Raw genomic sequence first — 72089 nt, forward strand, 5'->3', positions numbered from 1 at the left:
TAAGGCTCGCGGCCGAGCCTATCACATCCAGAACATGCCTAGGAACATAGGGAAATGCTTCACATACCTCGATAACGCGTTACGCTCGCTTGGCGTCAATCCAAATTTCGTCCAAAATCTGGAAATGGTCAAGTTTACCATTTGGTTAGTTTCAAACTTTCAATATCCCAACTTTACACATACTTGCCTATCGAAATTTCGGCAGCATTTCCTCTGTATATACGACATCCCCGAGACTTAGCTCGGCTCAATTCATCAACACAACAACCCAGAAATGACATCCAAACAACAACAAACATCAAGACATACACTAAGGCATCATTAGCCATCTTTCGACATAACGAAACATTTTTTCGTTTCAAACTTGCATTTCCAAACCAAACTTATTATTTTCATATCCATTATCCATCAAAATCATTACGACATACATCGGAGGCATCCATACCATTTTCACATAATATTCGTAAGATACACAAACATTCAAACTTTCCATTAAGTCACTACTTTTCCAATCTTTTCCTAACTTTCAACATACAAGTTCATAAACACATTTCCATATTCCAAGTTCATTATCATTAATCATAATTTCAAGGAATCACGCTAAAGCGACATACTTTCCGACAACAACTTAACCAACAAATTCTTCGTTTTAGCTTAATCATTATCCTTCCATCTACTTTACAAAGTCATAACAACACAAGTATTGCATTAAATAAATTCAACCCATCCACTTTCATATAAGGCACCACACGGCCAACATGCAATATCCCCCAACTTCCATTAATTCATCCCACTTTCATTCCTAATACAATTTCCACCATACTACAACTCAATTACAACAAGAATTCAAACCATCAAAATCATGCAATATACATATATATTCGGCCAACACACCCTTAGTTCCAACACACAAAATTTCCATGATTTTCCTTCATTCACACATACTACAACACACATATACCATTTATAACATAACAAAAGCATGAAATCCTCACCTTTCTTCAAGTTCTTCACTTGGAGGTTAAAATTGTTTTCTTGCCACAATACTTATATCAACTTGTAGAGGGCCTTGAACTTAGTACTAATCTCACAAGGCTTGGATTTTTAAATCAAAGATTGGCTCCCAAATTTTTTTTCTTTCTTTTCTCTCTTCTTTTCTCCTCAAACCCGAACCCTCTTGCTCTTTTTTTGTTCTAGCTTTTTTTTTTTTTTTCTTGAAGCTTCTTAGAGCTTATCCAAGTTATATAATTTCCCATGGAATTTAATTAATCCATGGGCTTGGGTTGGTACATGGCCGGTTGGGCCTATCCCATTTGGGCCTCATTTTATTTTATTTTGTTGAGCCCACTTTGGCTATATTTTGCAATTCATAAGGCAAGTTTCCAAAATTTCCAATTTTGCCCTTGGCCACCTTTCGTAATTCCACACCATTGAATTCATGACCTATACATTCATACCAAGTAAGGTCCAATTGTGGCCTTATTCATCACAAGTCAATTTATCTTGAATTTTTCGAATAAGCAAAAATGTCGGATGTAACACATAAGCAGCCGCCTTAGCGGTGACATGTCCGGCCATCTAGGCACGGTAGAACCATAAGCAGCCCACCTTAGCGGTGACATGTTCGGCCATCTAGGAACGGTGGAACCATATCATCACATACATATCATAAGCTTATCATAACCTTATCATCATCATACATTTGTCATAAACATACATTAGAACTTAAGGATAATCTATAACTATATCGGGGTGACGTAAGGTCGAGAACCCCCGATTTCATTATGGAGTAATCATAATCATCATACCTCACCTTGAAAGAACTAACATCATAAGGTGGGTCTAGCAATAATGAATAACGTCAAAGAGTCGTACAAGGATCATTAACTTCGTAAAAAGTCCTATTATAGTCGTAGAATGAACTTCGTAAAAATATTGTATTATGGGCTTTATAATCTCTAGACTTAGGCTCATTATTACCATTATCGTATTTATAACATATCTCTTATCTTTACCTTAGGAGTAGTTCCCAATAGTCACAGGTTAATAATATCGGGAACGTGAGGTCACGGGAGATAAGGAAGTCAAATCATAAGATAGGTTTATCAAGCTCATAAATAGCACCATCATCACCTTCATTATCATATATCATGTCTCATCTCTAGCTCATAAGGAACTTCTTAAAATCATGAACTCTCAACATTTAGGACGTACGAAGGTCATGAAAATATAGATAGACAATGAGAATCTAAGAGTCATGCCTTTACGGAAAAAAAAAGGACTAGCCTTACATACCTTTTTGTCTAGCTACTCTATCGCTTGAACGTTCTCTTCCAACGTTCTCGTTTCTACCTTCAAGAGAGTTTGTACTAACATTAGAAAATCGATAGCTTAAGCATACTTAACTAAAGCTAGAGAAAATCGGGCAGCATTTCCTTTGTTTGTACAACTTCCTCCATATCATATATCAATTCCCAAACGTCAGTAGTAACATTCATAATATCATAAGCAACGATCTCCATTCACCTTAAATTATTCAAGTCTCCCAATTTCACTTCAAATCATCCATAAGTAGGTTCATAGTATAATATTACACTCATCTCTACATAATGTTTCTCCCATGTTCTTAATGTCATTTATAACATATTCATAATCACAACATGTCAAGAATCATGATTCATTCTAAGCTACTACTCAAAAATGTCACTACCCTCATGTATATAACCCATTTTCTACTTCCTTTCATAATCCAAGTCTTTCGCCCTTTCAATAGTCTAAATAGCATGGAAGAATCATAAAACTTACCTTGGATAGTGTAGGAATAGCCTTTGGATGGAAATACTTCACTTGAATAAAAACCCTAGCTTCAATCCATAAAGCTTTGTCGACTCTAGCAACCCCTAAGAGCTTCCTTATACTTGATTCCCTTGCATTAATGATATTAATCTTTGTTTTCCCTTGGATTCTTGAAGATGAAATGTGTGGAATGTTCTAGAGCCTTGGAGAGAAGTGGAGAAGTGTGGAAAATGAAAACAATGAAGTGGGATCACATTTATATACTTGAGAATAACTCAGCCCGTCAGGTGTTATACGGACCACTTATATGGTCCGTATAAGTGCCCGTGGTTCACCTTCAAAGAAAACATTTCTTCTGTTGGGTTATACGGATCCTTATACGGACCGTATAATGTTATACGAACCGTATAAGTTGGTCGTATAACTCCATTTTTCTAGAATCATTTCCATCGTTTCGTTTGATCTCCAATCCTTATGGAACCTTCTTAGCACTTGTTTAACACTTCATTAGCAATCTAAAGGACGTTATAGCTCTTCTTTAAGACATTACCAAGCCAACATTAGTTCAGTACCTTGCAAATACTTTCCGATACATAACGTATACCTCGCCTTTCTCGATGAACTTTCTCCTCTCGCTTCAAACATCTTTGGAACCTTAATTAGAATCATTTCATACTACTTCTTACCTATAGAATCATCATATTCTTCTCACACTACGTTAGTCTATTCACCGTGCAATGACACGAAATTTTCCGAGGTGTAACACTAATATTGTGTCTTTTGGGGTTTCCATGAACCCTTTATCAGTAACGGACCAGAGTCCAACAACTTTGAAAAAATTCTTCATCTGTTGATACCAACTCTCAAAATTATTTTTACCATCAAACACAAAAAAGGGACAATTTGGTAAATATGAAATATCCATATTTTTTTATATATATGTCCGATCTCACACGAGGCTTTGATCGGATCTCACACAAGCTCTGATACCAATTTAAAGGAAATAAAAATACTCAAAGAAATAATATAAGAACACGTGAAAGACTCAACAATGGCTATATAGAAGAATTTTATCAAACTAAAGAGAGAAGGTAGGAAACTTTACTTAATAACTCAAAACTCTTGAATCTCACTACAATGAAAATATGTGACTTAGCATCTCTATTTATAATACTAGAAACCAAAATAGACTATGACTAAAAAACCTATTCCAATATGAATTTGATAAATAAATCATAACTAGACATGAATTGAATAAACTAAATCTTAAACAACTTAGGTTTCCTACTCTTGGTTTATTTCCAGCAAGATACACTTTTCTTTTTAAGTTGTCACAAAAAGATTATGAACTTTCTATATTTAAAAAGTATTTAACTTTAAATTTCTCATTTTGCTTTTAATCAAATGATTTATTTAGACTTATAGCTATACAAATATCTATAACTTATTTTTATGACAAAAGATTCAAAAGACGTTTCTTTCTTTAACTTCATGTCTTGTCAAACAATGTCACATAAAATGAAACGGATAAAATAATACTTGAGTCCCTATTGTTACTATAAGAACTCGGGTTATTCACTTTTTTGTGATGATTTTACGTGGCGAGCTCTTAAGTCACCCACAAACGCAACGATACTTGAATTCTTTATGCATTTGATTATTATCTAATAGGCTGAAACTAGAAAAAATGGAATAATTGCAGGTGATAAGAGCAATTGGAATAGGGAAGGTGATTTGTTCCAAGGACACAAAATTTGTTAGAATTTTTAAGTTGTGAATGAGAAATGAGAAAGCTATCTTTGGAGTGCACCCAAAAGGCACCTTTTGGATTGCACATCTTCATCTCACCCTTTCATTAACTATAAATTCAAAGGCCTTGCCTCAGATTTTATACACCAAAAATCTGAATTTTCTCTCCTCTCAAAATTGTTCTTTGCATTAGTTTTTCAAAACAAATTATAATAGAGTCGTGTCGTGTGATTTGTGGCCGAATTTGCGTTCGACGAAGTTGGTGGGGTTTGAGGTACTGCTACGCCATCAACAGGTATATCCGTTTTATCATGGGAGGAAGTAATTCATAAACTCAGGTACAGTGAGGAGATTAAATTTCTTATCATTTTGTTTTCTTGGTTTTATTAAAATATTATTTCATTGTTTGAACATTATTTTACTAACAACGTTTATTGATTTGAGCACAGTTTGGATAACAAGCAAAAGGAATTTATTTGCTCTAATTTTATGTGTTCTGCTCTTTTAGAGACCAAACGAGAAAGAAAATTATTTTATCAGATCCAAAAGTCGTTTGCAATCTGTGGCACTTCGACTTATGAGGTGTGGCAGAGGAAGGAAAGAACAAATCAGTCGTGGTGTGAATTCAAATAAATAAGTAGCCTTGAAGGAATGATATTGCAAAATGAATTTTATTTCGTCTTGGAATAGGACAATCCCACGTCTGAAAGATCCCTAAGAAAAGCATGGTGAATGTTTTTTATTATTGTTGAAAAACACATCTCAGAGTCTTTGGATCAAAGATTTTGTGGATTAACCCATGCGGTAACAGGTACAAACAAAAGTAAGGAATTTCGATTTTTATTTCCGTGTTCTGATTTGTAAAGGAGATAAAATAGTACTCTTTTCAGAAATAAAAAGTATTCTTTTTGGAGACTAAAATCTTTGTGATTTTCTACTCCGCTGTTTGGAGATTAAAATCTGCGTGATTTTCTACTCCATGTTACTACTTGGTTTAAAGAATATAAAAACTTTACTGTTTTAGTAACGTTCGTTGACTCTTGAAGATATAAAATCTTTGTTAGTTGTTTATTCGGTTTGAAGATATAAAAACTTCACTGAATAAATATGTTTCTGTCAAATTGTATTTTATTTGAAGATATAAAAACTTTACCGTTTATTAATCTGGTAATGAAAATAGAAAGATAATTTCCTCGACGATTGATCAAATAAAAATTCGTACATGAAAAGAAATTGTTTTGTGCGTAAGAGTGTATTCGGTGAATTGCACTGTGGAAAAGAAATTTATAGCACATTTACAAAATAATATAAAATTTGTAAGTTCTTCGTGGAAGAATGGTTTCTACAAATTAGATCCATGTACGAGTTGAAAAAAGGGACAAGTGACATGATCTTTGGTACAAGGAGAAAAGATCATAAAAGGATTGGGAAGATTGTTTGTCCGATGCAAAGCTCAGTTGCCACCTTGTCTCTAAAGAAACAAAGAGAGAGCAGCCTGGTCAAGACACATTATTGTTAATATTGTATGGCTTACAATGCATTCATTGCCCGAGGAAAGGAAGAATCGCTACATTTTGAAGCCTTCTGTTTTCAAATAAAATGGTCACGTTGCAAAATCAATGCTCCTGGTATATGATGAAGGTCTTTTTGCATAGGGGGCATCTTGACCTGAATCTTAAAAAGTATCGGAAGAATCCGCAATACAGTGACTATGAAGAGTTGTCATTAAATAAGTCAAATGACACGACTTTTCGAGGTCAATTGCTTTATTCTGGCCACTGTTTGGAGATATTGGAACGACATAAATCCGGGTTTTGTTTTCTTTACTCTGCTCATCTTTTAACTCTCTATTCTTTATGATTTATGAAATTTAGTTTTATAAATGTTAGGGTAGACAATTATTAATTGATGATCTCAAATTATATTTGTTTATCTTGAAGTTGATTAGTTGGTATACAATATGATGACATGCATAAACTTATGTGGAAAAGTTATTTCAAGGTTGTAAGATATGAATTAGGCTTACAATAATATTTGAAAATTATTCTTGAGATCATGAAAATAATATGTATATATATACATACATTAGTTTGCTAAGAACAAAAGATCAAACTACTAAAATATGTACGGATTACAAAAGGTTAGTGGAAAGACCTTTTACATGTATATGTTATTGAATCACCGAAGAAATGATCGACTACTTAGTGAAGAACAGAGATCGAAGTCTGCTGTAAGCTAATGAAATTAATATCACAGTATGTTGGTACTGCATGCATGAAATCATTTTGTGGCAATGTGTTCACGATTCATCAGCAACATTAATAGCAATATGTTTCATTTCAGTGTATATATAAACATGAACGATGATATGGACAATGGCTTGATGAAGCCCATTTTCTTTCAGCATGATCGTATGCATAAACATTGTTATTGATATGATCATTTAATTTTGAGCAAGAACATGGTACGTGAAATATTTAAAATGTAGAGGGTCTTGGCTTATGATAAAGTCTATATTAGACTTAGCGTCTAATTTTATTTGAAAGAACAAGAGATAGGAAATTTGGTGACATTCTTGTATGATGTCAGACCCACAAATCCTTGGTGGATATTCGATATGGTGGTTTTTGGGGTTTTAAGTAGTAGATGACTAGTTTATAGAACTACTTAATTGATAATTGGTCATATACTTGTTCAGAAGAATTATGTTCTTTCATAAAAGAGTTCTATCAAAATATAAATATTTGTACAGATATGGATATTAGTGAAAGGCTACCCGTCTTTTTGTTGTTAGATTAATATAACGATCAATTAATCACTAATGATGATGAGTGTCTTGTTGATAAGTTCTAATTTACCTTAGAACTTTGGGTGGGGGGGGGGGGGGGGAGCCATTCTTACGGCTAATAAAATACTCAATCGCGTGTCCCATAGGAAAAACACAATCTATTCCATATGAAAAATGGAAGGAAGAAAGCCAATTTAGAATACTTCAAAGTGTGGGGGTGTTTGATCAAAGTGCAAGTTACTAAATCCAAAAGGATAAAAATAGGACCTAAAATCATTGATTATGTTTTCATAGGATATGCCACAAATAGTAAAGCATATTGATTTCTGATTCACAAATCAGAAAATGCCGATATTTATGTGAATCAGTAATTGAATCAAATAATGCTGACTTCTTTGAAAATATACATCTGTATAAAAGGGATTGTGATTCTTCTAGTGCAGGATCTAAACGATCTCGGGAGGAAACAAATGAATATGTTCTTGATGAGGAAAATTCGAGACACAACAAACGTCAAAGGACATCTACTTTCTTTGGACCAGATTTTCTAATATTTTTGTTGGAAAATGAGTCTCAAACTTTCAATGAAGCTATGTATTCATCGGAAGCTCAATTTTGGAAAGAGACAATCAATAGTGAGATAGAATCTATATTAAACAATCATACTTGGGAATTGGTTGATCTTCCTCCAGGAAAACAACCTTTAGCTAGGTTCCAACTGGATTTTCAAAAAGGAGAATGAAAGATAATGACACTATTGATAAATATAAGGCAAGACTTGTTGTTAAAGGGTTTAGACAACGAGAAGGTCTTCATTAACTTGATACATACTTGCTAGTAATAAGGATTACATCTATTCGGGTGTTAATAGCGTTAGTAGCCGTGTACGATCTTGAAATCCATCAAATGGATGTGAAAATAGCCTTCTTAAATGGAGATTTCGGGGAAGAAATCTACATGGAACAACTTGAAGGGTTTGTAGTTCCCCCAAAATAGAAAAAGGTGTGTCGACTTGTTAAGTTTCTTTACGGACTAAAACAAGCACCCAAACAATGGCATGCAAAAAAAAAACAATTGACCAAACAATGTTGGCCAATGGATTCAAGATTAATGAGTGATAAATGTATTTGCATTAAGAAATGTATATACATTAAGAACACCCCGAATAATATAGTTATTGTTTGTTTGTATATTGATGATATGTTGATAATGAGTAAAGACATTGCTGACATAAATGCCACTAAACGTATGATAGATAGCAAATTTGATATGAAAGACTTTGGAGTTTCTGACATAATTTTAGGAATTAAGATCCAAAAGACTCCTCAAGGTCCTAGCTCAGTCTCAGTCTCATTATATTGAAAGATTAATTGAGAAGTTCAAGTATTTAGATTTCAAAACTCCAAAAACTCCAATTGACGTAAACCTTGCTCTTGCAAAGAACAAAGGTGAAAGTGAGTGTCAATTGGACTATGACAGGGTATTGGGAAGTTTAATGTACATCATTAACTGTACGCGACTAGATATAGCTTGTGCTATAAGTAAACTAAGTCGATACACGAGTAATCCTAAGCAAACGCATTGGATGGCAATGAAACAAGTTCTTGGATATTTAAGACATACCCAAAACTTTGTCTGGCATTACAATAAATATCCCATAGTTATTGAAGGATACAATGATGCAAATTGGATCACCGGATCGACACAATCTAAATCCACAAGTGGATATGTATTCAGGATTGGTGGAGGAGCGGTGTCATAGAAGTCGTCCAAACAAACGTGTATTGCTCGCTCTACAATGGAGGCTGAATTCATAGCTCTAGATAAAGCCGGTGAATAAGCTGAATGGCTTTGGAATTTCTTAGAAGATATTCCTTTCTGGCCCAAACCCGTGGCACCTATATGCATACATTGTGATAGCCAAGCAGCAATAGGAAGGGCATGAAGCATTATGTATAACGAAAAATCTCATCACATCGACGGAGACACAATACTATTCGACAACTACTCCCTAGTTGCATAATCACAATTAACTATGTAAAGTCAAGAGATAACGTATTGGATCCACTTTAAAAAGGCCTAATAGAGCGGCGGTTGAAAGATCATCGAGGAGAATGAGTTTAAAGCCTAGGACAAGTCATCATGGCGGTAACTCTGCCTAGCAGACTAGAGATCCCAAGAGCTAGGTTCAAAGAGATCAAACAAAGTTATGAATGGTTGTTCAACATTGTCAAATAACTCAACCCATTCTCATGATGAAGACAATGTTCAGAAAAAAGGATAAAGAATTAAGGCTTTCTAACGAGTTAATAAAGCTTAAGCTTTTTAATGGTTTCTAAGTTTGGCAGTTATGACAGAATAATGTATCTACGGGATAACACGTTTAAGAATCACCTATGTGAGTGTGAAGTGTAAGCCGCTTCAAGGAGTATGTTTAAAGGCCCATGCTCTACGCACTCATGAAACCAGGCGGTGTTTATGGCTGACATAAACACAACAGTGAGAACTAAAGACGGTTAAAGGGTTAATTGTGTGACATGTGGTTGTCTAGGTATACACCAAAATTCGACGGTTCAAAGATATCAAATCTACCGACTCACCGAGTATATCCGACATATTTTCACTACGGAAAGTTCAAATGGAAACCTACTTATCCAGATGCAATTAATCCTTGCTTACGAATCACACAATTTTTATACATGTTTTAATCTTTGAGTCATTCCCCATTCATGTGGGGGATTGCTAGAATTTTTAAGGTGTGAATGAGAAATGAGAAAGGTACCTTTTAGAGTGCACCCAAAAGGCACCTCTTCATCTCACCCTTTCATTAACTATAAAATCAAAGGCTTTGCCTCAGATTTTATACGCCAAAAATCTGAACTTTCTCTCCTCTCAAAATTGTTCTCTGCATTAGCTTTAAAAACAAGTTATAGTAGAGTCGTGTCGTGTGATTTGTTGCCAAATTTGCATTCAACGAAGTTGGTGGGGTTTGAGGTACCGCTCATCAACAGGTATATCCGTTGTATCCTGGGAGGAAGTAATCCATAACCTCGGGTACAGTGAGGGGATTAAATTCCTTAAGGACACACAGTGAATTTTGCGGACTCGGATAGTGTTTTTGTCATTTTGTTTTCTCGGTTTTATTAAAATTGTCACGTCCCGAACCATGACCTGGGCGTAATACGGCACTCGGTACCATACTATATGTGACCGAGTGAACCACATGGCTTGCTGAATCATCATGAGACATATCATAAGCGGAATAAGACATGAATGCATAGTGAGCCTTTGTAAACATAGTAAGTCCCAATATTAAATAGAAATACTTCTTTAAAATCATGAATGCGGATAATATCATAAATGAGCCAAAATGGCTAACCAACTCTAAAAGTCTGGCATAACCTAATCGACTTGTCTAGTCTATGAAACTTCTAACATAAGTCTGAACATGAAGACATACCTGCTGGGACAAGGCCCCCGACATACCTTTAAATACACATCTTAACATGAAAATAATTAAATAATGAATGTCTAAACCCCGGAAGAGATAGGGCTCACCCAAAAGCTGATAAGTGCGATCTTACTAAGCAGATGCGACGTCTTGTAAATCAGCACTTGCATTGTGAAATGTAGGCTCCCGACAATAAAAGGGGACGTCAGCATATTGAATGTACTGGTATGTAAAGCAATTGAAAGAAATAACATGGGACATGGAATAACATGATAAGAAGTGAAACTGAAAACTTAGACATGAACATGAGCATGAATACACACACACACACACATATATATAACATGAATAAAACATGGTAAGTAGGGAGAGCATTTTGTAAACTGACAACATGATATCACCACGTGGGTACGTGGAGTCTGGTACCTCGCCGGACCAGCAGAACCCCCATACCTTACTAGGGTATAAGGTGTAACGTGCCTAATGGATCCATTCAGTGGAATATCAAGGAATCGTCCTAACTGGGCGGACCGATCCTTATCCTACGGTGGCTACGTAGTTTTAGGCTATCTTAGCCTTCTCGGTAATTTTTGCAACTCCCAAAAATATGAACATGATATAGTTGGCTAGGAGGCCCTTAATTTTCGTAACGTAACGTGACATTATATATAAATGCTCTTGGGACGATATTTTCTGCTTACTTACTGAACTGCCCCCCTGAACCCCATCCCCAACCACCCCCCAAACAATTATCACCTAATTGCATAATGAAGATGGTTCAATTCCAGTTTCCTGGAGAACCAGTTCTAGAGTGGAAGGGTAATATAGAAACACCAAGAGGTAGGTTTATTTCCTATCTCAAGGCAAGGAAGATGATTGCCAAGGGTTTTATTTATCATTTAGTCCGGGTTCAGGATACAGAAGAAAAGCCACCAACTCTTCAATTTGTTCCAGTAGTTAATAAGTTTTCAGATGCATTCCGGGATGAGCTTCCAGCTCTTCCGTCAGAACAGGAGATTGACTTAGCCATTGACGTATTACTAGATACTAAGCTAAAATCCATTTCGTCTTATAAAATGGCGTCTGCTGAGTTAAGGGAATTGAAGGAGCAGTCGAAGGACTTGCTTGAGAAAGGCATTATCAGGCCTAGCACGTCACTGTGGGGAGCACTAGTGTTATTTGTGAGAAAAAAAGATGGCTCCTTATGGATGTACATTGATTATAGACAGCTGAATAAGGTGACAATAAAGAATAAGTATCCACTCCCGAGGATTGATGATTTATTTGATCAGTTGCAGTGTGCTAAATGGTTCTTGAAGATAGATTTGAGATCAGGGTATCACCAAGTGAGGGTTAGAGAAGATTTGAGATCAGGGTATCACCAAGTGAGGGTTAGAAAGAAAGGCATTCCGAAGACAGCTTTCAGAACCAGCTGTAGCCACTTTAAATTTCGTGTAATGTCATTTGGGTGACGAATGCACCGACAGTATTTATGAATTTGATGAATAGCGTGTTCAGGCCTTTCCGAGATCTGTTCGCGATTATGTTTATCGATGATATTCTGGTGTACTCACAATCAGAGATAGAGCATGCATACCATTTACGTGTTGTTCTTAAATTTCTCAAAGATCGGAAGCTGTATGTGAAGTTCTCTAAATGTGAATTCTAGTTGAATTCTGATACGCTCAAATTACACTTTTTAATAGTGTAAAACGGACGATGTCAAATATAGTAACCCAATGAGGTTGGGGTCGAATCCCACAGAGAATATGGTGTGAAACGTTTACTAAATAAGTATTATACTAATCTTGCGGTTCTGGTGTATTCCAGAAAAAAGGTTTTATAGTTGTTTTGATCTGTGGACTAATTTAAGGTGACTAGAAATTTAAAGTTGTAAATATATGGGTAAAAAGAACCAAGGTTCTGTCCCTGTCAGATAAAGTGTATGATCATGGGTATCGATCTTGATATACTTCTAATGGATCGTTGTATAGATGCATTTAACCTCTATTTGAATCTAGACTATTTTCCAATACGAAAAGATTATTTCTTTCTATGCTTTTTCCAAAGGTAAGAAAGTATACATGAAGAACGGTTAATTATGCCAAGTAAATTCCTCTTATTCCTAAGTGAATTAATTAAACAAGGTGTAAAGCTGATGTGGCGTGATTTTACGCCACAATCGACGCTTTTCGGCTATAAGTTTTACTTGTTTTTAAGCAAGTCTATGTTATTTTACGTAGTTTTTGTCATGTTTCAGGTAATATGAGGTCCCTAGAGCCTAAGTGTGGAAAACAAGCCAAAAAAGAGTAGAAAAAGTTGATCACTGGAAGAAAACTGGACATTCTGGAAATTTTGGCGAAATATTGCTCTGCGCGTTCGCGCATGAAGGACACGCGACCGCGCCCACGCGCGTTATTAAGTTAACGCGTTCGCGTAGGAATGAAACGCGACCGCGCTGAAGGAAGATCGTGACTTTACGCGTTCGCGCTATGTTGTCACGCGACCGCGCTGAAGAAAATAAGTAAATTGCACGCGATCGCGCAGTGACTTGGCGCGTTCGCGTAGAAGGAAATTTTGCCCAGTTCGACCAGAACTTGGGTTTTGACGATTTCTTCCATTCCAGTTCCTATAAAAAGAAAACTAGGGTTTTCTTAAGATTATCTTTGGCAGTTTTCACAAGTTGGAGGCTAGGGTTCCTACAAAAATGTTCTCTCTTCTTTTTAATCCTTGTTGATGGAAATCTCTTGGTGACAATTAAGATTGACACTCTTGTTGTGCTTATTTATTCATATGTATTATTCTTAATCAAGTAAGTTTTTGCTATTTTAATTATTCTTGTTCTTGAATGTTTTAACCTTTGAACTCGCCCATTTACTTTGTTTGAAACTCGGAAGAGGAAGAACGGAGTTGGGATAGAATAATTAACATGAATTTGGGGCGTTAACCCTCATCTAATGGAAATTGACCTAGGAATAGGCAATACCACTTGTAGCCATATTCGGGTGTTCTTAATGCTCCTAATTGCTTGAGGGATCTTCAATTGGGTAGTCTAGTTAATCTTCGGAAGAAGTTAATTTAGAGTCATTATCCGAGGCTAAATAACATAAACTTGCTATTATTTATAATTCGTGAAATAGATTGGATCGTTACTTGAGAAGTAGTTTCCCTTCTTCCATTCTTGTTGCCATTGATCAATTTACTTGATTTCTAGATTAGAATTTATATTTCCATATTTTATCAAAACCTTATAAAAAACCACCATTGATGCGTTCGGGTATAGCTATTGTTAGTGATAATTCCTAATCTGCTTAAATCGCCTACATATTGTTCTCTGTGGGATTCGACCCCAACCTTGTTGGGTTACTATATTTGACAACGTCCACGTTATACCATTAATAGGTGTAATTTGAGCGTATCAAAAGCCTTGAGTTCTTGTTATTTGTTCTTACCTAACCCTAGTTATTTTCCCAAATAAACTAAAGTTTATGGCGTTAGCTAATGTTTGCAACCACTAAATATATGACGAAAAACGAAGAACAAATAAACCCTAACAATCCATTATGCGTATATCAATCACAATCCCCAATCACAAACACCCATCCTTGGGTTCACAACCTTAGTAAAGGTGTTTAGCTACTCATGGCAACAAGAAAATAATAAAAGATTGAAGATTGCATAATTGAAATTATAATGAATCTTACGAATAAAACTGGAAATTAAACGATTATAATTGTCTTGAAAGTCTTAAAGAGTACTAAGAACAAATTGTCTCCACACAAGTCTCAAAATTCAAGATTTCAAAAGTATGAAAGTGATAATAGCATTCAAAACCCTATTGGTTATTTATAGGACCCAAATCTTTCATCTACAGGGAATAAAACTTGTCACCTGCTCGAAAAGAGTACGGGCCGTACATTGAAGTACGGCCCGTCTTTGCAATGTACGTGATTTGATATACTTTCATTCTTCGGGGAAAATACGCCTTGATCGCAGCCCGACTTTTAAAGTACGGGACGTACTTCCATCTCGTCCATTCTCTCTGAGCTTCAGTACTCTCTGCTATACTTTAGTGAAGTACGGGAAAAAAGTACGGGTCGTACTTTGATGTACGTCCCATATATTCCTCCACGTACTTTACTATACTTTACCAGATCCTTCAGTTTCTTTCCACTAAAATACGGGGAACAGGTACGGGGTGTACTTTGATGTACGTCCTGTTATTCTTCGAATTTTCCTTGTTTTCTCTGAAATCTTCATCTTTGGACTCCTATAATGCCAATTACTTGAACACAATAAAAATACATCAAATTGACCAAGACTTTCTCAAAAACAAGTAAAACTTATAGCCAAATAGCATCGAATGTGCCATAATTTCTCGGCACATCCAATTCGCTAACTTTTCTGTGGCATATTATTTCAGCTGATGGTATCCGGGTGGATGCACAGAAGATTGAAACTGTGAAGACTTGTCCTAAACCCACAACGCCGACGGAGGTTCGTATTCTTTTGAGTTTGGCAAGTTATTATAGGAGATTTGTAGAGGACTTTTCTTCCATTTCGGCACCACTGATGAAGCTGACTTAGAAATTAGCTAAGTTCTAATGGATAGAAGCTTGTGAGCGTAGTTTTCAGGAGTTAAAAAACAGATTGACTTCAACCCCATTTCTAACACTTCCAGATGGATCAGAAGGCTATGCCATTTATTGTGATGCTTCAAGTATTGGGTTAGGTTGTGTATTGATGCAGCACTGTAAAGTTATAGCTTATGCTTCAAGGCAGTTGCAAAAACACGAGAAGAACTATCTAACACATGATCTAGAGCTAACTGCAATGATTCATGCATTGAAGATATAAAGGCACTACTTATATGGTTTTTATGTCGATATCTATACGGACCATAAGAGTCTTCAGTATATCGTCAAGAAGATGGAGTTAAATTTGCGGCAAAGACGATGGTTAGAGTTACTGAAGGATTATGATGTCAAAATTTTATATCATTCCAAAAAGGTGAACGTAGTAGTCGATACCCTTATTCGCAAATTCATGGGTAGCTTATCTTATGTTCGGCCAGAGAAAAGGGAGTTAGTTCGTGAGCTTCAGCAATTAGCTAGCTTAAGAGTTCGATTGTTGGACTCGGGAGATACAGGGGTTACTATTCAAGACTCAACGGTCTCATCTTTGGAAGCTGAGATTAAGGAGTGTCAATACGAGGATCCTATGTTAGTTCATTACAGAGACACAGCTCCTTGTAGCGGGTCGATATTTTTTTTTATTCTCATTTGCACTTGTCTCATTTAAAAGAAAAGTGTCCCGGGGAAGTACGATTGTCAATCGTACCGGGAAAAAGGAAAAATATACCTCTACGTGATGGTGCTCTAAATGGATATTGTTTAGAGTCGCCACCTAATTTTTAGGAAATTAAGAAAATCAGTTCAAAAAGGGTTCATTTAAAACGGCTAAATTAAAAGAAACCTAATCTACCAAAGTATGGGTAAGGGTTCTGGTGATCCCCCGGGGAAGGTGTTAGGCACTCTGGTATTAAGGATCCATAAAATACGGTTGACCTACGGGTTCTAATAGTATGCCTTGTAAATATAATTTTGTTTTTTTGATAAAAATTGCTTTTGTTCTAGATTCTCGCAATAAAAAGGTTAGTCATTCATTCAAAAAGACAACACTTTTAAAAAAATAAAAGTGGTAGAGATTTGCCTAAAATTGAGCGTTTTGGGTTTCAAACTAGAACACCTAGGTTAAAACCCGAAGGCGTTAACCTAAGTAGAACACTGCGTAAGCCCACCCTAGTTTAGGAAAAGAATTTTTATTTTAAGTTTTTTAAAGAGTTTTATTTAAGGGTAGAAAAATAGTTTAAGGCATACTATTATTGTCCATTTGTCAACTATATTTACATTTTTTAGATTTTTAGCCATTTCTTAGTTTAAGATAGTCCAAGTTATTAAAATAGTCAAACAGTCCCATAAAGTCTCAAATATGTTGGCAATAAGGCCAACAGGTAACTAATAGTAGTCCACAGGTTTTAAAATGTCCAAATCAGTCCTCCAATTTATAAAATCAATCGGTTTTCACCCAAGTTATCGAAGTTATCTTAATTTTGAGATGAAATTATACAAGCTATAGTGATTTCCAAAATTAGTTTGCAAGGTTTATAAAAAAACAAGTTTTAGCGACTCTAATTACTTGACAATCAATTGAGGATTCCAATAAACACATTTCATCAATTTTTGCCAAATAAATAATAAGAGATAAGCGGTTGGGCCTACCAAGCCGAACAGAATAAATACATGTAAAATTTATCCGCTCCAAGTTATGCTCCAAATTCTTAGTCCATCAATGGTTGAGGTCGACTCGATCTAGGAAAGTTAGTGGGCCTCATTTGGGCCCACCAACGGGTTTGGGTGGAGAAGGATGCAAATGGGTATACATGATATTAGTATACGTTCACAAATTAAACTAAGTACAAAATTAAAGAGCTATGATAATTATTACAATGCCAAAAAATGGATTACATCAAATTTGGGTCAAGCCCACATGATAATGAATTGCTGAGACAGAAACTAAACAAATAATGATGGCCCAACTTTTGAAAATGCGGATAATAGGCTCAATTACAAATAACAAGCCCAAGCTATCTTCTTCTTAAATTTTCTAAGTGTCAACCTGTTATGTATACCACTGATATACTTACTAAGATAGAGAGCAAAGCCCATGAAAGGCATACCCTCTATACACCTCAATATACACCATATACCCAACACACATAAATCCTCCAAGACCAACTTAGATCACACAGGAAATTTCAATTCTACCCAGCAAATCCCATAGTTCCCAAACTTAGATATTTAGCTACTAATTAAAGCTAAACAAACAACTAAAGCTATCTATAACAAACAGTTTCAAGACAAAGGAACAACAAACTCAAAACATGAATGTCATAGAGTAATTCAACTAGCATAGGAAGAAAAACCAAGCAATTTCAAACCAAACAAGTTATGCAGGATCCAAGTTTAAAACAATCTTTAATGCAGGACAATGACGTAGATATGAATTATCACCTAGGACTATGACTATCAGAGGGCAGATTCAGGCAAAAGTGAGACAAAACCAGTTTAGTCTCAATATGATTTTTGGTTTTCAATTTTTTTCAAGTTACACTCAACAGGTTTTGAAGGTTCACTTAGACAGTTGACAGGTTAAACTAGTGGTAAGAGCCATTTCAATTCCATTTTTTGTATAAAACAAGATGTCACAGAAGCAAGTTAACGGTCTAAGGTTATTTTCTAAGTCAATTTTAACTCAACAGGTCCAAGTATCAGCAACATAGGTCACAAGTTTACAAATACTCCCCAAGTTCTCAAACTCTAGTTTAGGTTCAATCATAGGTCACAAAAATCTCAATTGAGCACAAGAGTTATCTTAGCATATGAACACTCTCATAGAAGACATTACCATGGCCTAATAGTTTGTACTTAGTCTTATCTCAGAACTTAAACAAACAGGTTCAATACAACTATAGGATCAGACAGGGTCACATTAGGACATAAAGAGTAATCAAGGCAGGATCTACAAGTCCACAAGAAATTAGGAGGGATGTATATGAAAACAATCTCAAGTCTTAAGAACTGTTCATACCACTGTCATGGATCACAAAATAGGATGTTCAAGAGTATTATGATTAAACAGTATATACAGGATAGCATATGCAGGTTGCAGGCTCATCCATAAGCAAACAAAACAGGAGGTTCATGACCTTAGTACTATACTTAGTTTCAAAATCTCACTCCTTGGCTAATACTTTAGCCCTTCTTGTTTGCTACATGGTTTAGCAAGCAAAGGGGGTGTTTGAAGACTCACTTAATCAAGGCAAAACTCAACAGAACTTAAACAAATGACTAGCATACTCATAAATTCAAATAAAAAAACTCAAATTGTGCTCAATAAATCAATTGGACAAGTCACAGACTTATCAAATTCTCATTTTTTTAAAACAAATTCTTCAATTTTTAGAGGCTCTAAACCATACTCAGGAATCTCAGAGTTCAGAAAATAAGTAAAATGAACCATCTTTTGCATTTTTTAGATGTCCAACTAGATTAAAAGTGACATATACACAAAAATAATCAAATCAATCACTAGATTAGGCAGAATCCTTTTCTTACTGTTGACACCCAATTTTGTCCCTCATTTATTTAATTTTATTTACTCGGGCTTCTAAACTTACTAACGAGCTAAATACTTTATTTCCACCATTTTTTTTAATTTTATCGCTACTACTATTAATATCGCTACTTTTATTTTCAGCATTACGAGCATTACTTTATCACAAATTTCAAAAAAAAAAAAAAGGTTCAGTCATCACTTTATTTTCATTAAATTAATTATACTTTATCAAGTCCTTTATTTTCTACATATAAATCATTAATTATCATAATATATTTTGTACTAGTTATTAGGTTAAAAGCCCAAGAAAATAATTAAATTAAAGGAGGAAAAAGGGCCAAATTCGGACCAAATAACCAGCCCATTACCTATTTCCCACACGACCAGCCCACTACCATTTTAATTCAGTCCAGCCCAATTCCATTTCCCCTACCCGGTTCAGCCCAACCTTTATACCCGACCCGGCCCACTCATTTCTTTTCTCTAAAAATCCCTAATCTCTTTCTCTCCCTTTCTTCACCCGCCGCCTCCCCCCTCTCTCTCTCTACTCGCACGCTCTCTTCCTCCTCTCTCTCTTTCTTCAACCCACGCTCCTTCCACTTCCCCTTGTACCCCACGCCTGTCCCCCGCTCCTTCGTCTCTCTCCCACGCTCCTCTCTTTACTTTAATACAAATGAAACCCTATAAATGTAATCCTAGTTGAATCGTTTGAGGGAGGGATTTTTGGAGCAAGAAACCTAAGGAACTTAGACAAAAGATCTAGAATCTACAAAATTTCCTTACAAAAACACAAGTTTTTATCGCCTCAAATTTCCCCAGAAAAAGCAGTCTTCATCAATTTTTTTTAGAACATTTCGTGAAATTCAGCCGAAAGAGGGACTGAACACTGATTTGGGGATGATTGGGTATACATGAATATTTTGTTACAAAATCCTTTCTTTTAATCTGGCCTTGAACCCTTCAAATCGGAAAAACACTTTTTTTTTTGAAATCTGAGACTTGTGACGAAAGGTTAAAGTCTCACAACTCGATTAATTTTCCTCGCTGTTCAACAAAAGAACTTTAACTACGACAGAACCATTTTTATTTTCGAGTCGAGTTTTGAATCAGTTCATACGAAAGTAGATTCGAGACCTCGACGCCCCATTTCACTGCACCACCAACAGGTAAAATTTGATGCCATTTCGACTCATCGTTCTGTTAAATTGTGTTAGTATAAAAGAAATCATGTTTAATATCTTGTTGTTGCCATTTGTGATTCGAAACTCATTTGCATTTCTTTTCGCGTAGTAGCTGTAGTTGACGAATGATAAGTGGACATTAAGGTTCGCGTTTTAGTTTTTTTTTTACCATTTGTTAATATTTAGATATATTTTATGAAGGCTTTATAAACCAGATTATGTCTAGCTTTGTTTTGTGGAGTTTCTGAATGTGAAGTTCTCCTCCCAGTTTTCATTCCAATTTGTATGAGTCTAGTCTGGTTAACCTTATTTTGAAATGATAATTAATTCTGTCTTCCGTTTGAGCTGTGGCAAAATGCAATAAATAATAGTTGAAACATGATTACTATTTTGTTTTAGTTTGGTTAATTCAGAATCTGGTTTCTTATTACGTTTGAACTATGTTGTCGGAGTATTACGAGGAAATTCTGTTTACGGGATTTGTATTATCGAATGCTGTAGAATCATATTTATTCGTTTAAATTTAAGGCCATCTTTTCATGTTGTATATCGTCTAAAGTATGAGTGTCCGACAAGTATTTGTGAGTGTTCATATGCTTCGTGTTGTCTAATACTCTATTCCCTCTATATCTTCTGCATTTCGACTCTTACTTTCCTCTGTGTGTTTTTGTGCTCTGTTCGTTCAATTCTGTTTATCATGTCCATTTTTTAGATTAGTTCAGTTATGTGCATAGTATCTAGGTTTTGTTTCTTTTCTTTTGTTTAATCTAATGATCATGCTTAGTATAGCTAATCTTATTACTTGTTTAGCATAATGTTATGCCTTGACTAGCACAGTTATCATGTTCAATTAAGATTCAGTTTGTTTATCCTATTTCAAGTACAATGGTAATTTCTTATTTAGTCTAGTGGACATGTTAATGGGAGGCCAATCTCCTGCTTCTGTGTTAAGTCTTGGTCATTATTCTGCTTGAAAATAATGTTGATTTTTTTTTGTCTCTCCATCCGGTTTATTTGTTATCTGTTTAAATATAGAGTCAGTCCCTCCTATCTTTTATATTCAGCCCGTTTGCTATCGTTACAGTGTGCATATCCGGTTTGTGTGCTTAGTTTGGTATCATCATATGAGATGTGAAGTGTATATCCTTTCCCTCTGTCCAACTTCTATATTTTCAATAAACATATTCTTTTTGTCACGGGCTGCAATTGGTTTCATTTAATCTTGGTTGGTATTTGAAGAGCTCGATGTGATATGTTTCTAACCTGTTTCCAATGGCTGCTGCTTCGCCTAGATTTCCTTAAGTTAACCATAACATAAAACGATATGGTTATGCTGTTTGTTTGAGGGACTTGTATTCACCGTGTGCTATCGTTATGTACGGAGGGTATTTTGGAACCCCTTTTGATGAATATGCAAATCAAAAGAGTGTCAAGTATGTCATGTCGTTATATATTCAATTATCATTGTCATATATATGGGATGTGGATTTGAGGTGGCATATTTAGTTTGGGCTTTTCCTTGTCTGTGTTGTGTGGATAGTTAGTAGAATCAAAGTCACAATATGTTCCTTATTCTGGTTACACATATGGTCAGTAGAATTAAAACCGACAGCCTATTTCTTTGTTGACATATTTTGGTTTGCATATGTTGCGAAGAAGCAGATTATCTCTTCTAACAAGTTTCTTTTCTTTTCCCTTGCATGAACACCGGAGCCGAAGAGTTTCATTTTTTAGACTCAATGACGCCGCAATCACATGGAGCCTGTGCATGCTTGTTCGTTAAAAGCGAACCAAAATCTGATCTTTCTAGAATCAATGTCGGTTACAGACTATTTGGCTTCTGCTTATTTTTTTTACCTATGTTATGCTTGTTTGACGATATCTTTCTGCTGAACTATATGATCATTATTTGCCCTCTGGTTTGTTTGCTACTTTAGCTAAATAACCAGGTAGTTTTAAGCTCTGTTGTTGGTTGATCTAAACCTGTTAGCAATGCTAAAATATACTCACATCACGTCTAATTAAATATATTAGCAATGCCTAGTTATTATTTATAACCAGCTTCATTTAAAGTTCCACTGTAATTAATAGTGAATAAGTTACTATAGGCTTGGAATTTTCCCTTATTTCACGATACAAAGGAAAAGGTACTTTTTTTATCACACAAAGGAGGACCTTTTATTTTTAGACTTAAGAAATTTGTTTCAGTCCATTTAGAAGTTTTTCAACGACTTTCGAAAATACTCGATCTATTTACTTTAAAAAAGAGAAAACTAGCATCATTCTATGGCAAATAAATGGATAAGATTGTTTACCTTAATTTAGCTTCTTGGTCCACTTTATTCCGTTGGTTTAGAGCTGTTCACGTTTTGCCTTTAGGAAGCTACTTTACCACTTGTAAAATTTTGATTTCTAACTAAGCCCTTTTTATGAAAATCATTATTTTCTACAAGTCCTATTTAAACAACATTGTTATATTTCTATTTACAACTTTAGCAATATTTACAAAATTATTTTCGTTTCTATAATATTTACACTTAGCCTAATTAATTCATCTAAGTTCGGTCGGTTAACCATTGTTAATGGGTCTTAAAGGATGCCTAATACCTTCCCTTTAGACTAATTGAACCCTTACCTAGAATCTTAAGTTTCGTAGACTTTTAAAACGGAGTTAATTTTAAAACAACTTTAATAAACTTTAGGTGTCCTAATTCACCGTAAATAATTAGGTGGCGACTCCTTAAAATAGACAAAAAAAAATAGGAATCACCAATATGTTGTACTCTACTTTAACCCGGTTAAAATGGGGTATAACACTTGCTACATTATCAATCATAGTCCACTGGTTCTGAGTCCAAACAGGTTCTTCCTTTTCAAAATCTCAATCTTAAAGATTCCAGTTATTAATAAAGGTTCAATTTTTTCATCCAAAATAATAATAGTATTCTAAATAGTGTACAAGTTAACAATACTATCACACAAAGAGGTATTTCAAGCTGGATTGATTTCAAGAGACCTAACAATGTCTTAATAAGACTAATAAAGGACATGGCCTAGCCTAGGAATGGTTTTAAGTTAAATTTCTCACATTGCAAGTCATACAACAAAGACAGCTTCAAACAGGGAATACTGCAGTTTAAGAGAATCTAATAAGGATTCATAGAGAGTACATGACACTCAGTCTAGGATCATCAAATGGCAAATAAAGATCAATCATAATTTAAACAATGCACCAAAACAGGATTTAGACAAAATGCACCTTGAGACTCACTTCAAAATAAAGGAAAGACAAACTGAATTAGTAGGAGTGTCTCCTGGTTTTAGATCATGTTTTAGCTTAATTCAAGGACCTCTTAGTTTCCAACTTCTAGAAAACTAAGTGTTTTAAAATCTGCAATTACTAAGTTGGTTTAAAAGAATTTAAGCTATAAAACAAACAGTTCAGCCCACTTAGGACACACAAAATGAGGAGAGAAAAAAAGCTTTCTCAAGTCATGGACTACATTCATCATACTGACACTAATGTAAACTCCTTATGTTCATTTTCTGAAAACACACTTCAGTTTTAATCTCTTTGTGACTTAGATGATTTCAAACAAAGAAAATGTTAAAATGAAGGGCATTTCTGGCCTATTTCATTACTGAACCTTTCAAAAAATTCAAACAAGAAACAATACAAGATTGTACAGATTTGCAAAACCACAATTCAGCAAACAGATTTCAAATTTAGACTTAGCAACCCTTAGTCAGTTTCAGGATCTCAAAAAAAAAAAAAACCTTCATGATCCACACAAAAAATTAACCTACACTTTTATTTAAACTATTTTTTAACAAAGTTAAAAGCTAATAAAGTGTCCCAGTTCTCATTCTAAGCTATAATCTTTATTTAGACTGTTTTTAAAGCTTCAAATCCATGAACTATATATATTCTACAAAGAAAACTTAAGCCTCTTTAAAGTCATTTTTAACTAAACTAGAAGCTAAATAGATCACAACTCAAGTTTAAAGACTCTTAACTACACTGAGTATCAAGTTTCAGCAATTTTAAAGTCCAAAGATGACTTGCAAAACCAGTTTTTCCACATTCAACCTCACACAGGACGTTCAAGTTTTTACAAATTTCAGTTAAGCTTTAAAACAAAACTCCATGATCTATTTTAATAAGAGATTGCTTATTTAAAATAGTTTTGACATCTTAAAAGCAGTCTCATCATTCTAAATGGATCAAACTATTTAAACCAGATAATATTCAATCAACAATGAAGTAAAGAAGTCATTTTTAACCTTTAAGACTAAAACAGATTTAAAGGGGAGAGGCACATTTTCTGGACTTAGAGGTAATGTTAGCTTGCTAAACTAACAACCACTTACTTTATACTCTTACTCAAACAGCTTCTAGCTATTAGGATTCTAAAAATATCTTAGAGGTAATGTTAGCTTGCTAAACTAACAACCACTTACTTTATACTGTTACTTGAACAGCTTCTAGCTATTATGATTCTAAAAATATCAACCTCCCATGGCAACCATCATGCATGCTAAACCCGAGCAACATCCACAAAACACGGCTAAAAACTACATAAATAACTAAAATTAAACGAAATTAAACCTGATCATCACAAGAACACATGAGAGGACATAAAAGCCCTCTTAATTTGGGTCAAAATGACCAAAAACTTGCCATGAAATGCTACCAGAGGCTGTCCCAAACCCTAGCCGCCATATCGCCTGAAAGAGAAGTGGGAGAGATCGGGGAGAAGAAATGAAGTGGGGGGGGGGGGGGGGGGCAGGGGGAAGGGGGAAAGTTTATGTTTAATAAACTTCCATCCCCCTTTTTTTTTAAATCCCCACCCTTAAAGGTTTAAAAATATTTAATTTAACCCCCACCCCCCTTCCTAATTTAAATCAATTAAAGACTATAAATTATAAATACACATGTCACTAAGTAAAATAATTATTTAGGATAATTAAAATTTAAAACTCGTAGATTCAAAATATTATCTTTAAAACAAGCCTAATTTTGACATAGTTCCGAGCAATATTTAAAAATATGAAAATGCGGTTAAAATGAGTTGTAATTCGTACGTCGTCTTAATTAACAATTTTCGCGAGTTAGACACAGCAGGATACATATCTTCTTTTTAAATCAAATTTGTGAAAGTAAATAACTCGCAATTTTCTTGTAATTGTCAATTTTTTGTGAAATAAAAATTAAGTGTCAATTTTCTCAGGATTTTAAAATTTTGATTTTTAAGGGTGCACCCTTACTCCGTCTTGGACTTGAGAATTTTGCAAATTAAAATACGCGTCTTATGAGGTGAAAATTAGGTATTAACACTCCTCAGAAGAAAAAGTCACCATTTGAGATTGTTGAAGATGGAGTTCTCATGTATTGAGGGAGACTATGTGTTCTTGATGTTGTAAGATTACATCGTCAGATTATGGGGAAGGCTCACTGTTCCTGTTATTCTATTCATCTGGGAACGACAAAGATGTATCATGATATTAAAGAAGTTTATTGGTGGGATGGAATGAAAAGCGACATAGCAAAGTTCGTAGCCCAGCGTACTAATTGCCAACAAATGAAGATTGAATATCAGAAACCCGGTGGGTTATTCCAAGCTATGGAAATTCCAATGTGGAAATGGGAGTCAATTAATATGGATTTCATTACAGGCTTGCCTCGTTCTCAACATAAGTATGATTCCATATGGGTGATTGTTGATCAACTTACTAAATCAGCCCATTTTCTACCAGTTAGGACTACATACTCAGCCGAGGATTATACGAAACTTTATATAAAGGAGATAGTCCAACTCCATAGTGTTCTAGTATCTATCATCTCCGACAGGGGGGCGCATTTTACAACAAAGTTTTAGAGGTCTTTCCAGAAAGGTTTGGGGACTCAAGTGAGTCTTAGCATAACATTTCATCCCCAGACAGACGGACAGGCTGAGCGTACTATTCAGACCCTCGAAGATATGTTAAAGGCATGCGTGTTAGATTTTAGATGTAACTGGAATGATTATTTGCCACTTATTGAGTTTGCATATAATAATAGTTATCATTCCAGTATCCGGATGGCCCATATGATGCTTTATATGGGCAGAAATATAGATCACCAATTGGATGGTTCGAAGTGGGGGAGACTAAGTTAGTAGAACCAGACTTGATCCAACAAGCGGTGGAGAAGGTGAAACTTATTCAAGATAGATTATTGGCAACCCAGAGTCATCAAAAGTCTTATGCAGATAATCGCCGACGAGACTTAGAATTTCGTATTAATGGCTGAGTATTCCTGAAGGTGTTACCCATGAAAGGCGTCATGATTTTTGCAAGAAGGTCAAGCTTAGTCCTCGGTATATTAGACCTTATAGGATTGTACGTAGAGTGGGCCAGGTGGCCTACGAGTTTGATTTGCCTCCAGATTTGGAATCAGTCCATCCAATCTTCCATGTATCAATGCTTCATAAGGGCATTGGAGATCCTTCGAGAGTTGTACCCGTAGATGATATTCAGATTACCGAGCAACTATCATATGAAGAGGTTCCCATTGCCATTCTAGACAGACAAGTTCGATAATTAAGAAATAAAGATGTAGCATCAGTTAAGGTCTTTTGGAGGAACAGAAATGTTAAGGAGATAACTTAGGAAGCTGAAAAAGATATGAGATCCTGGTATCCGCATTTGTTTTCACCCCCAGAGGAGGTTCAGACAGAGATACCATTGTCTTCAGGTGCGTAATGCTTTCTTTTTGAGATTTCCGATCGTGTGAGGCCATTATTGTTATTGTTTGTTATAGCCCTGTGAGGTGTTGGGGTTGTTGTGACAAGATGGTAGTGGTATAGTTACAAGGGAGACTCTGCCGAAATTTCTATAAAACCCCTAAGAGTCTAACATTCGAGGATGAATGTTCCTCGAGGGGGGGAGGATGTTACACCTCAAAAATTTTCACGTCATTGCGTCGTAAGTAAAGTAACATAAGCCCAGAGAGGTCATAAAACCCTTATAAGGTTAAGGAGGACTTCTAACAAGTTCTAAACAAGTGTCTAAAGGTTTCGGGATCAAGTGAATTGAAGGAATTGAGTTTGTTAAAATTTTGGAAAAACATGGCAGAATTTTAGACAGAAATTTTAGTCCAACTTGAGAGAGGTATATTTTCTAGAGTATGATGAGTTATGGAATGCATAACCTATGTAAATTCAAATTTAGTGAGTCTTCTTTCCAATGCAACTGAAAAATCGCGATTCTGAGAAGTGTGGGATATAAGTACGGCCCATTCTTTGAAGTGCGTCCCACACTTTTTGCCTGCATTTTACCCAAATTTTCCAGAAAGTTGAATTTTGACCCTCCCAAGTATGGGCTGAAAGTACGGCCCATACTTTGAAGTACGGCAGGCATTATTTTGCTCGTACTTTGCCCGAAAATTTCAGAAACTTTAAAGTCGGTGGACATTTTTGTTTTGGCCTATAAAATGATTTTCCCACGACTTGGGGTCATTTTTATTCATCAAAATAAAACCCTAGTGACCTTCTAATCTCTGTCAAGCATCCTTAAACATCCCAAACCAAATCAAGAAGAGATCAAGCCATAAAATCCTTAACTAATCCCCAGAAAGTGATTGTTCTTGGCTCTACTTGGAGTTGTGGAGAGTTTGGTCTTGAAATAAGTTGTGTAAGTTGAAGTTCTTCAAATATAAGGTATGTTCTTCATCTTATTTCCTATGTTGAGTTGATTTGAGGGTTTAGCAAGCCTTAAAGATGAAGAGAATCATGGTAGAAAGATTATAAGATATTATGTTGAAATTATTGGCTATGGATTATTTGTAAGGAGGTTTTGGATGGATTTGAGTTTAGTTTGAATATAATCTGGCTATATTGTTGATGTTGTTAATAAAGTTTAGGAGCTGATTTGGAATTTGGTGGAAGTAAGTGATGTAGGGGAGATGCTGCCCAAATTTCGTTAGCTCACCTAACAGTCTGAAATGCTGCCCAAATTTCGTTAGCTCACCTAATAGTCTGAAATGCTGCCCAAATTTCGTTAACTCACCTAATAGTCTAGTTTGATCTTATAAGCGTTTCAACGACTTAAACTTAGTATGAATAATCTTGAATGTAGATTTGCAAACTCAGGAGGATAGGCGTGGAGTAGTAAGGAGACGACGAGATATGTTAAGGCTATCCCTTTCTTTCTTTTTGGCACGATCCTTGTGAACCGAATGTACACGTAACGTTAATCCGTAATGACTCTACTCCTAGAGTTAGGAATGATCCATTTGTTTCATGTTCCATAATGTTATCTTCAGAAAGTCTTTCTTAAGATCCAGTATGGTCTCTAGAGTCACTTGTACTCCTATCATGTTTTATGCATTGCATTGCATTTATATATACATATGCATATACAAACCCGAGACCCCCCAGGCATTACATACAATTATCTTATGTATAATATATGTATAGATGTATGGGGTATGAGGGAAGGTGACAGCGTTATATACACACTACCACCTAATCAGCTGGTCATATGATGATACGATGATGATGATGATGTCGGCTGATACGCTACGATGGGATGCCCACAATGGCAGAAAGCAAGATTCAGTAGTCTAACACTCTTACGTCTAAAATCTATTCGGGTAAAACCTGTTTTACCCTTCGCGTAGACGTAACAATGCTAGATTGTAGGCTGTAGGTGGAAGCTAACTCAAAATGCAGTGGCTCCGAATAGATTTTAGATGTAAGAGTGTTTGACTATTAAATCTTGCTTTCTGCCAAAGGGTAAAACTTAAAGACCACAAATATAAGGGGCAAAATATAAAGACCACGCCAAAAGCAGGGCAATTCACGCAAAAAAATGAATCTAATGTACGTAAAGGCCAAGAAAAAATCCTTGAACAAAATCCAATGCACACCAATTATGATGGGCCCAAGCAAGAGTAGTACACTATTCACTATTCAGAAAAGGACCAAAGATTAAAGCCAATTGCTGCCAGAGCAGGAGCAGTACACTATTCATGCATGACTTTTTGTTGGCCTCATTCACGCGTGAAAGGCCAAACTTTTATTTTTATAGTTTGGTCCTTTCACGCAATAAATTAGTGCGTGAAACCTACTTATGTTTTTTTTTGTGTTAGTTTGGTTCAACTTTTTTTTTTGTCCTACAAAAGTCGCGGATTCCTAAGCTTCTATATATCGAGCAACTTAGATAGCCATGGTCATGGCTATTCAGAAGTGGCTGCTCTTTCTGTTTTTGCATATACATGTTCATGGTCTCATCCTAGCGCAGCTGCCTGATTTAGTATACAGTGTCAGTGGTGAAAATGGTAACTATACTGAAAATAGTGCATACCAGAAAAATCTTAACTCGCTCCTCTCTTCCCTTTCCTCAAATATGGATAAATCCGGTTTCTATAATGCTTCCATTGGTCAAAACTCCGACATGGTCAGTGATACTGTGCTATGTACAGGAGATTTGGAGGTACAAGAATGTCGCATTTGTGTCAATAATGTTGCTCAAAAGCTTAAAAGAAGCTTTTGGTGTCTATGATGGATGTATGTTACGGTACTCTAATCGATCCATTTTGGAAAATACGTCATCTTCTATTCTATATTACTCCCTCCGTCTCACAATAAGTGTCACCTTAGTCAATTTTTTTGTCTCATAATAAGTGTCACCTTAGAAAATCAATACATATATTGATAAGTTTTTTCCAACTTTGCCCTTAGACAAAAAATGACAAATTTATGCATTCAAGACAAAAAGCACATAGAAATTTGGTATTATTGAAATCTCAATATCAAAAGGCTTACTTTTCATGCATGCTCTAATCAAAAGGGAAAAACAATTTATTTTTATTATATATGGGTAGTTTAGTAAAATTTACATTGAATGATTAATTTTTTAATATGTATATTTTTAGTTAAGGTGACACTTATTATGGAACGGACTGAGTACTAGTGTAAGCCACGGAATGTCTCAGAACCTGGGGAATTTAATTATCAACTAGAAATATTTAAATTATTGGATAGTTTACGAGGCCGTGCTGCAGATGGCAGTCCGCTTTGACAATACGTTTCATTTCCTACATTAATTGAATTGAAAGTATACATACATCCGGTCATTCCTTTCAAAACGAAGAAAGATAATATCTAAGGAGTAAATATTGAGGCTTTTAAATATCTCTACAATAAAGAATTATAAATGAGTGGAGTTGCAAATTTTGAAAAATTCAAATTATTACATTAGAGAATAGGAATGAATGGAGGAATACTGGAATAGTAATTGTCATATTTATTATTGTACAATAAGAAAACAGAAAAAATAGGGAAAATTATCAAAAAAAAAAAAAAGAAGAAAAAAAAGATAAATAGAAGGCTTATAGCCTGTTTGGCCAAGCTTCTAAAATCAGCTTATTTTAACAAGTGTTTTTTTTGTGTTTGGTCAATTGATTTAAAAATTACTTTTGAGCAGCAATTAGTATTTAGTCAAGTTTTTAAAAAGTGCTTCTAAGTGTATTATTCTCAAAAGTATTTTTCAAAAAAGTGTTTTTGGGCAAAAGCTATTTTTTTAGCTCTGAAAAACTGATTCTGCTACTCCTCAAAAGCACTTATTTTCTCCCAAAAGTTTAGCCAAACACTTCATTTTTTATAAAATAAGCACTTATTGAAAAAATAAATACTTTTGAGGGGAAAATAAATTTGGCGAAACACGCTATTAATATCTAGATAGCCCCTTAAAAGAAAATTTTATGATGGGTGAGACGTGCCAAGCCATAGTTGTGTAAGGGTTCCTATTATTGACGAGTGCACATTATGGGTCCAACTTCATTATAACTTCTCTTTTTCCCTCCCCTTCACCAACAACTCATCTCCATTTGGCTGAGCACTTTTTATTTTTTACAGTAAATATTTTACACGCCATTCACAAATTAAATAATAGAATAAGATCAAGACACGGTAAAAATTAGTGATCTCCTGAAATTAATATTCTGTTTTTTTTTTTCTCTCCAACATCACTTCTCCAATTCTCTTCTTATGTACGTATTTTATTTCCCTTCTCTTTTTGTGGTCTTAGTTTTCATTTGTCAAAAATCAAATAAAGATAAATAGATTAATACTAACCCAGATTTTATCTTCTTTTTTCCCCGTGTCTTGTTTCTTGTTTAATGTTTATGTTCTTTTGGTTGATTTTTCAGACTTTAAAACTTAAAGAATTTTGACGATAAGTGCAACACCAGTATAAAAATTTTAATTGCTATAAAGGTAAACACATATATTACAAATCAAAAGGCAAAAGATTTATATTTATATATAAAAATAAAAAAAAATTAAATAAGTCTCTATACAATCGGTTTTCAATTTTTTCTGTTATTTTTGCTTAAAACCAAAGTCAAACTTAATTATGTCAGTTTTGGGATTAAAAAATAAAATCAAACCAAATAAAAAAGTGTTGATTTTTTTCTTCGGTTTGATTCGGTATTTAATTTGGTTCGATTTTTTCGTTTTCTCATGAATACCCGTAATTGCAAATATAAATTTTGTGTGAGTTCCTTTTTCAAGATTTATCTTTTTGAGGTTCTCTTGGGGTTGATTCAATTTCTTGAGATGTTGAATGAAAGTTTTCAAAGTTTTTTTTTTTTCTGAGGTATAAGGGTTAAATTTTTTAAGGTTGATTTAGTTGAGGGGTACAAGGATTAATTTTTTAATTGATTTAGTTTAGGGGCACAACGATTAATGAAAGAAAGAGCCAAGCAAGTTACTCTCTCCAGATAAAAAAAGTGTCCACTTAGCCTTTTTTTCTTAGGTAAAAAAATTATCCACTTATTAAACTAAGAAATAATTAACCTTATCTTTCCAGATTTGACTCTATTAAGTGTTAAGTGACAAAATCTCAATGCCTATTTAATTAGGGATATTTTAGTCAATTTTTTTTTTTTTGAGTGAGTAATTTTTTAAAGAGTGTGCAAATAGCTAAGTGAATTTTTTTTTTATCCGGAGAAAGTAATTAGTAAAAACACAAAGGAGTATGAATGGATCGAAAAGGGTAGAAAATAGTTATTGATGGTATCGATCCATTTTCTTTATAGGAGTATTAAAAAGAGTTGTGAAAATCTGAGTCAGACAGAAAGGACTGAGATATAAAATTACAAAGCAGTGTTGGAAAAAAGAAAGAAAAAAACAAAATATTACTCTTTCGTTTCATAATAAGTATCACCTTAACTAAATTTTTTTTGTCTATAATAAGTGTCACCTTAGGATACCAATGCAAATATTAATTAGTTTTTTCCATCTTTGCCCTTGGACAAAAAATGGCAAATGATGATGGTTGGATTCCCAATGTCAAAAGATGAACTAGTTGTGCATGCTCTAATCATCAAGAAAAAAAATAATTTTTTTCATAATAATAATTTAATAAACTTTATACTACATCATTAATTTCTTAATATGTATATTTTTTGCTAAAGTAACATTTATTAAGGGACGAAGATGCAATGAACTCCAAATGTATATGGAACGGAAGGCAATACGAGGAAATGAGGGAGAGAAACTGTGCTGACACAGGGGACCTACTAAAACATTTGTCAAAAAATAAAGGTGTACTAACACAACTATTGATGTTAATTCCGACCATTCAAGTTTAGAATTTTTTTTATAAAAGTCATTGTTGTTTCATTTAGGACAATAAGGTCACTTAAAAATTATTATTTTTCTCAAAAAGTACCTAAACACCTCAAAAGTCTTATTCTCTCCTAGTTGGTATGCCATATCACTAAAGCCTAATTTTTATTTTAATAATAGACATATTTAACTCATCAAACTCATTTAATCAAATTCATATTTTATACCCAATTAAATATCACATGGTTAAAAAGCGGCAAAAGAATCAAACCAATCTTTTTATTAAGCCACTTTTTCAAATCTAAATTCTTTTTAATCTCGATTCAAATATATTATCTTTCAATTTAAATAGTGAAGGAGGTTTTTGAGGTGTTTAGTATTTTTTGAGAAAAATAATGATACTTGAATGACTTTATTGTCCTAAATGAAACAAAAGTGACTTTTGTAGGAAATTCTCTAAACTTGGGTGACCATACAAGGAATTAACACCAACTATTATTGGTTGTGCCTCACTCATCATAAAAATTTTCCTCTTAAACTTGATGTGTTTTATAAGATAGACACTCAAACTCAACAATCGATCAAATAGGCACTCGAACTTAGCAAAAGTGTGTCTCATAAACATATCACAGTGACATGGCAAAACACATGTTTTATACGCACAGGTGAGCGAGTGAGTGACTTGAATTCTGATTTTTTTTCTCTTTAAATTTTACTCAAATTTCTTTACCCATGTTAGTTCATTTTTCACATTTCAAAAATTTATTCCATGTGGGTCTCGTTATATCAACTACTTCTTCTTCACCGATGTCTTCAGATTCACTATTAGCTTCACAAAAACCATTTGTTTTTATAATTATATTATTACAATATCACCAAAACACATAATTTTACAGAAGAAAACCCAATAAAATATGATTATACAAATAAATCTTTTAATCTTTTAAATGTGCATATTGTAAATTAAGCATTATACCCAACAAATTAAATGGATATTTCTAAATATGATGTACTAAACAGTGGGGAAGGTTTGAGGGTGTGATCCGATTCACTGAAGTTAACGGAAGGGCCGAGTTCTTTTTTTGGGGAAGAAGATGGAAAAGTGGGGGGCGGCGTTGTGGGGTGAGGGGAAGGCAACTGTGTGGGTTAGTGGCCGGGAATTTTTGTTTTTCCTTTTTTAAACTATTTTTTCCCTTTTAATTATTATTTTTCTTTTACATACTTTTATTTAGTTTTTTAAAAATGTATTTTTTTAGTTATATTTGTTTTTTTGTTTTTGTTTTGAATTCACATGTGTCATACAATAATTGGTGCACTTAACACACTATGAGCAAGTGTATTTCACACACTTGACTTTATATATGGGTGTTTAAAAGATATACTTTTGGCAAACGTTTCAAGTTTAAGGGACTATCTAAGCCTGGCAACCGGTCCGGTTTGACAGGTTCAAACGGGTAACCGGACCCGGTGGAACCGGTTTACCGGTCACGGTTAACTGGTGATTTATTACCGGTCCGGGTTTGCATTTTTGGGACCGGTTAATCGATAAACCGGAACCGAACCTGTTAACCAGTCAATTTGTTTTTTTAAAAGTAGTCGTTTCATGACAGGGCTGGACCGTTAGCCAACGGTCCATTTTGCAAAAATGGTTGTTGCCAACAGCTCCAAACTCCCCTTTTGGCCTCAAAACTTTTTTTTAAACACTTTAACCCATTCCCCACCCTTATATAAACTCCTCTCCATTTCCAATTTTAATCTACACCAATTCACTCTTCTCTTTCTCTCAATTATAGTTACTTTGCAACAATTGGCCACTTTAAATTTCTCTCAATTAAATATTATAAAGTTTTATTCTAGTTTCAATTATTAATTTTGCAATTATAAAAAAAAATTGTTGGTGGAATTGGTGATTTTGCAATAATCCGAAGTAGCTCCAAAGCTTTGGTGGATTTGCAATTCTAGCCGCCTTCACTTTGTTGGAAATTAGTCCGACAATCTGGTACCTTCGTTCCAACTCTATCTTTATTTTCCACTATTTAATTTACGCAATTTAATTCTAGCAATTTGATTTATTGCAATTTATTTTCTTGTGATTTATTTGAGTGTGATTTAAATTAATTCTATTTAATAATGGCGAAGAGATTTAGACGTGGTGTCGGTAGTAGTGGTATTGTTAGGGATGGGTTTAATGAGGAAACATTTGTGAACGAAACACCTAATTTAGGTATTGATATTGGTGGAAATAATCCACTTTTAAATCATGAGGTAATGCAACAACATTATACCGACACTTTTAATGAAATTGATGATGATGATGAAACACAAGCCCCCGAAAATCCCATAGGAGATACAGGTCCTGCACAATCACATACACAAGACAAACCGCCAAGAACTCGTAAGCCAACCGCTAAAATTTGAAAATTTATGACTAAGGATAAGGAAAGACAAACGGGTACATGTAATTTATGTAGACAAGAATTTGTTTTTAGGCAATAAACTAGTAAGGATGGTGGAACGGGTACACTAACGAATCATATGAAAGGTAAACATAAGGATGTTTGGGGAGAGCAAACGGGTTCAAATGTGGGAGATATTCAAATGACAATAGACCCACGAAACGGTAAAAATTTTAAGTATGACGAGAAAAAAGAGCGTGTAGAAGTAGCTAAAATGGTTGCTTTTGATGCTCTACCATTTTCCTTTCCTTCGGGTTTGGGGTTTGTTACTTATATTCAATGTTGTTATAATCCGTTATTTGAGGGTATTCCTAGAAGTACTTGTAGAGCGGATGTTATAGATTTGTATAAAAAAATATAGATTTTATTTGCGCCATGCATTTAATTCTTTAAATTGTAGTGTTTCTCTTACCGCCGATTTCGGTCTTAGTCTTAACAAGTTAGATTTTTTGCTATTACATGTCATTGGATTGATGATAATTGGGTGATGAAAAAAAGAACTATAGCTTTTTTATATGATGAAGGGAAAGGTCGTCATGATAGAAAATTTTTAGCGGATTCAATATCTACTATTATGAGATTTTTTAACATTTATAGAAAAACACTTTGTATTACTTTAGATAATGCTTCTAATAATACAAAGGTGATTGGCCTTTTAAAAAGGGAATTAAACCCTCCGCTAAAAAATATTTTTCATGTGAGATGTAATTGTCACATTTTAAACTTGATTGTTAGAGACGGTCTTGAGTGTTTTGAAGATTCTATTCAAAAAGTTAGAAATGCGGTTGTTTTTCTTTTTTGTAATGCTAATAGGGCAAAAATGAGAGATTTTAAGAATTCTTGTGTGGAAAATGGCCTTAGACCTAGGAAAATTCAAGTAGAAGTTGAGACTAGGTGGAACTACACTTACATTATGTCACAACAAGCATATGATTATAGGATTCCCATACAATAAGTTCACAACAATTTTAATACGGATAGTGATGATTGGTTAAGAATTACCGATTGAGAAGATGTTAAGGAATGTATTGAACTTTAACAAAAAATTTATAATGCAACTCTTGTTTTTTCTAAACAATTCTATCCCACGGTAATCGAAATTTTAGCCTACTTAGCGGAAATAACTAGAGTTTTACATGAGTATAAAGATAAATCTGGTTATCAAGCGGCTATTTTTAATATGACAACAAAATTTAAGAAGTATTTTTTTCCATCACAACTTTACTTATATTGGGTTCTCTTTTAAATCCTTGTTTAAAAATGTCTTATACTAGAGCATTGGTTGGTCAAATTTATAACTATTTAAAAATTGACGAGGAACTTGAACCATCTTTAAATGAAGCTGAGCTCGTGATTGATACCGAGTTTAGAAAAGTTTTTAGTCATTATTCTAATTTGGAAGAAAGTGCTACACCCGTTGCTCCACGCCCTACTACTTCTCAAAGTAGCAAAAAGGGCTTGTCGGGTTTGTCGAATCTAAAAGTTTTACATTCACATCCAACTCCTTCTCATAATGCAAACCTTGATGAATATCACCTTTATTTGATGCAGCCAAATGTGGATATCAAGGAACTAGATGATTTGGACGTCTTAGCATGGTAGAAGAGATACAAGGCAAGTCATCCGGTTCTTTCAAGAATGGCTCGAGATATCCTTACAGTTCAAATATCAACCGTGGCTTCGGAGAGTGCATTTAGCCAAGGAAGACAACCAATTGGAGACCATGGACACTCATTATCCGGATTTAGCTTGCAAGAACTAGTATGCATTCGCGAGTGGATTAGATCGGAGCGACGCAACCAAAACTTAGAAGCAGTGGAAGGCGAAGAGGAAGAGACTGAAGATTTGATAGCAAGTGGAGTGGACCAAATGAAAAACTTTGAAGTTATCTCCATAATCGAATATGATATGGCGGATATTAGCCAAATGATGGACACTTTTTTATTTTATTATTCTACTATTTCTTTGCAACTCATGTATTATTTGCAAGTTCAAAAAAACTACAGCTTTCAAATAAATGTTATCCATGAATGAATAAAACATATGACTCATTGAGCTTTCTTCTATCTACTTGTGTTCATATTTTTACTTATATTAAGTTAGAAATATACCTAAAATATACTAAGAATATACTTATAATATATATCTACTTAAATTAAAAACTTGGAAGTTATATACTTGAAAAATAACTAAAATATACTTAAGTTATAAAATAGGAATTTATAAACTTAGAAAAAATTTAAGTTATAAATAACTTAAGTTATATAAGTATATATATAACTTAAACACACACACACACACACATATATATATGTGTGTGTGTGTGTGTGTGTGTGTGTTATAACTATATATAGTATACATATAACTTAAACATATATATTTATTTAAGTTATAATACATATAAGTTAAGTTTTTTCTGTTAGTTAAGTTATAAAAGTTAAGTATTTTCTAAGTTTGTAAATTTCTATTTTATAACTTAAGTATATTGATATTATAAGTATATTCTTAGTATATTTTTTATATATGTAGTATAACTTAAGCATATAACTTAACAAATATATACATATATGCTGTTAGTTAGTGAATATATAAAGTTTACTTATAAACTTATATAACATATATAAATATATCTACAACATACAAATACTTTACCTAGTTCTATGCCTAATTTCATTTCTTCTGTATGTGCAGATTCTAATAATACCGACTCTCCCCAAATAGTGCATATGACACTAACCTTAACACACTTTTTTATCCAAGTCACTTTAATCTACTGGAAGGTATTTAGATGTTCATCACCAAGTCTGTGTATATGTACATCACTTTAACCACAGTTTTCATGTTCTTTTCAAACATCTTTCATTAAGGTTGTAATTTAAAGTATTTTATGCAATTCCTACTTGTGTTAATTTTATTTCTAAAAACTAAAGAAATTCTTGTTTGAGTTATGACCAAAAATTAAAAAAACTGGCCCTGAACTATTTTAAACAAAAAAACAGAGAAAGTGAACATCGTTTATGCCGCAAGGGTGCAGGATGTGGCAGCTTCCATTGCTAAGCACCCGTTTGTCTATTCATATTTTAAAAAAATGATTGACGATTATTTTAAATAAGTATTTTTTTCAATTGATCCTTATTTCATGTTCAAACTTGAAATATAAAATTTGAAGTTTGAAAGTTCAAATACAATTTTAACTTTCAAAGGTACTTGTAGAAAATTAGTTGGGTTTCGTTTTCAAGCAGCGGCCAAAATTTCCCACCTTGGTGGCTTGCTGTTACCCACCCCTGTCCCTTTACCTTCATATATTTTTTTATTTAGCAATAATTTAATTTAAGAACTTATCTTTTATCCTTAACGAAATAATTTACAACCACACAAATATCTAAGGCTTGTTTCAGAACATAAATTTTAAAAATCTCCCTTTCTTCCTTAAATTCCGTATTAGTCAAACTATATCATATAAATTGGCGGAGAGAGTAAGAGTCAATCAGTCAACTCTTAAGATATAGACCAAGTCAAAAGTTGATACCTAATACTACCTTATTCCATTGTACGTGGAATTGTTTTCTTATGGGTTTACTTCCAAAAACAAATTTTAGTCTATTTAATAGAAAAAGATTTTTTTTTATATATTTAACAATAATTTAATTTCATATTTTTATTTTTATCATTAATCATATACGTTAATGATCACATATTTAAGAATAAAAATTCTAGTTTTTTTTTGCCGCTTAATTTTTGCATTTAATCCAATAGATCGTTAATTTTAGGCCAACCATTCACTCAAAAGGTCACTTTTCTATTAGTTTTTTACGAGAAAAGTCACTTATCTTATATTATTTCACTCAAAACAATTACTCAAGCCGAAAAGTAATATATCTATCTACTTTTTTATGATGTGGCACCTGATTTTTTAAGTCAAATAAATAAACAATATTAAACCCTACTCATTTTAACTGTCAAAATATCTAAGCTTCTATATATATCGAGCAACTTAGATAGCCATGACCATGGCTATTCATAAGTGGCTACTCTTTCTTTTTTGGCATATACATCTTCCTTTTCTCATCCAAGCGCAGCTGTCACATTTACTATACGTCCAATGTAATTCCACTCTTAACTATACTGAAAATAGTGCTTACCAGAAAAATCTTAAATCACTCCTCTCTTCCCTTCCCTTAGAAATTGATCAAAATGGTTTCTACTATAATTCCATTGGCCAAAACACCGACAAGGCCAGTGGTATTGTGCAATGTAGAGGAGATCTGGAGATGGAAGAATGTCGCAGTTGCGTGAAAAACGCTTGTCAAAAGCTTGTACAATCTTGTCCTAATCAAAAAGATGCTGTTGGTGGCGATGATGAATGTTTGTTGCAGTACTCGAGTCAATCCATTTTGGAGACTACGTCACTTTCTAGTCTATATTACTTGTGCAATCCTAGGAACGCCTCAAAACCTGAGGAATTTAATCAGGACCTGATAAAATTATTGGAAAAATTAAAAGACCGTGCTGCAAATGGTGGTTCCTTTCGAAAATATGCTAGTGGTAATGCGACAGGTCCAGATTTTCAGACCATATATGCACTTGTGCAGTGTACTCCTGATTTATCTCCTCAGGAATGCTCTGATTGCTTAAGTGAGGCTTATGGAAATCTGCCTAATAGTCTCTGCAATAGCAAGAGGGGTGGAAGAATCATAGGGCCTAGGTGCAATTTCCGCTATGAAATTTACCCTTTCTTTTGGGCGTCGGAACCTCCACGACCTGCAGGTGAATTATATCTTTCCAATTTGATTTGACACTGGTGAAGACACGGGTAACTAAGTCAATAAGAGTTTACCTTATTTAACAATAAAAATTAATTTAATTAAACTTATATAGGAGATGGTTACAAAATATTAAATATGATAAAAGAGCAGACACATGAAAAGAATTTCTACTTGTTTGAACCATAAAAAAGAACTAGACATGCAAAGTGAACGGATGTGTTGAAGTCACGGGTGAATTTGTGTGTAAATTTTGAGTCACGTGAACACATGGTCACTCGACTAATCTCGATATATTATGTGTATAATTTTAAAAATATATTTAATATTAACTAAGTAAACACATAGTCATAACAGGCTGAGTGGAGCATTGGTCAAAGGTTTTCTTTGTATTCTGAAAGTCATGGGTTCAATACCCAGCTCGCTTTTTAAATTTTTGCCATTATTTTCTTAACAATGGTAAACTCATCCTCATGAAATTCTGAATTCGCTTCTGATTGAAGTATAATTAAGTAAATAAAATATGTCATCTCTAACAACTTAAATTTCCCCCCTACTTGTGTGAGACAAAAGATAGCTATTGCTGTCGTCTAACACTTAAAACAATACGTTTCATCTCCTACATTAATTTAAAGTATATATACATCCGGTCATTCCTTTCAAAAGGAACAAAGTAATATATAAGGAGAGCTAAATTAAGAGAAAAGGCAAAAACTTAGAGAAGTAAATATTGAGGCTTTTAAATATCTCTACAATAAAGAATAGCAATGAGTGGAGTAGCAAATTTTGAGAAATTTAAATTATTACATTAAAGAATAGGAATGAATGGAGGAGCAGTAATTGCCATATTTATTCTCATACAATAAGAAAATAGAAAAAATATGGAAAATTGTCAAAAAAAAAAAAAACCAGAAAAAAAAAGATAAATAGAAGGCTTAATACTTAGATAGCCTCTTAAACTTGATACGTTTTATAAGATAGACACTCAAACTTAGCGAATGACCAAATAGACACTTGAACTTGACAAAAGTGTGTCTGATAAACATATCACAGTGACACGACAACACACATGTTTTGCACGCACAGTTGAGCGAGTGAATGACTTGATTTCTGATTTTTTTTCTCCCTCTCTCTTTTTTTTTTTTACTCAAATTTCTTTACCTATGTAGTTCATTTTTCACATTTCAAAAAATAATTCCATGTGGGTCTCATTATTTCTACTACTCCTTCTTCACCGATGTCTTCAGATTCACTATTAGCTTCAGAAGACCATTTTTTTTTTTTGTAATTATATTTTTACTACCAAAAAATATAATTTTATAGAAGAAAACCCAATAAAATATGATTTTACAAATAAGTCTTTTAATCTTTTAAATGTGCATATTGTAAATTAAGCATTATACCCAACAAATGAATATTTCTAAATATGTAATCTTGTACTAAACAGTTGGGAAGGTCTGAGGGTGTGATCCGATTCACTGAAGTTAACGGGAGGGCCAAGTTCCTTTTTGGGAAAGAAGATGGACAAGTGGGGGGTGGTGGGGTGAGGGGAAGGCAACTGCGTGGGTTAGTGGCTGGGAGTTTTTCTTTTTCCTTTTTTAAACTATTTTTTCCTTTTTAATATTATTTTTCTTTTACATACTTTTATTTAGTTTTTTTTAAAAATGTATTTTTAGTTATATTTGTTTTTTTTTGTTTTGAATTTACATGTGTCATACAATAATTGGTGCACTTAATACACCATAAGCAAGTGTATTTCATACACTTGACTTTATATATATGGGTGTTTAAAAGATACACTTTTGCCAAGTTCAAGTGTCTATCTCGTCACTTGATTAATTTGAATGTCTATCTTACAAAACATTTCAAGTTTAAGGAGTTATCTAGGTATTTAGCCTAAATAGAATCACTGACCAAATAGAAGTATCACACCATCTTTATATATATATATATATATATATATATATATATATATATATATATATATATATATATATATAGATCCTGAAAAGGGTAGTAGGACAAGTCAAATTGAGAAGAGAAGATAACAGTTTTCCATTTGAGGAGTAGTTAAAAACCGATACTCCTATGATACTAACTTGAAGTGTCTTTGTAGGAAATGATAATAAAACAACTCCGACAGGGAATGATGATAAACCAACTCCGACAGGGAATGATGATAAAACAACTCCGACGGCGAATGATGATAAAACAACTCCGACAGGGAATGATGATAAAACAGCTCGATCCCTCATTACTATCATTGTGCCAACTGTTACGATTGCTATTCTTACTGTATGTATGTTTGTCGTCTTAATGAAGAAGCGAAAGAGGAAGATGGCGGGCAAAATTCAAGGTGAGACAACACAGAATATTATTAGACAATATGATTAAGGAAAGTTAAACTTTTAGGACCATGTTTCACTTTTTTTTTTGGGGACCATGTTTCACTAAATATTTGTTGTAATTTTTTATTACTACTTTGATGAAGGTACACTCGGTGATGACATTAGCAAAACAGAGTCCTTGCAATATGATTTTTCTACAATTAGAGCAGCAACAAATAACTTCTCAAATGTGAATAAATTGGGACAGGGCGGATTTGGTCCTGTGTACAAGGTGATTAGGCCTGCTTGATGCATAACTGGACGTGAGGATTCATACAAAAGACCCCAACTTGCTTGGGACTAAGGCTTTGTTGTTGATTTTTTCAATTTGTGCTCTTGTGTTTCAGGGCGAGCTTCCAAATGGATAAGAAGTAGCAGTGAAAAGATTGTCAGCAGATTCAGGCCAAGGTGATCTAGAATTCAAAAATGAGGTCTTGTTGGTTGTCAGGCTTCAACATAGGAGTTTGGTTAGGTTGCTGGGATTTTGCCTAGATGGAATAGAGCGACTTCTCATCTATGAATTTGTTCCCAATGCGAGCCTTGACCAATTTCCTCTTATTCCCAGATCGAGTTAAACGTAGCCAACTGGATTGGAAAAGGCGATCCAAAATCATTGGAGGCATCGCTAGGGGAATTCTTTACCTTCATGAGGATTCTAGACTTCGCATCATTCATCGTGATCTCAAAGCTAGTAATGTTCTGCTTGATGCAGAAATGAATCCTAAAATTGCAGACTTTGGCATGGCAAGGCTAGTTACATTGGATGAAACTCAAGGCAACACAAACAGAATTGTTGGCACCTAGTAAGTTTTACGTCTCTCATTAGATGGATTGTCATTTTTCCTATCGCCAGGAAGGATTCTTTAACAATTTAACAAATAGAAACCTCGAGCTGAAAACAAATCTTCCCTTGAAATGTTACCAGGATTTTCAAGATGAATACTGTTATGGTAATTTCTTACAAAATGGCTATCTCAATTTTCTTGAACTAGGTGTTTGATCGTTCCTAAAATTAGTATATTCGAGATGAATGGTCATATAACTTTGTCTTAATACATATTTACCTCCGACACCCCATACAATTTTTGACTGTATCTAATACACAACATTTTGATTACGTGATGCACTTACTTAAACAAAAAAAAAAGTTGTTAACTGATGAATCAAGCAACTGATGAATCAAGTAACTGATGTAATGTGATTACTCAGTTACTTGATTCCATAAGAGCTTCTTTCCCAACTCGAAGATACATCTGAAATTGAAAATCTTAGGTCTTGGATTATGAGGGTCTCATCATTAATTTCATTAAAAAAAAATCAAATGGATTGGATTATTGCGAAGAAGAAGGTTTTGTGGTGGTGTTGGGGTGGGAGGTTGACTGCCGGTGGTGGGTGATGGTTTCGAGCGACCCATCGTGATAAATAATGGGGTTTCCTTTTCTTCCATCTTTTTAATGGTTAATGGCATAATGTAACGATATTACTGGTGTGTTACATACATATTGGAAAAAGTGGTCAAACACCGAAAAGGTGTGTATTACCTTAGGAGAATTTTGGTGTGCAAAATTTTTTCCGTAATGGAGAGCTGGGTTAAAGGTATTTCCGGTATCGTTGGAGTACAATATATGTACTAAAACTGTATGTAACGTTTGGTCGTCAGCCGTCACTCACCACCAAAGCTGCAAATATCTGATGATGAAAATGAAGTTTATTTCAAATATGGTCTTCACATGCAGTGAGATACATTGTCACTAAGGAGCGCCAAAAATTAATTTTTAAAAAACAGGCATTATTTACAAGAGCACTTAACTACCCAACTTGGTCTATAAAACACACGTTCTACTACTTCCTAAGCTGTTTGCAGCATATTAATCGTCTTGCTGACCACCATGTTTTGACTACTAAGCGACAAAATCAAATTTTTGGCCTTTCTACCTTGGTGTGTTGATGGAAGTGCTTAACATGTGTAAAAGAAAAACTTAAAACAGGTTAAGTTGTGGAATTGTTAGAGATCAATATCTTGTAATCTTTGTTTTGGTTTTGTAGTGGGTATATGGCACCAGAGTATGCAATGCACGGGCAATTTTCATTCAAGTCAGATGTTTTTAGCTTTGGAGTACTAGTCCTGGAAATTGTAAGTGGCCAAAGAAACACTTGTTTCAGAAATGGAGAATCTGTGAAAGACCTTTTGAGCTATGTAAGTAACCCGGTCAATTCAATCAAGTGCAACTCAATACCAAACTAATAGAGACCTGCAACATACATTATATGAAATATGTTACTCCCTCCCCCTCTCAAATTTTAGTCTTTTGGTAAACTAAATTTATTCCAAAATTTTATAAGAAGAACGCATTGCTTTTTTTGTTTCCAAATTCACCCTTTCTAACGTTTAAGAGAATTAATTCTAGACAAATATTATTATAATTAAGGCTTTGAAATGTCGTCGTCAAGAGGAATGAAAAATTTCAAGAAATGTATAATCACTACAAAAAAATGGGTAATTTGCAGCGGTTGAAAGTTGCAATTCGTGGAGGTTTTAGCCTCCGCTAGTTGCCAAAAGAAGCTAAAATTTCCGCGAATTGGAACTTTCAACCTCCACAAATTACCCATTTTTTTGTAGTGAATATGGATTAGAGGTAGTGTGATCTATGATTTTGTCTGACTCTAGAATTGAACTATCACAGGTTTGGTCAAACTGGCGTGAAGGAACAGCTTCAAATTTGATCGACCCCATGTTGACTGGAAGCTCAGGATCAGTTCGTGATGTAATGAGATACATCCACATTGCTTTATTGTGTGTTCAAGAAGATGTTGCAAATAGACCAACCATGGGTGCAGTCGTTCTCATGCTCAATAGCCATTCTTCGAGCCTTCCACTTATTCAAGAATCCAATTCAAGGATATCAGGGTCAAGTAAATTAGCTAAAAATGAATCTATTTGTATATCGCGAAATGAGGCATCAATAACTGAGTTATATCCCCGATAACATCCTTAAATATAATAGCCTTTTTTTGTGCTTTCTTATCAGTTTGCTATTTGTTTAAACCACCCAATTAGTCAGGGAATATTGCAATTGATTAATTAATGATTTTGTCTTTCGAACTTATTTGTTTCATGAGTACTACTCCTTTGTTTTTTTCTCTCTGCAATTCACAACGCGCGCGCGCACACAAAACTTACACAAATTCAGTCATATTTTTGGAGGACTAGACAAAGCGCCTCACTCGCTAACACGGTGCATTACTCTTCATCTCCATCCAATGACACTATATATCTTAGAACAACACCTCATCGCTATTGTTCCAAGCACAACCACTAACCACCCCTGTTCCACTATCTCACACCTAAAATCAACATCTCTTCGTTTTATTCTCTACCGCCCATGGCCATCAACTTCTACATTACAAGAGTATCAGGGGCGGATCCAAAGCTTGAGGCGGATCCAAAGCTTGAGGTATGGGCTTCTAGAGACCCAATAACTTTTACTCATACTCTCTATATGTACATATCGTGGTAAATGAATTTCAAATTATTACTCTCTCCGTCTGAATTTATGTAATATAATTTGACTAGGCACGGAGTTTAAGAAATAAAGGAAACTTTTAAAACTAGAGCTTTAAAACAAGTCATAGTTATTTGTGTGATTCTAAATCATTTCATTAAGAGTAAAATTATTTTTAAAAGATAGACTAAAAAGTAAAGTGTATCACATATATTGAAAAAGAGCGAGTATAAGAATTCATAAACTTACAAATCCTAAAACTGTTTCTTAACAACAATTCTCCACCGCCTTGGCGCCTTTACGCCTTCAGCCATGTAAAATCCCTTCCCGTTTTCCCCCGTGTCTCCCTACTCCACTTCAGAACCACACCACCAGCCTTCTTCACCGCAACAAACTAACTGCATCACCACTTTCACTTGTTCATCGCTTGGTCTTTCAGAAACACCTAATCTTCACCTTTTTTTTCTCCCAAAACAGCACTACTTGTGTCTTTATTCTTCTTCCTTAAAAATTGTCCTTCACGAACATATCAACATATGCAGAACCATCATAGTCCAGCTTCCACAATCAATCAAATAAAAATACACAAGATAATCCAAATGCATATAGCTGAAAGAAAATCCAATAACTTGAAGGATTAGACGTCAGGGCTCGAAAATTTAAAGAGACATGTTCGGGATTGTTGATAGAAGTTTCAGGTCAAAATTCCTGTTCAGTCATAAGTTTTGCAGTTTAAAGCATTCTAAAATGTCCTATTCTTCCCTATTCTCCTATATGGTCGTATAAATGTGTTTTAAGGATTTGTTGATATTTGAAATGGGGTTCTCAAATTCATTCTATTCCAGAATTGTTTGGGCAATTATTTTCAAGTATAAAGCATCCTAAAATGTAGTACTATTGCGTTTAAAATCTGTTTTATTTGTTATTCATTATAGTGATGGTGATTTTTAAGATAGAGAAAATTAGAAGTTTGGTTTTGTGTTCAAAAGCAGAGACTGGTTTGGTCATGATAGATAAGCTTTTGTCACGACCCATTTTGACTAAGTCGTGCAGGCACTTACCTTTCTCACCTCGGTAAGCGAACTCTCAACCCAACGATAACGAAAGACATGAATAATAAATCAAGCAAGCAAGAAAAGAATAATTACGTAAGTCTCACAATAATATATAATAGAAATAATGCGTAAATAAGGAAACACCCTAAGTCTGATCTACGTCATACAAGAGCATCTAATGAAAATATACAAGTCTGAAATAATAATACATAAATCTGTCTATGTCTCAGAAATAGAAATAGGAAGACATAAATAAGAAGACTTCCTAGCAGCGGACGTCTCGTGCTCACCCTGGAAACTCGATGCTATGTTGGTGACGACTATCAGCCACGAGAAATGGGAGCAGGCCCAACCTAATACTCTGCATTCATAAAGGAATGCAGCAACTGCAGGTCAGTACAAAACAACAGTACTGGTAGGTATCATCGGCCGACTAAGCATATCTAACATAATTCAGACAATAAATCAGGATAGACAGATAAATCAACAAGTATAAGTCACAACCCAGAAACAAGTATCTATCATCACCTAGGTTGAAGCATCTAAACCCAAGTGCGTCAAGTTTCGATATATACACGCAATCTAAATCAATCAAACAAGTATAAAGCCAGATCATCACAATATAAGCCATGATGCAATGCAATGCCATGTACACATGTACTTGATGTGCCATGAAATTACGGGATATTCGATGCTAATTCCTTAAGCTTTTGTGACTCTTCAAGCACTTTTGTTGTTACTTTTTGTGTATTTATGTTGTTTTGTAGGATACGATGCCCGGAGAACATAACGGAGCAAAACGGAGCAAAATAGAACAAAAATAGAACAAGAAGCACTTTCTAGCAGCACATGCTAATAGCACTTGCTGCAGCATGTTGTGCATGCGAGCAACATGTTGTGCAGCATATGCTGACAGAGATATTTGCACAACATGCTACGGTTTGGCACAACATGCGACTCGCATGTTGCACCTGCGACACAAGATGCGAGTAGCATGTTGTGCACGCAGGGTATTTTTGTCCAAATTTTGTTCCCGTTTTGGCACTTCTATAAATAGAATGCTAGGATTTGTAAAACTCATCTTTGGCCATTTCATACAAGTTTTGGAGACTAGGTTCCTACACCACACTTTGGGGTTGAAGATTTGAAGATTTGGTTGAGCATTTCTTAAAACTTTAATTCATTTCTTCAATTCCTTGCTTTGGATTGTATATCTAAGTGTGTAGTATTTATTTATTCTTCACTTGAATCTTGTTTATGAAAATATTCTATGATTAAAATGTTGGATGAAACTCTTGTTTTGCTTATGTATTGAATGAAGTTTATTGCTATTGAAGTGGGTCTTTGTTGATTTAATTAATCTTGTTCTTTAATGTTTCTTAAGGGATTATCTAACCCTAAGACTCGCCCATTTACTTTGATTGAGCTCGGAAGAGGAAATCTAGGTTGGGAAAGATTAATTAACAAGAATTCGGGTCATTAAACCCATCTAATAACTTGAGTTAGGAATAGGAAAGTTACTTGAGATTCAATTGGTTGTGCTTGATATCACACTCTAAGGCTTGGAAAAACTTAGAGTGAAATTCATTGATTTGGTTAGAAGACTTTCAATGAGATTGTAGAAACCATTATCTATTAACATAAACCCGCTCTTAGTTGTAATATCATGAAATATATTGGATCGTTACTTGAGAGATCCTTGTATCCAAGATTGTGGCCATTGATCATTTTACCCGCTTTCTAGGTTAGTTTACATTTCCGCATTAGTTATAATTTCTAAAAAAAACCCAAAATATTATCTATCGTTTGACTTAGCTCGGTAAGTGAAGGTTCCTTACTTTCTTAATCGCTTAATATATTGTTCCCTGTGCGATCGACCCCGACTCATAGTTGGGTAAATTATACTGCATACGACCGTGTATACTTTCTCTTTGAGGAGTGGATTTGGACGTTATCAGTACTCCGGACGGAAGTATCGATGTCTAGGTAGCACAACCCAAGGTGACTCGCAAAGTGTAAGTGCAGATCGTCCTGGATCTTTGCCCAACAGACAGACGAGGCCCGGATCTTTGCCCACGAAGATTCTCACCGGCCTACCCTTGGGGACCCGCGGAGTCCATGCACTCACTTAATCCACGATTCCTGGACTAACATTGAATATAAGACTCTCACATCACTCTCATTTAAAAAATCGAGCCAATCTCATCACAATGTTTCACCCAGTACCAACAATGCCCCACCAGTATGACATGAAGAATGAGAATGAGCGAAATACATGTATCAACATCAAGAATCAGCTGAATAGCTCAAGTACTAACATGGGTATGCCAATAATATCTCAATGTCAAAAGTAGCAACATGGGTACGCCAACAATATAACAATTTCACAAGTACCAACATGGGTACGCCAATAATATCATCAACAACTACACAGGTCATACAGAAATCTATGCTCGTATCAACGTCAAACTAAAGTAACACCATATCACAATCAAGATATAACAACAGTTCCCAATATCTATTAACAACACGTGGCATTCAAGCCAACACAACAGATCAATCAAGTCACAACACAACGGGGTGGCTAGCCTCAATTACGCAACAGGGCCTAACCTAAGAAAATATCCAACCCAACTTTATACCCGAAGGTTTACATGCTTTCTTCGACAATATAATCTAAATATATGCTTCGTTATATGAAGTCTTACCAAGGGTAAGCCATAACCTACCTGGATGGCTGAACAACAAACACCGACAACTCACTCATTTGCCTTGCCTTTCCGCTGAGCCTCAATATTAAAGAAGTCTAGGAATATTCGAAATCTAGATTACAAATCATGAAGAACGATACTAATATTGCTATCATTCAATTTAGGTCAAATCCAACCCAAAAATTTGGGAAACGGGGCCCACAATGTCAAAACAGGAAATTCGGGAGTGATATATCAAATTAAGCACTAGGCGATCATAACCCAACAACTAATTGCTAATTTAACTCATAGATTCCCCTAATTTTGAAATTGAAGCAAAACCTCCCAATTTTGGATATAAACCCTAACTCTTTGATTCAAGAATTCAAGACTAATAATGGAAAATAAATGATTAACAACCTTAGATTCATTAAAATCTAGCATAAAGTCCATCAATTTCATCATTAATAAGCCTAGATAGAAATATCACCAAAACCCACTTTTATTTTTTTATTACTAAGGGACAACAAGGAAAGAGAAATCCTTAAGATGATTAGGAGAAGTGAATTAGCAAGAGGATTAGGAGAACTTACCATTAAGAACCTTCACCAACAATCTCCAAGAACAGATCCCAAAAGCTCTATTTTTGTAATGGTATTAAATGATAGACTAAGGACTTATTTAATACATATTTAATGAAATAATTGGCCCGATATCGGCACGACGGCATCAAGGCTGCTACGGCGTGATGAGTCGTGAAATTACGCGATATTCGATGCTAATTCCTTAAGTTTTTGTGACTCTTTAAGCACTTTTGTTGTTACTTTATGTGTATTTTTGTTGTTTTGTAGGAAAAGATGCCCGGAGAGCATAAAAGAGCAAAATGGATCAAAATGGACCAAAATGGAACAAAATAGAGCAAAACAAGCCAAGATAGCTGAAATGAACCAGAGCACCACCTGCGAATCGCAGGTACTGCATGCGAGTCGCAGGTGGTGCAGCATCTGTTGACAGAGAATGGCCAAATAAAATAAGACAATGATGCAACACATGCGACACCACATGCGACTCGCATATGGAACCTGCGAGTCGCATCCTGTGTCGCAGATGCTGCACCTCGGCTGATTTATGAGATATTGGTACTCTATCCAGTTTTATGTGATTTAGAAGTGATCGGAAAAACCAAGTGAAAACAAAGTCAAAAAGAGGCCAAACTGGACATTTTTGCAAAACTGTCAAAACTGGACCGTTTTGCAAAAACGGGACAGCTTTGCAAAACTGAAACTTTGGGGTTTATTTTGTCATATTTTGACTTGGGAAAGTGGAGGAGCTATAAAAGGGAGGCTTAGGGCAAAACATGATGATCTTTGGCCATTTCTTACAAGCTTGGAGGCTAGGGTTTTTCTACACCATTGGAGGAGAAGATTGGAAGCACTTCAATGAGATATTTCTTAATCCTTTCTTCAATTCCTTGTTTTGTATTGTATATCTAAGTGTGTAGTATTTATTCCATTACTTGAATCTTGTTTATGAAAATATTCTTGATTAAAGTTTGGTTTGAAACTCTTGTTATGCTTATGTATTGAATGATTTTTATTCCTAATGAAGTGGGTTATTGTTTCTTTAATTAATCTCGTTATTGAATGTTTCCAAAGGGATTAGCTAACCCTAGGACTCACCCATTTACTTAGATTGAGCTTGGAAGAGGAAATCTAGGTTGAGAAAGATTAGTTAACAAGGATTTGGGTCATTAAACCCATCTAATAACTTGAGCTCGGAAGAGGATAGTTACTTGAGGTTAAATTGATTGTGCCTAATATCACACTCTAAGGCTTGGAAAATCTTAGAGTGAAATTCATTGATTTGGTTGGAAGACTTTCAATGAGATTTTAGAAATCATTATCTATTAACATAAACCCGTTCTTAGTTGTGAAATCGTGAAATACATTGGATCGTTACTTGAGTGTAATCTCCTATTATCCATTCTTGTGGCCATTGATCATTTTACTTGCTTTCTAGGTTAGTTTACATTTCCGCATTAGTTATAATATTCTCCAAAAACCAAAATATTATCCATTGTTTGGCTTTAGCTTAGTTGGTGAAAGTTCCTTACTTTCTTAATCGCCTAGCATATTGTTCCCTGTGGGATCGACCCCGACTCATAGTTGGGTAAAATATATTGCATACGACCGTGTACACTTTCATTTTGAGGAGTGCATTTTGGACGTTATCAAAAATGGCGCCGTTGCCGGGGAACAATTTGGCGTATTTGGGTTAATTTGGGATTTAAGCTAACTTGCTTTGGTCCAAACTTTCTTTGCTTTATTTTATAAATAAAAAATAAAAAAAAATAAAAAAACTGACCAGTTTTTGCAAACTGTCCAGTTTTTGCAGAACTGTCCAGTTTTTGCCTCTGCAAAACTGTCCAGTTTTTGCAGAACTGTCCAGTTTTTGCCTCTGCAAAACTGTCCAGTTTTTGCTTTTGCTAAAATAAATTAAAAAAAAATGGCATCATATAATGAAAATTGATCGAATGGTTGTTGTTCATACTTTGATGACCCTTTTTTTTTATTGTGGAGGACCACACTCATGGCAAAATTGTTTGAATTCTCCCGGCGGCGGATTGTGCGCACAATCCCAAACCTATGAGTGGAGTATTTGTGATAGGTGTGGTGGTCAAAATGGTTATTGGGATAATTGTGCTTATTTGTCCTTCCCTTCCCCGAACCCCTACTATGACTATTCTAGTTTTGATTTTGATGATAATAGGGATATGGAAGTGGAAGAAGCTTCAAATGCTCAAAATGAGAGGATAATGCTCATGTTGGAGACCATCCTTGAAAAAATGGAAAAACAGGACTTAGCGGTTAAGGACTTGAGGCAACCACTTGATGACTTAAGGCAAGCAATTAATTGCAATGACAAAGCTATTCACACCTTGGAGGATCAAATGAAATTATTGGTTCAGACTCATAATGCTCAACAACTTGAGGGTGTTGAAAGTAGACAAGAAAGTGGCCAAAGCATGAATGTCTCCAAGGGTGGATTTTTACAAGCTTTGAATGACCCTCAACTTGAAAAAAGCCTTGACAAAGTGGAAATTGTGAGCCAAGATTGGCTTATGACTCAAGCTTAACAACTTAGAGCCTATGGAGATCATCGTGAAGGCATTTCAAGGATGATGGAAGAATTTTTAAAAATCCATGTTGAGCAAAGTCAAGAGTTGAAGAAACTTGAAATTGCTATCCGTGACTTGAAAGCCGAATTGAATGCAAAAGTTGAGGTATGCAACACTCAACATCAAATAGTCATGGATAGTAGTTTTAAGTTAGTTTCCAATGAAAAAGTGGTCAACATTGATTTTCAAGAGCTAATGATGAATTGCCAACCGACCAATCCAAAAATAATGCAAGATGCCAAGATTGAAGAAATGATACTAGAGTTGCATAAAAAGGTTCATGAAATGGTTTTTGAAAACTCTAGTTCATTTTTGGGTGAGGATGCCAAAAATGAAGTGAATTTGAAATTGAAGTGCATTGGACCACATTCTAACCATTTTTCAACATTGTGCTTGCTTGATGATATGAAAGTTGAACCAAGCAAGCCAATGGAGAATTTTGGAGATGAAGAAGAAAGCGTTTTCATTTTGAAGTTTGCTATGCCAAGAAGACAAAATGGCATGCCTCACTTAAGGGCCAAGAAGTGCAAAATGCGATACCCGATAGTTGGCCTCCTTGATTTTCTACCACCGCCTCACGAGCATCATCGTAATCTTGATTCAAAGTTGGGGCGCAAATTCATAGCTTCCAAATGGAAGGAAAAGTGGTAAAGGTAACTGTCGTGCCGCGACGTTAAATCAAGCGCTTGGTGGGAGGTAACCCATCGTTTTAAAAGTTTTAAATCGTTTTTGAAATTTTATTTTTTAGAATATTTTAGTTTATGGTTTTTGACTAATCTGCAAAGTTTCAGAATTTTTGGAGTTGTTTTGAGCATGTCGGATATCCGGACAGCCCCCAAAACCAGTAAAAGCTGCGATTTTTTTTTTCTGGTGTCATAACCTGCGATTCGTAGGCCGGGTCGCACATTGTGACAGAGAGCAAAAAAATAAATAAAATCGGGTGACATCACCTGTGACTCGCAGGTCGCGTCGCAGGTGGTGACCGAGAGTAAAAAAAATATTCCTTTCTATTTTTATGTTTTGTTTTGATTATGTGCAGTGAGGACACTGCAATGTTTATAGTTGGGGGTGGCACGTGGTAGCACATTATATTTTGAAACTTGCTCAAAATTTTTGAAAATTTTGTTCTTTTGACATGTTGTGGATTAGTCACTCTTATTATTTTATTTTCTTTGAGGAAAAATGTGAAAACTCTTGGCTTGTTTGGTACTAATAGAGTTAGTCTCTTGCATGTGAAATTGAAATGTGAATACCCCTCCAAATTATTTTGTGGAAGTTAAAAAGCAAGGTGCATAGGAAAGAATGATCTTTGTAACAACTTTTTGGCTCATTTGGTGACTCTTTACCTACTAGTTGTGTTTACTTTGGATTATGAGATATTGCACTAGTTGTTCTTGCTTAGGAAGTGAAATTGATCCATTTTAACTAGTTCATATTCCATGTGTGGTGAGTGTTTGTTGAATAATTCTTGTGTTTACTTTTATCATCTAGAACTTGCCCGGTTAGTCGTTCAATGCTAATTTTGATTATGTTGGTTGGAGATATGACCTTGGGCTATCTTTGTGATTTTTGAAAAAGCCTCTTTAGCCTTTCTAGCCTACCATTGCATAAATATCACTAGTAACCCCATTTGAGCCTACGACCTTTTCTTTTATTGCCACATTACAAGCCTTTACCCTTTTTGATGAAAAGTCTCTCTTTTGAACCTTTCCCTCCTTGAACATGAAATTGTGAATTTGAGGCCAAAAGCCTAAGTTGGGGTTGGTTGAGAGTGGTGAAGGTTAGTGTTATGGAAAAGTCAAAAGAAAGGAAGAAAATTTGAAAAATACAAAAAGGTTACAAAGTTTTTGTGAAAAAAAAAAGAATAAGAGAATTTTGAATAATTGGGGAAACTAGTATGCAAAGGAAGGAGTGATGTTTTGAAATGAAGAGGAAAATGGACAAAAAGTATGTGTAGTGTTCAAGGAGGGCGTAGTCACTTGTATTGTTACACCTCGGAAAACTTTTCCGTTGGTACGTAAGTGAACGAACTAGTGATAAGTATGAATGCATGAGGTCCATGAGCAAGAAACGACGTTTGATGACCTTAGGCGAGATTTCGAAGGTATCCGATGTGAGATGATAAAGTTGGCTAAGTTAAGATGAGATATAAGGTGAGCAATGCATGTGCATGGACGTGGGTGATTAAAATGAGAAGTCTAAGAGATATGAAAAGTTGCAGATTTGAAATCTGCCCAGTGGTCGTAAAGTGCAAAATACGGACCGTAAATTGGTATACGGTCCGTAAACTGGCAGTCGTAAATTACCATGCAAGACTTCGACTTTCTGCCCAGTTGAGAAATGGTAAAATACGACCAGGAGGACGGACCGTAAAGTGATTTACGGCCCGTAAACCATGGTCGTAAATCACCATGCATGTAGCCAAAGTTTCTGGTTCTGGAAATGGTTAAAGACGACCACGAGGGACGGTCCGTAAACCTCCATGGACGACCACTGTTCACCCAGCACAGATTTTTGCAATTCATTAAATAAGGGAACCAACACTTATTTTATTTCATTACAACATTACACCACTTCTCTCTAAAACCTTTCTCTACATTCTTTATACAAGTTTTCAAGGATATTTGAGGATCAACAACATAAAACAAGGTGAATCAAGAGTAAGAACATCATCAAAGATCATCCAAGTCAAGAAATCCAAATGGAGAAAAATTAGGGTTTTTGCTCAAAGTGGAGTATTATTAACCAAAGCTTGTTCCTACAACTTCTAAGGTAAGATTCATGATTTTTACATGATGTTTAAGGTATTGAAGAGTTGAAATACATGGATTGTAGAAAATATGGTCATGTAGGTCATGAATGATGAATAGTGACATTTTGAGGAATAGTTTGAATTGAATCATGAATGTTGTTGTGTTGTGATATGAATGTATTATAAATGGCACTAAGATCATGAACTAGACACATTAGATGAATGGACGAAGTTGGATGTTATGACCATGAATATGGGTGAATTAGAGGCAAATTAAGGAATCTAGATAATGTGGATAATGTGAATGACTAATGGCCATTGTTATGATATTAATGAAGGTATAGACGCTAGCATTGGGAGGAAGCATGCAAATGTAGAATAGTCCGACGAAAAGGTATGTAAGGCTAACCCTTCTTTCATAAGGCATGGTTCCTTGGCCAAACTCTTAAATCCTCTATATGAGTATGTTGTAATCAAGTGATTGACACTCCGAGCTCATAAGCTCACGATCCTCGATACGTGCTACGAATGTACCACGCACCCCATTTGACGAGTAAGCATAAGTTCGAGATGTAGCGAAAACGATGATGATAGTGATGACGATGATAATAATAATAATGCTAAAGGTGCCTACAGGCTATTATACTTACATGTGCCTATGAAGGGCTAAAATGACACCCCGAGCTTATAACGCCGGGTAGGATATATGTATATGAATATGTATAAAGTATGTATACGATTACGAAACGCGTGCACACCTCTGCAGATGGTACGGATAACCCTGAAGCCTTGGTAGGGCCAGGTATGAGTAACCTTGAGCCTTGGTTGGCCAAGTATGTATGAAACACCGATCCTATGAGGTCGGGTATGCTATGTAACATGCTATGTATATGAAATGACTAAATATATAATATGAATATGAATGTGATAAGACTATGTATAAGAATACGAATAAGGATATGTATATGAATATGAGCACAAGTATGGTACAAGTACTATTATGGAATACGGATGATGACGTAGGTGTACAAATACGTATGGAAAATGGAAAGTCCTACGAGAGGCAGGTAAGTGCTATGACGATGATATTATTGTCTCCCCCTCCTATGTTATTTCATATGTTGTTCATGATGCTTATCTATTCATGTTGCTCATGCTTTACATACTCAGTACATTCTTCGTACTGACGTCCTTTTGTTTGTGGACGCTGCGTCATGCCCGCAGGTGCACAGGGAGACAGACTTGATCCATAGCTTCCTATTCGGAGATTACATAGAGAGCTCCATTTCCTTCGGAGCCATATCTTTTGGGTACTCATTCTTTTGTGTATATAATTATGGGCATAGCGGGGTCCTGTCCCGCTAATGTGAGATATCATACTCTTAGAGGCTCGTAGACATGTGTGTGTGTGGGTAGATGTGTTTGGCCTTGTCGGCCTATGTTTTGTATATCATTTTGTCGGCCACGTTGGCCCATGTACATTGATGTGGCATAGATGCCTATGATGATATAAATGTGCTGTTGTCCAAATGGGACTAGTTGACGAATGAATGGAATTGCATGTATAATTATGTGGCTCACCTAGAAGTAAGCATATGAGTAACCTAAGAGGGTGCCTGGGTGGGCTAGCACCGGGTGCTCGTCGCGGCTCCGAGTCGGGTCGTGACATGTATCCCAAATACTTATCCTACCCTTCCCTAAGCCTACATTACAAGCTTAAAAAGTGCCTATGTGTTCTCCAACCGAATGTTCTTGAGTTAGTGATGAACGAAAATAAGGGCAAGCTTATGGTGTGATATTTGTTAGCACTAGAACTTCTTTGTTGAGTGTGAGCGACTTTTGTGTATTTGTCCCTTGCGTCGTTGTTGTGAATATAGTGTTTTTGGGACTTTCTTTCTTGTGAGGGCATATGGATTATGATAGATTGGTGATGTTGAAAAATTCAAAGTTGAGTTAACTGAGCATATCTAGTAAGCTAGTGGTTTTGAGTCACTTATTGAGACTTGAGTGTTGTTGCTTGATAGTTTTAAATCTCTATTGCATTCTTGAAATTGTATTTTGAAATGAGGGAGTTATTTGGTTGAAGCTTCACATGCTTGTAGCCTAATTGTTGGTACCAACCAAAGTCATGTTTTTGTGCTTAAAGTGGTTCCTCATTGAGATTTTTATTTTGATTTGCTTGAGGACAAGCAAAGACTTTAAGTTGGGGGTGTTGATGAGTCGTGAAATTACGCGGTATTCGATGTTATTTCCTTAAGTTTTTGTGACTCTTTAAGCACTTTTGTTGTTACTTTATGTGTATTTTTGTTGTTTTGTAGGAAAAGATGCCCGGAGAGCATAAAAGAGCAAAATGGATCAAAATGGACAAAAATGGAACAAAATAGAGCAAAACAAGACAAGATAGCTGAAATGAACCAGAGCACCACCTGCGAATCGCAGGTACTGCATGCGAGTCGCAGGTGGTGCAGCATTTGTTGACAGAGAATGACCAAATAAAATAAGACAATGATGCAACACATGCGACCCCACATGCGACTCGCATATGGAACCTGCGAGTCGCATCCTGTGTCGCAGATGCTGCACCTTGGCTGATTTATGAGATATTGGTGCTCTATCCAGTTTTATGTGATTTATAAGTGATCGGAAGAAACCAAGTGAAAACAAAGTCAAAAAGAGGCCAAACTGAACATTTTTGCAAAACTGTCAAAACTGGACAGTTTTGCAAAAACGGGATAGATTTGCAAAACTGAAACTTTGGGGTTTAATTTGTCATATTTTGACTTGGGAAATTGGAGGAGCTATAAAAGAGAGGCTTAGGGCAAAACATGATGATCTTTGGCCATTTCTTACAAGCTTGGAGGCTAGGGTTTTTCTACACCATTGGAGGAGAAGATTGGAAGCACTTCAATGAGATATTTCTTAATCCTTTCTTCAATTCCTTGTTTTGTATTGTATATCTAAGTGTGTAGTATTTATTCCATTACTTGAATCTTGTTTATGAAAATATTCTTGATTAAAGTTTGGTTTGAAACTCTTGTTATGCTTATGTATTGAATGATTTTTATTCCTAATGAAGTGGGTTATTGTTTCTTTAATTAATCTCGTTCTTGAATGTTTCCAAAGGGATTAGCTAACCCTAGGACTCACCCATTTACTTAGATTGAGCTTGGAAGAGGAAATCTAAGTTAGGAAAGATTAGTTAACAAGGATTTGGGTCATTAAACCCATCTAATAATTTGAGCTCGGAAGAGGATAGTTACTTGAGGTTAAATTGATTGTGCCTAATATCACACTCTAAGGCTTGAAAAAGCTTAGAGTGAAATTCATTGATTTGGTTGGAAGACTTTCAATGAGATTTTAGAAATCATTATCTATTAATATAAACCCGTTCTTAGTTGTGAAATCGTGAAATACATTGGATCGTTACTTGAGTGTAATCTCTTATTATCCATGCTTGTGGCCATTGATCATTTTACTTGCTTTCTAGGTTAGTTTACATTTCCACATTAGTTATAATATTCTCCAAAAACCAAAATATTATCCATTGTTTGGCTTTAGCTTAGTTGGTGAAAGTTCCTTACTTTCTTAATCGCCTAGCATATTGTTCCCTGTGGGATCAACCCCGACTCATAGTTGGGTAAAATATATTGCATACGACCGTGTACACTTTCTCTTTGAGGAGTGCATTTTGGACGTTATCACGGCGCCACCGCCCTAGCGTCCTCTAGGACCGTCGGGGCGATCTGGGAAGAAATGGGTTTGGCCGCTCCAGCGTTCATCCCACCACAACAGCGGTGCTACTGGGATGGCACTGGCGCCGCTACGGCGGACACCAGTTACCAGAACCTAATAATTTTCTAAGTCTCAATTGAAATTCTGAACCACTCCCGAGGCCATCTGCTTATAACCCACTTACATAGACCCATACAAAAACATGCTACAAACGCACTCGTGGCCCCAAAATTTCCAACAGAGATATCATTGACTGAGTCAACCCCCGATACCTCATAACTAACTTCCCAACCCATGTCTCAAAATGCATCCGAGTGCATTGGGAACTGAACCAAATATACACATAAGTTTTAAACGACCATCTGGACTTCTCGGAATCGACGGATTTCTAAAAAAAGGTCTGTTTACCCAAAAGTCAAATTTGAGTCAACTCTTTTTCACTTAACGCTCATATTTCACAAAAAGTCGCTCGAATCAAATCTAGACACCTCGAGAAGCGTGTCAACGATTATCTCGAGTCAATAGTGAGCTAACCAATGCTTAGAAATGGGCGAAAATGCCGAAAAGACTATAACGGCCAAATGGGTCGTTACATTAAATGCTAATTGAACCATCGCTCGTCCTCGAGTGAATAAGAGAAAAGGAACGGGAAATACCTGAATCAGTAAACAACTGGGGATATCGGCTACGCATGTTGGACTCGGTCTCCCAAGTAGCCTCCTCAACAGGACGGTGCTTCCATTGCACCTTCACAGAAGCAATCTCTTTCGACCTCAACTTTCAAATTGCCTATCTAAGATCTCTATAGGCTCCTCGTCATAAGTCAAATTCTCATTAAGTAATATAAAATCCCAACGAACAATGTAGGTACCGTCGGCGTGGTACTTCTTTAGTATCGAAGCATGAAAAATCGGATGAACTCCCGCCAAGCCTGGCTGCAATGCTAACTCATAAGCAACATCTCCCACACGGTCAACAATCTCAAATGGACTAGTATACCTGGGGCTCAACTTGCCCCTCTTACCAAACCTCATAAAACCCTTCATAGGTGAAACCTTCAATAGAACTTGGTCACCAACAGTAAACTCCTAATCCCGGACCTTCCGATCCGCATACATATTTTGCCGACTCTGAGCTGCTAAAAGCTTGGCCTGAATAACTTTCACTCTATCAAGTGACTCTCTCAACAGATTCGTCCTCCAAGGTCGAGCCTCGAACCCATCAAACCAACCAACCAGAGATCTACATCTCTTACCATACAAAGCCTCAAAAGGCGCCATGCCAATACTCGAATGATAACTGTTATTGTACGCAAACTCTACCAATGGTAAGTGTTGATCCCAATGACCACCAAAATCAATAACAAATGCTCTCAACATGTCCTCGAGCACCTGGATGGTCCTCTAGGATTGGCCATCGATTTGGGGATGAAAAGTTGTACTGATATCCAATCGGGTACCCAACTTCTGATGGAAAGCCCTCCAAAATCGAGAAGTGAAGATGGTACCCCGATCGGATACAACAGAAATAGGAACCCCATGCAATCTCATAATATCCCGAATGTACAACTTAGCTAACTTCAATGCGCTATAGGAAACCTGAATTGGAACAAAGTGAGCAGACTTAGTCAACTGATCAACTATCACCAAAATAAAGTCAAACTTCCCCAGGGTCTTCGGAAGATCCACAACAAAATTCATGGTAATCCTCTCCCACTTCTACTCGAGAATGGGTATCCTCTGAAGCACACCACCGGGTCGCTAGTGCTCATATTTTACCTGCTGACAATTACCATACTTAGCCACGAAATCAACTATATCTCTTTTTATCCGATGCCGCCAATAGTACTGTCTCATATCCTGGTACATCTTAGTCGCCTCCGGATAAATGGAATAGCAAGAGCTATAAGCCTCAGACAAGATCAATTGAATTAAATCACCAACACGAGGAACGCACACGCGTCCCTTAATCCTCAAAATACCCTCAGAATCAATCACGGCCTCCTTGGCCTCACCCCTCAAAACTCTGTCTCGAATCTTTCTTAACTGAGCATCCTCAAACTGATGAATCCTGAGCCGATCCAATAAAGACGACCTCTCCTCTACACAAGCCAAAATCCTACCTGGGCATGAAATATCAAGGCGAACGAAACTGTTGGCCAGAGTCTGAACTTTCATGGCCAACGGACGCTCATAAACAATCAATGAGCTAAACTCCCCATACTCACTGCCTTGCAACTCAAGGCATCAGCCACCACATTGGCTTTCCCGGGGAGGTACAAAATAGAGATGTCATAGTCCTTCAGTAGCTTCATCCATCTGCGTTGCCTGGAATTAAGATCTCTCTGGGTAAATATATGCTGAAGACTACGGTGATTGGTGAAAATCTCACAATGGACACCGTACAAATAATGCCTCGAAATCTTCAAACCAAAGATCGCGGCCAATAACTCCAAATCATTGGTAGGGTAATTCTTCTCATGAATCTTCAATTGACGAGAAGCATAATCTATCACTCTATCCTCCTGCATTAACACATCACCCAAACCCACACGAGAGGCATCATAATAAATCGTGAAATCCTTACCCTCCACGGGTAATGCTAGAATCAGTGCTGAAGTCAAAAGAGCTTGAGCTTTTGAAAGCTCTCCTCACAATCATCTGACCACTGGAAGGGAACATCCTTCTGAGTCAATCTGGTCAAAGATGAAGCAATAGCAGCAAAAACCCTTCACGAAGCGATGGTAATAGCTGGCCAAACCCACAAAACTATGAATCTCAGTAACAGTAGTGGGCCTCACCCAACCCCTTACAGCCTCAATCTTCTGTGGGTCAACCATAATCCCATCCTTAGGCACAATATGGCCCAAGAATGCCACAGACTCTAACCAGAACTCACACTTAGAAAATTTAGCAAACAAGCTATGCTTCTTTAATAACCTAAGAATAGAAAGAAGATGGCTCTCATGCTCCTCTTTACTCTTGGAATATACCAAGATATTATTAATGAACACAATCATGAAGGAATCAAGGAATGGCCTAAAGATGTCATTCATCAAAGTCATAAATACAGCCGGGGCATTGGTAAGACCAAACGACATCACCAGAAACTTATAGTGTCCATATCTCGTCCGAAAAGCTGTCTTCGAAATATCCTCCGCCTTGATATTAAACTGGTGGTAGCTTGAATGCAAATAGATCTTCAAAAACACCGAAGCACCCTAAAGCTGGTCAAACAGATTATCAATACGAGGCATAGGGCACTTATTTCGAATAGTAACCTTTTTCAGCTGGCGATAATCAATACACATCCTCATGATCCCATCTTTCTTCTTCACAAATAACACAAAAGCACCCAAAGTGGAGACGCTCGGTCTAATGAACTCCTTGCTCAATAAATCTTGTAACTGCTTCTTAAGCTCGCTCAATTCGGCAGGTGCCATCCGATATGGCGGAATAGAAATGGGGCGAGTGCCCGAATCCAAGTCAATACAAAAATTAATGTCACGATCGGGTGGCACACCCGACAGATCTAACGAAAATACCTCCGCGAACTCGCTCACAATAGGAATAGACTCAAGGTTGGAGATGCAACAGTCATGTCACGAACATGAGCCAAATAGGCTAAACACCTCTTATTGACTAACTTCTTCGCTTGAAGGAAGGAAATGATCTTCTTTGGAGTGGGACTTGGAGTACCCCTCCACTCAAGCCTAAGAATGCTCGGCATGGCTAAGGCAACTGTCTTAGCGTGCCAGTCCAAGATCGTGTGATAAGGAGAGAGCCAGGACATCCCCAATATAATATCAAAGTCCACCATATCGAGAATCATCAAATCTACCCAAGTGTCATACCCATAAAAGTAACCAAACATGACCGGTAAACTCAGTCAACAATCACAGAATCTCTGACCTGAGTAGACATATGAACAGGTATATCTATGCTATCATAAGGTAAATCCCAACCAACGACATGAAATGCAGATACATACGAATAGGTGGATCCAAGATCAAATAACACAGATGCTGCTTTATGACGGACTAAGATGGTACCTGAAATCACAGCATCTGAGGCCTCTGCCTCGGGCCTACCCGAAAACGAGTAACAATGGGCCTCATTATGCCTAGTCTGAGATCCCCCTCTTGCACCCTGGGAACCACCTTTAGCTGACTGGGATCCACCTCTAGAACCATGAGAACCACCGCGGCCTGACTGAGCACCGCCCCTCTAGGAAGCACTACCTCGACCACCAGATGATGTCGGAGTCCTCTATGGCAGAAAATCCCATCTGGGTCGGGAACACTTTCTAGCAATATGTCTAACCTCTCCACATGAAAAGCATATCAGAGGGGACGAAGGCTGATAAACTGAAGTTGAGGACCCGGATGAAATAACCCTGTCTACTGATATGGAAAGAGAACTCTCAGGAGCTCTCTGTATGGGTGACTCACTGGGGGGAAGCCTGTAAAGCTGAATGCACAGGACAACCGTAATATGGCTGATGTGGCCTAGAAGACTAACCGACGCCCGTCGAACTAGAACCACCGTAACTCTCATTCTGACGCAGTCTCTTGTCACCATCACCAAATGCACGGGCCTTAGCATCCTCAACCATAGAAGCATGCTCGATGATGGACTGGAAGGAAGCTCCTACAGCCTCCATCTGAAGGAAAGGAATCTGTAGAGAGCCTACTAGCCCACCAACAAAACAGCATAACAAGAGGTCAACCAGTCCATACCCATAGTAACATCAAAATCTACCATATATAGCTCGAAAAAACTATAGTATGACGATCAAAGACTATGACCAAACAATTTCTATATACCGTCTAGCTATCACTGGGTCACAAATGGGTGTAGGCATCTCAAAAGGTTTGTTTGTTGTAACTTACAAAATTAATTGTAACCTATTAATTTCTCATAAGATCTTTATTTTGGTCAAAGAAATTTTTAGACCATGATCTAAAAGGTTCATAAATTACATAAAAATAAAAGAACATTTATGAAATATCAGTTGTCCAAAAAGGGATAGCTCGCGAAAATTTCAAAATCTTGTCCACCTCATAACCTTAAACACCGATAACATTGGGAGGTTTACAGTTTTACCTAGGCGGCTAAAAATATTTACATCTGCCTAGCCGTCATAACTTTCTAGACTCTGCAAGTGTATATTTAATGTATAACAAGCGTATATCTAATGTATAATAAGTGTGTAATAATTATATAACCAATATACAACTATATACAAACTGATTTTTCTATATATTATAAATGCTGGTTTCAACATGCCTGCCTGGCACTCATAATGCTATTTTCGTAAATTCACTTTAAAATGGAGTAACATGATTGGGTTAGAGGGAATCGTACTGTAGCTACAATGCAAATATATTTCTGCTTTGACCAAACTACCATTTTGCTTATTTCATCATCCGTCACTCCCACAAGGCCCATAACTTTCTATGCACTACGTGGCTTAAAAAGCTGAAGGGCCTTTTTAAAAATAAAATAAAATAAAAAATTTTACTTGTCATAGCTATTTCTAAGACTTATTTATGAATAATAACTATCTTTTATTTTATTTATTGTTCATAACTAAAATATTTTCTTAAATTACACATCATAACTAGTGTCCTGTATTTCACAAGTTTCTCTTTTAAATTAATTTTCTCTCACCTCTCAAATCTATTTCTCCCTTACCCTTCTCTTTCTCTTTCCGTTCCCTCTCCTGCCCTCAGATCTGTGGGATCTACTTCCCTTGCCTGGACTTCTATTTTTGTTTTTTAATGCAGACTTCTAAATGTTTGCATATCTGAATTCTGTAAAGCATCAAATTACATCTTTATTTTGTAGTTGAAGCAACCAAGAAGTCACTTTTCCCCAAACAAAACAAGATTGTGAATGCAAATAAGAAAACAAAATGGTAGATGGAGGAATAAGCAAAGCAAATAAAACAGAGTTCACAAAGAAGATTTTAAAGAAGTCGATTTTAAAGGAAGATTTTAAAGAAGTTGATGAGAAAACATGGCTTCAAGAAACTATTGTTAGTATGGTTGTTGCTGGTGCAATTTTTGGTGCTGCCTTTGGTGGTTGGCTTAATGACAAGTTTGGAAGGAAATTTTCCATTCTCATAGCCGATGTTCTCTTCTTTATTGGTTTAGTCGTTATGGCTTTTGCTCCGGTTCCGTGGGTGATTATCCTTGGAAGGATATTCGTCGGTTTAGGAGTTGGAATGGCCTCAATGACATCTCCTCTTTATATATCAGAAGCTTCTCCTCATAAGATCAGAGGTGCCCTTGTCAACACGAATGGTCTTCTCATTACTGTAGGACATTTCCTTGCGTATCTAATCAATCTGGCCTTCACTAATGTAGTTATTCCACCTCCGATGAGAGTTGTGGAGCTTCATGCTCACCAAGTGTTTGATAAAACGTTTCAGTATATTTCGTTGTATTTCAATGTATTTCTAATTTATGAAACAGTTTCTGATATATTTCATTGTATTCCATTGCATATACACATACAACAATTTTATATTTCTTAAACAATCAACCATATTTCATTGTATTCCAGTGTATATTTTCTGTATTTGAAAGTATTTCTAAAAGTTTGGAATGGAGTAATTTGGAGAGAGAAACGTGGGTTGTTATGGAACTTCAACAGTTATGCGTGATACATGATTAATTTAATTTGACTTACCATTTAAAATGAAAGAAGAGAATCTGTTCCATAAATACAGCCTATTTTGACTCTGTCAGATTTTGTATTTCAGTGTATTTCAAAAATGCGAACTCTGCCGGATTTTGTATTTCCGTGTATTTCCCTGTATTTCAAAAACGCGAAATACAATGGAATACAACAAAAACTAGCTACGATTTGTAAATATAGAAAAAGTAGTTATAAATTGTTAGAAGCTATTAAAAGGTAGTTGTTTATGTAAGTTTCTTCTTCCACTACGCACGGACTTCAAGTTGGGCCTTTCAGTTTTTTTTCCCTTTTTTTTTTAAACAAAATTTTAAGATTACCATTTTACATTTAAAAAATTGTAATGCAATTAACAGATAAAATAGCAAAACATTATCCACAAACACAAAGGTGTTATTATTTAAATTCTAAATTAATATCTTAACGTAACTTACTATAAAATGATATCTTTAAAATAAAGTTTGTCAATTAAAATAAAGTTTAAAATGAGTATAATAAAGTCTAATTATTTAATGTATCAATATCGTTAAAAAGAATTATTAACTCTCACTCTTCGTCTATGACGTTAAATAATTACCTTCGGTTCAGTAGTATGCTTACATGTTTATCATTATTAATCTTGATAAGTTGATGACAGACAATCTATGATGGTTTATTTTGTAAAGTGATAAATTAGATAACACAGAATGACAAAAGAAAAAAATTGATTTGAACAAAAGAAGGCAATTCGTCCACAATATGTTGTAATTCAAAGGTAAACTAGATTACTATGGATCAACTAAGATATTGATTTTCAGATATATATATATATATATATATATATATATATAAGTCGTAGCCGTTGACTCTTGGTCAATATATTTTTAGCGAGTGTTAAGTGGGGCGGGTCAATAAAAGAGTTAAAATCTTTTTGTTTCTTGAAAAAATTTACTTTAAATAAACAGTTCATGTCAGCAAAATTTAATGAAAACAATTACTTAAAATAGGGGCGATGACTTTTTAAGTGAAATACTAATATTTTAGTGATCTTTGGGTTAGAAAACAAAGTTGAGTGACCATTTGAGATATTACCTCTTTGAATTTCTAAAAGACTAATATGATCTATTTGGTGTTAATAGCTGAAATCACTATTTTTTGGTATTAAAATCAAATATAACAGTATTTGATTATTCCATGATATTTTCTCGAACTAAAACCGATAAATTACAAATACATAATCCACAATATAACACTCATTTGCGTGAAGAAAACGCTAACAAACATGTCATTTCAAAAGTGTACACTTTTTTATCTTGAATTTTTTATTTGATATTATAAACCATCACATTTCAGCATTCCAAAATACATGTTAATGTAATATTGTTCGACTCTTGAACTTTTTTCGATGACGGATTGTATCAACAGTAATCAAAATTTTTAATTTGTAATAGACAAATTTCTAGATAAAACTATTCCAAAAAAATGTAGGATATTTTGATTATGCTAAATACTTTATAAAATGGAACAAAACTTAGAGACCTCTACGGCTCTACATAAGAATTAAAAGTAAATTGAAGATCCAGCATTTATATAATATAGAAATATATATACTCAAATTATACGTGTAAGTTTGATATCGCTCAGCTAAAATTGCGAACATATTAGATTTTTATTCTTTCACGATGTTTCTGTGGCTTCTACAATTCTTCTACCAGCTTCTATCGAGCGCGTTTATGTTCTCAGCTGCATGTATGTTTCTAAAGTTTCTTTTGCATGTCTCGTGTCTATCTTTGTGGTGTTCCCTGTCAATCAATTTTGTCCACATCTTCTCCTCTTTTTCCTTCATCCTTCTCCTTTTTGGTGTTATCTTTGGATTTCTGTCCATCCTTATTAATTTTAAAATTCAATGGATGTTGTGTGTTTATTTTCAGTGCTTCGTCTCTCATCTTCCCCTTGAGACGAAATTCCTCGAGCACATATTTTTTGGTCCTTATGTTGGTTTCATGTCCTCTTAGTGGCTTTTACAGGAATAATATATCCAACATGTATAATGGTGAGGATAATGATAATGATATAAATTTTGATATTGATAAGATATTAAGAGAGGACATGCGGAGGTTAGTAAAAAGTTTAATTTTGGACGTGAATTCAGATTTTTGAATTTTAAGTTTTTTAAAATAAAATTTACATATCCAAAAAAAACTACGTAAAAATATAATATAAGTCACAAGAATTGATAATTTAAAATATTTAAAAGAAATATAAAAAAATTACGAATTCTTTTTTATTTGACTCTCGAAATTCAAAATATGCTATACATAAATTGGGACAAAGGGAGTATTGTGTTGGGCCGGTGCCTCACCTAGTATATACAGATTATACTGGTTAAATTTATGGAATTTTTACTCATTGTAGCTTCTTTTAAGACCTAATTATTAATATTAACTATCCTTTTATTTAATTATATTTAGTAGCTAATTAACTTTTTTAAATTACAAATGGTAGCTATATAAAAAATACATACTCAAACACATATATCTTTCTTTTTTCCCAATCACTACCCATTTCAAATTTTTGATTTCTCAAAACCCTAAAAAATCTCTCTTCCCTTCTCTCAACCACCACACCATGGTCGCGCCTCTCTCTCTTCTCCCTCTCCCTCTGTGCTCAACCCTCTCTCTCTTCTCCCTCTCCCTTTGTGCTCACCCCCCTCTCTCTCTCTTTTCACTCTATCCGGTGAGACGATGGCATAGATCTGGCCGTTTGTATTGTTGGTGGTGGTTTTGAGATAGCGGCAGAGAAGATGACGTGGAGGTGGAGAGATTAGGGTTTTACTGGTGGTGGAAAGATTAGGGGTTTTTTGGTGGTGGTGGTGTCTCAGATTTGGGTTTTTGGTGGTGTTGTCTCAGATTAGGATTTTGGTGGTGGTGGAGAGATTAGGGTTTTTGGTGGTGATAGTGTCTCAGATCTGGCCGTGTGTATTTGTTAAAAGCTAAATATAAATACATTCAAAAATCTACATCTCACAAATACACTATGTTTGAACGTATTTGTCTTTGTATTTAGTTAATAGCCGAACACACTGTTTTTGAATGTATTTGTCATGCATTTGAATTTTTTTCTCTTGTATCTGAATGTATTTGTTGAAATCCATTCAAATACACGAAAATTTGAATATATTGGCTTCATATATAATTGGAAGTACACAATGTATTTCAAATACATCAAAAAAAGCCACTGAAATACATCAAAAAAAAAATAATCAGTAAAATACATAAAAAAAAATCATTGAAATACATTAAAAAAAAAGACACGAAAATACGTTATAGCAAAAAACAAAAAAATCACTGAAATACATCAAAGCAAAAAAAGAAATCACTAAAATACATCAAAAAAATATATTAATATCTAATTTAATAGCTCCACCGTTAAAGGTTAAAATCAAGGATCTTGTTTTTTTTTTTACCATGTTCTCATGTATTTGTTGGCAACAAATACACGCGAAAACATATACTATTTTGCTAAAATGTAGCTACAAATGGTAATATTTAAAAGGGTAGCTACAAATGGTAAGAAGCTACAATAAGGTAGCCATTTGAGTAAGTTTGCCTAAATTTATTTAAAAATTAAAGATCCGATAAGATGTACCTTTTCGTCTGAACCTACACTACCAATTACTCGGCAACCCTTTAATTTTGCAAGTTGCCTATCTTTTGGATGCCAACATAACCAGTTAACGAAGGCATTCCTATAAATAACATGGTAATAAAACAAATTACTTAGTTACTTGATTTTGTTTTATCTTAATTAAGTTCATGACTAGAGAAGAATCCAAGAGTAGGTAGAAAAATATTATCTGCAAGGTTGAGAAAACCATAGATGATATGCTCAAATTACACCTATTAATGGCGTAAAGCGGACGTTGTCAAATATAGTAACCCAACAAGGTTGGGGTCGAATCCCACAGGGAATATGGAAAGAAAAGGATACTAATCGTATGCGATACTAGTCTTTAAAGGCTTTAATCCTATTCCTGATAGTTTGAAATATTTGTTGAATAATGTAATTGAATACTTTGACTAGAATTGTACTTAATGCGAGATAGAGACTAAGGTTGTGTTCCCCAATTTGATTAGATATTATGCTTCAGGTTTCAATGTGATATATTTCTAATGGTTGTTCTATGAATATGCATTTGATCTCTTAAGGACTTCCTAATCCAACAGTTAAGTCGTATTTCCTCTTTATGATTCTTCCGAATATAAAAGAGTTGCAATCGAAGAGCGACCAATAATGCCAATTTAGACTTGTTCTTATCCCTAAGTTAGTCTATTAAACGAGGGTTAACGCCTCGAGTCATTGTTATTCAATCTTACCAATACTAGTTCTCTTTCCCAAGAAAAGTTAATATAATGGCTTAGGCTAATGCTTGCAATCATTACCCAACGCTAACGCACAAAGATAGAATAAATAATAACAACCATTATGCATATATCAATAGTAGAAACCCATTCACATAATATCCATCATGGGACCCACAACCTTAGCGTTAGAATTAGCTACTCATACTTTTTGCTAACAAAGAAAGCTTGAAAGTTAACATAATATACTTACGATGCGAATACAATATGGAATGAAGTTAAAGTTGTTGCTTTAAATGCTCCAACCACTTCTAATATTAAAGCCCTAAAGTTAATGCTCCCAAGAGAAATCTGAATAATGAAATTAAAACCCTACTTTAAGTATTTATAGGGACAAAAATCGCGCCAAGTTTCTGGACAAAAACACCCTTACGCGGCATCGTTACGGACCGTAACACAGGTTACAGTCCGTCCTTTGGTTCGTCCCTTTGTCAGCATGATGTCACGGTCATTATGCGACGGACCGTAACTCAAGTTACGGTTCGTATCTCCCAGCACATCATGGACTCAGTCTTCAGTGACCAATGCGGTACGCCATGACGTTACGCCCGGTAACTCAAGTTACGGACCGTCCTTCTGGACTACTTGGCAACTTTCTGGAAATTTTCCTCAGCTTACGGTACACGTTACGGCCCGTAACATGAGTTACGGACCATCATTCATAGCGGCACGTATCCTCTCTGGTACGGATTACGTTACGGTCCGTAACACGAGTTATGGACCGTCATTTGGATCCAAGTTGTTCGTTTTTTCAGCATTTCTTATCATTTCCGATCCTTTATTCAACCAACCCTATAAAACACAAAAATAACATAAGAACAATGTAAAAACACTTAAAAACAAGCACCACTTCTAGTTACAAAGGCATAAAATATGCCGAAATTCACGGCACATCAACACCCCCAACTTAAGCTTTTGCTTGTCCTCAAGCAACTACAATAAGACTCACTACTAACACACGACATCAAGAAAAATAAGAATGACTATGGTGGTTTTGGCATGTGTTTCTAGCACAGACTCTTCAATCCAAAAAATATTTGAGCTCTTATTCATCTCCTATTTGTGACACAAGACGCACATTTCAGAAAGAATTGCAATTCACTATGCAACCTCAATTAATGACACAATCATAGTATGAGAGTCTCTATGCATATGAATTTCAACGTCCAGAAAGCCAGTTACTTTGGAATCTACAATCCTTACGCTCTCACATAGACCAAAGAATGTCCCAACACACATTTACAAAATAAAAGGGACAGAAGACTAAAGAGACAGAAGGACACTCACACTCACAAAGAAATTTTGCATACCATGCGTGCACATACCATAGGCTTGCCTTTATTTTCCATGCCTTCAACTTTGAATAGTTTGATTGTGATCACATTAGGACTTTTTAGGCTTGTAACTTTGGCTTAGGGACGGGTAGGATGAATATTTGGATAGTAGTGACTCACCCTCCTTGACACTTCTTTTTTACTTCATTCACCATTCTTCCTATTATTTTTTACCCTACATCTTCAGCGTGGATTTATTTAGAACTAATATATCTACTTTTTTTTATTTTTTTTAGTAGAATGTATATGCGTATATATATATATATCCACACTGAATCATGTCCCGTAATAATCACGATCACCCCCAACAGGCCTTTAGCCTTATTTTCCGCATCTTTCACTTATCACCCCCAACTTAGGCTTTTAGCCTCATTTTCC

At 35.4% G+C, this 72089-nt stretch overlaps 1 pseudogene; it reads left to right on the forward strand.

The window, feature by feature from the left end:
* The first annotated feature begins 29359 nt into the window (after window positions 1–29359).
* LOC132638715 (cysteine-rich receptor-like protein kinase 44) lies at window positions 29360–45453 on the forward strand (annotated as a pseudogene).
* The last annotated feature ends 26636 nt before the right edge of the window (window positions 45454–72089 follow it).

Source organism: Lycium barbarum, chromosome 4 (assembly GCF_019175385.1).
Source record: "Lycium barbarum isolate Lr01 chromosome 4, ASM1917538v2, whole genome shotgun sequence".
Classification (NCBI taxonomy): domain Eukaryota; kingdom Viridiplantae; phylum Streptophyta; class Magnoliopsida; order Solanales; family Solanaceae; genus Lycium; species Lycium barbarum.